The sequence below is a fragment of the Pinus tabuliformis genome, chromosome 7, assembly GCF_031772625.1.
Source record: "Pinus tabuliformis cultivar Carrire ecotype Pingquan chromosome 7, CPIR1, whole genome shotgun sequence".
In the NCBI taxonomy this organism is placed as follows: Eukaryota; Viridiplantae; Streptophyta; class Pinopsida; order Pinales; family Pinaceae; genus Pinus; species Pinus tabuliformis.
In genome coordinates this window covers 540,609,978-540,682,066 of record NC_142293.1, presented here as the reverse complement: position 1 = coordinate 540,682,066, position 72,089 = coordinate 540,609,978, and the positions used below count along the sequence as shown (strand labels likewise).

The window sequence follows — 72,089 nt, the reverse complement described above, 5'->3', positions numbered from 1 at the left end:
AGGAAAACCTTCACTGGCCACAGCTGATGCTTTCATTAGCTGTAGATCTAGTGATATGTATATTTTTTATGGGAATTCAACAAAGAAATTCACTCTATATCCACCAGCAAAAACAATCACAGAAATAGATGACAAAGAATGGATTGATGATGAAAATGACATTCAACCTCTCTTTACTATTTCAAATATTAGTGAAGATAGTCAAATCTCAAATACAATGGAAAATTTTGAATCATCTCTAGCATATGAACATGATCAATTTCAAGAAAAATCCAATATTGAATATTTGTCATCTAGGCAGATGTCTCTTTATTCTAAGGAAGAATTTGGTAGCTCTACAATTGAAATCTTTCCAGGGAGAACATTGAACATAAACAATAACTTGGAGAAATTACAACAAGAAAAGCTAATCAAGACATTACAACAATGGGAATATACTGACATGAAAATAATTAGTCCTAAGATTTGTATACACCACATTTACATTGAGGAAAATTGTAGACGTGTCAAACAACCTCAGAGAAGAATGAATCCAAATCTTAGGGAAATTATGAAAGAAGAGCTACAAAACTGCTGAATGTAAACTTCATTTACCTAATTTCAGACAGCCAATGGGTTTCCCCTTTCGTAATTGTGCCTAAAAAAAATGGTAAATGGAGGGTGTGCATCCATTACCGAGAATTGAATAAAGCTACCCTTAAAAATCATTTTCCTTTACCCTTTATAGATCAAGTGTTAGATACATTAGCAGGTAAGAAGTATTTCTCATTCTTGGATGGTTTTAGTGGTTATAATCAGATTCAAGTGGCACTTGAAGATCAAGATAAAACCACATTTACTTGTTCATGGGGAACTTATGCCTACCGAGTACTTCTTTTTGGGTTATGTAATGGACCTGCAACATTCCAAAGTGCAATACTACGAATTTTTTCTGATCTAATACATAATTGTGTAGAGGTATATATGGATGATTTTACAGTCTATGGGAATACATTTGAAGAAGCTTTGGAAAATTGGAAAGAGTTCTTAAAAGATGTAAGGAAGCAAACCTTTCACTAAGCCATGAAAGATATTTTATGATGTTTACAAAAGGTATTGTTTTAGGGCATCACATTTTAGGAGATGGGATTAAAGTTGATAAATCTAAAGTTGAAGTCATCTCTAAATTATCAATTCCAAATTACCAAAAGGATGTTCGAAGTTTTCTAGGATTCACAGGATACTATAGACGATTTATAAAAAAATTCACTAAAATAGCATCCCCACTCTTCAAATTACTCACCAAGTATTGTGAATTCAATTGGAATCATGACTGCCAGTTAGCATTTGAGACTTTAAAAACAAAAATTTCTGAAGCACCCATCTTAAGAGGTCCAAATTGGAAACCACCTTTTTACATTTCAATAGATGCTTCAGATACAGCTCTGGGAGTTGTATTAGGACAAAAAGACTTGATTCCCTATTCCATCTACTATACAAGTAAGAATTTGACTCCCACTGAATTGAACTATACTGTAACTGAAAATAAATTTTTAGTTGTTGTTCATGCAATCAACAAGTTCAAACATGATATAACAGGCTATGAAACCTTTGTTCATACAAATCACTCTGCAATTAGATATTTAATGAACAAACATATTACTAATGGCAGAGTTACAAGATGACTTTTACTCTTGCAAGAATACAATATTACTGTGCTAGATAGACCTAGAAAACAAAACACGGTTGCTGATTTCCTGTCCAGAATTCAAAATATCAAAGATGACACTCTGGTTGAAGATAAGTTTCCTGATGAATATCTTTTTGCAGTGACTATTCAAACTCCTTGGTTTGCAGATATTGCTAATTACTTAGTGACATGGAAATTATCTTCACATTTGTTTCATAGAGAAAAAGGAAAAATCATTTAGATAAGTTCAAGATACTTATCGATCACTAATGAATTGTATAAAACAGGTCCAGATCTTATGATCAGAAGATGTGTTAGGGAAGACGAAATGCCTGAAATTCTTAAGGCATGTCATGATGAGCCGTGTGGTGGACACTTTGCTGACAAGAGGACAGCCTATAAAATCCTTTCTTTAGGATATTATTGGCCATCCATCTTCAAAGATGCCAAAGAATATGTCAGGAGGTGTGAAAGCTATCAGAGGGTAGGGAAACCTGCTCCTTCAAATGAAATTCCACTACAAATTCAGGTACTCATTGAACCTTTTGAAAAATGGTCTTTAGATTTTGTTAGGCCGATTAATCCTTCATCTAAACAAAAGAAGTATATATTGGTATGCACTGATCATGTCACTAAATGGGTAGAGGCCAAAGCATTACCTTTTGCTAATGAAAAATCTGTAGTTAATTTTCTTTTTTAGGACATCTTCACTCATTTTGGTGTTCCAAGATAAATTGTGACAGATCAGGGATCTCAATTTACATCTAAAATGGTGAAGGGTCTTGTGGAAGATTACAAAACCAAACATAGGAAATCTACTCCTTATCATCCACAAGCAAATGGTCAAGTTGAATCTACAAATAAGGTGATTGAAGGAATTCTCACTAACTCTGTGCATCTACATAGAAGAGATTGGACAGAAAAGCTTCCTGGAGCCTTATGGGCCTATAGAACTACATGGAGGAACACAACGAGACATACGCCCTATGAATTTGTTTATAGGAAACAAGCCATGTTCCCTATAGAGTTTCAAATCAAAACCTTCAATATGGCAGTCCAATTGGGATTGGATTTATCAGAGGCACAGAAACATAGATTGGAGCAACTCAATGAACTTGATGAAATCAGGGAAGATGCAGTCCAAAGAACTAGTATAGTCCAACAATAGAGGGCTAAATGGCATGATAAATATATTAAGGAGAAGAAATTTCAAGCAGTAGATTGGGCACTGTTGTTCGATTCAAGGTTCAAAGATTTTCAAGGGAAGTTTCAAACTCATTGGCTTGGACCATATGAGATTGAACAAGTCTTTAATAACGGAGTAGTAAAGACAAGGACAATAGATGAAAGCAAAATACTTCTTCTTGTGAATGGTCATCGGTTAAAGATATATCAAAAACCAGTTTCAAGAGAGGAGTTCATTAAGATTTTCCAGGATAACTCTGAAATGAAGCTAGTGAAGAAGAATTTTTCTTCTCCACTAACTTAGTCTTTATTTTTCCTGAAAATAATAATAATAATAATAAAATTATATGAGGTTGAAAACCAATCATTGATTGGCATCCTTATACAGAAAATACATGATGAAAATCAGAGATTTCTAACATCCTATGTTTTCCATTTCCTTTTTGTAATAAGTAGTGACAAAAAGCTACATTCATTTACAATTTAGAGTCTACAGATTCATCATCTCATTCCATCTCATTCTGTCTTCATTTTTTTCTACAGTCCTACTTCATCTCACTGTCATATTTCATTTACATTTTATCTTCTTACAGTTTTACCCCATTTCACCCTATTTTTCATTTTATCTTACATCTCATTCCATCTCACTGTAATAACTCATTTCCATTTTATCTTTACATCCATATTTCATAAGCCATATTTCACTTTTCCTTCTTTTCACATTCTACAGTTGATTCCATTCCGCAGCTAATCTGATTCTGCAGCTACAATTTACTTATCAGCTCTGGCACAATTATACAGCTTACAAATAAATCATGAATGCAAAGAAATTGAAGAATCAAGTTTTGGAGATCAACCATGCTCAAAGTACCTACGGATCAACACCAAAAGAATTATCAAGCAAAATGTTAAGTTCTAAAGGTAAAATGCAAATTTATTTCAAACAAGTCATAAACATAAGTCATGTATAATATGAATGATCATATGTCTCCTTAACAAGTCATCATTTGATTTCACTGCCACTTCATGATACCACATCTCCGTCACATCTTCCACATTCGATACCAAACAGTATATAATGATTTCATCATACCACACCTCCACTACTCTGTACTTAAACGGTCTCTAATAACTCCATCTGTTAATGGTCAAAACTATGATGTGACCAACGTATTCACATCTCTCCAAACCCTCACTGTCTACTTATTCCATGCAAACCCATAGTTCTTTTTCACCATACCCACAGTCAGTCCATTTCATAGACCAGGAGAGTAATTTTGAAGGTTAGAAAATTCTACGAAACAGAGACCATGGGACTCATTGTCAGGGCAGAGCCCGTAGGGGCAAAGTTTATGGAAGGGTACCCACAACTCAAGGAGATGTTGCAGAAGACTGGATGGCTCAATTTCATTGAAAAATTTGATGGATATCACAAGGAGATCACAAAATCTTTTGCTAGATCATTCGATGGTACAAAAGTAGAGATTGGAGACATTAAGTTTGCAGTAATAGAATCTCACATAACGGAGGCTACATAAATGCCAAGACTTTGTGAGAGATGGTTCAAAAACAAAGAATTTCACAGTGAATCGTGGACGGTAATCCTCATGAACCCAGGTATGGATGTCACTATGTTTAGAAAATGAATTCTTATTTCAGAACTAAAAATAAATGGAGAAGCATGCTTTTGATATTACAAAAATTTATTACCTATGAGAGAAGGTTCGGATGCATGTATGTTTATCATATACGTTTATTGATGAACTTTCTAGAAAATAGAAACATCAACCTCCCTTTCTTCCTTCTAAATAGTGTAAGGAGGATGGCTTCAAATGTACAGAAGAAAATATAATTCATAGACACAACTATGTACCATCATGGGTTGGTAATAATACTGATTGAGTATCATCTGAAAAGAATAGGAGATACTTGGGAAAACTTCTTGATAAGAAACTATTTCCAAGAGACACCAAAATCACCTGAAGAGAGTAATGTCAGAAAGAGTAAGAGGAAAATGACTAGTATGACCATTCAAAGCAAACCCGAGTCCTCCACACAGAAAAATGATGAAGAGCCAGTCTCTGAGATAGAGATCAGGGAGCAGATCAAGCAAAAAGGAGAGATAAAAAGGAAAGTTGGTGGAATTACTGAGAACAAACATGAATCTTCATTACAATAAGATGATGAACAACTAATCTCTGAAAATTTGACAGAGATTAGTAAACAAATCAAGAGGAAGGAAAAGATAGGAAAGAGAAAAAGGGTACAAAGGAGGAGAAAATAAACCCCCTACAACTTAGAAGGAGCTCTAGACTCTGAGGTATGGTAAAGAAGGTATCATCAAAGGGAACAAAGTTCATAAATCTAGAAGCAGAAACCCCAATACCATCTCCTGAAAATGTTTCATTTACATGCAATCCTCAAAACTCTCCTAGACAGTATTTTGAAGGCAGCCCCAGCAGAGGATCCCTAGGCATAGACCCAATGCAGCGACAAATTTATGATTACATAGAATCATTGGAAAAAAAAAGTGCCTCAATGGATCCAGGATCCTCAACTAATCCAGAACAACCTGTCAATCCACAAGAACCTCTTACTGACTCTCTCAAACAGGAAATATATAAGTTAGAGATATTGAACAGGCATATCAAGAAAGAAAATAAAACCCTGAAGGAACAAAACAAATTGGATAAAGCCATTCATGATAATACAATACTGTACCTAAGGCTATGGTACAAGAAGAATAGGAAGTTGAAGAGGAAGAATAGAAACTTGAACAAAACAATGATCAACCTTAAATACAGACTTCTCATGAAGAAACCCAAGATGGCAGTCACTTCAAAGAGGAGCAAGAGAAGAAAGTTAGATGTACTAGCAGAGGTATCTGAGCAGATGCAATAGGAAAGAATAGTTCACAGTTTTGACAAAATTTCATGGGGACATGTAATGATTTTGCAGTGGGGGTATGTTGAACCTCAAAATTACTCTCTCTTTGACAACGTTTCTCACTTCTTTCTTTTGTTTTCCATAAAAGACAGATCCCCATCACTGATAAATGATAGATTTTGTCTCAAGGAAGACATTAAATGATTGGCATGTTATACTTTTATGTTTTTGCTATTTGAAATAAGTTTTTGCAAATTAGCTACGGAACGCAGCCTATTCTGCAGCTAACCGTGTGTTCCATAGCTATTTCCATGGTTGAACAGATTACAGGTGTCAACGAAGAAACTGACAACATGGGCATCTCTGGAATCGTCTCGACATGGATCCTATCCAAGTCACCCAATCCAGATCGACAAAAAAAGCCAACTCAATACCATAGTCAAAGGAGGAGTCAAACAAAGAAACCCAAGAGCAATAGGACTCTTTGTCCACTTTTCATGGTCAATTAATAACCCGACAGTTTTGTTGCAGCAATAACTCGAAACAACCACCGGTGATAACTGTTCCATGCAACCATCTCGCTGACTTAAAGTCACATGTAGTTGATCAACCACTTACACAGCACTATTGTAAATGTGTAGACCACCTGTAGCTAAATTCTCTCAAAAGACAATTAGGAATGTTTCTTTATATATCAGTTGTACAAGACTGAGAAAAAGTTCGAATTTTTGGACGTATTAAGCTCAAGACTTACAGCTCTGTAATTTTGGAACTTGTTTTCCTGTTAATAATATGAAGCCGTGTTTGACCAAGTGATCATTTGAAAGAATATCTTCAGCTAATTAGCAGCTCAACTGAGTCAGTCGTAGAGGGCCCCTGCATTGAAGGAGGTTTTTCTTTTTATTTTGTTTTCTGTTCAGTTTTAATTTCATCATTTGCTTTTAGCAGTATTTGTAACTTAGGTTGATTTCTTGTAGTTTGATTTCTTTAAATTTTGTTCAGTGACATAATGTTAGAATTCAATGGTGCAGTCTTGTTTCTCCTATCTATTTCATAAATGAAACTTGTTTTGTTTTAATAGGGTAAGGTTGAAAAGTTATTAGGATGCATTGTTGATTAGTTTACTCATTGTTTTGTTGGTTATTTATTTCCTACTTCAAATTGCCAATGCACTGTGTGAATAAATGTTTTTGACCACCATTTCAAGCTGATATCCATCCTAAACTAAATGGTTAAACGTTCACTTTACACAAGGATTGAAACCAATTAGTTATTGTTTGCATGTTTTACTTAGTTCTTTGGACCACACAGTACAGGAAGTTGCTTGTATGCCATCTCAAGAAAGTTATCTTTCAAAATTGAAGGTTTGGGTAACTGGAAGTACTTCAATTAGTTTCATTCTCTGTAATGATTTCAATTTGGCTTACAACTTCACCTTTTAATTTTTGACTTAGGATTAAATGACAAGATAAGATAGATGCTCTGTTTTTCCTTCCTTAAACTTAGATTTTGATTAGTTCACCTTTAGGGAATTTAGACTCAGTTTCTCATAATTCAGACTGTACATCATTAGGAATCAAAGAAACCCCCAAAACAAAACAATATAAAAATACAAAACAACGAAGTAAGAAGGGTTAACTAGCACATACAATGCACTACACTTCATCAGCTTACGAGCCTCGGTTGATAATTTATGCAAAGCAATTTAGGATACTAAATTGACTAAACACTTAGCTCTGATACCATGTTAAAAATTCAAAAAGGCGGAAAGATTTTCTTATATAGGTAATTACTTGTGATCCTTTTATCTTTATGTTTTTCTTTTATCTTTTAGTTCATCAAGCAATTACCAAAACAATAACACAAGGACAACAGATGTAGACAGAGAGCCAGGGAAAAACCCCTATCTACAGGAAAACCCAGTCAACAATTTTTCCTTCAATAATTTCTCGATATAATCCAAGACTCTATACCCAAACAAAGATTCCCTACACACCAAGTCATCCCTCAATCCTTCTTGCAGATGACAACCCTTCACAAATAACTTCGACTTGGCAACATCAGCAGTAGCTTCAACCCATTGGCAACTTCGACCCAACAGCAGTGGGACCAACAACTTCAACCAAACTTGGAGAACTTCGATCTCCCTTGATACACCTCGGAATTGAGTGAGATTTGTCCCAAATTTTCGATACTAAGACCTTCTATCTTCCTTCAGAAACTCGCACTTCTTTCCAACTCCTTCTCCAGCCCTTAAACAATTTTGCACTTTTCCAGCTCCCAACTTCAGAGATCGAACTGTGAGAGAGAAATGAGATGCTCCAAATGAATTCAAACTCCTTGTATTTATACCCTTCCAGGGAGGTCGAATTACTTGACTTGAGCCCGACTTGATCTTTTTGAGACCGACTTGGTGTGGAGGAGACTAAATTCATTTTTTACTCAAAAATAATTCTTTTTACATGATCCAAAAGCCCAATAAGGGTCTCTTTAAATGGACAATGACTTTAATGACTTAGAATAAATCCTAAAAGTCCTCAATGGGTCTTTGACCTAAAACGTGATGACCCAAGCATGGAACTCATGCTTTAATAAGTCATAAGAATAATAATAATAATATTTTCTTTATTATTTTGATAAGTACATCTCAAATACATTTGTGAAGATTGAACCTAGTTATAAATTTCAACAAAAACTAGGATCTTGGCACACTGGGGCACAAATTTTGTTTGAAAACTAGGTTTACAGATGGAAAAGTTCACAATAAAATTCAACATGGTGATGTTGGTTCAGTATTTCATTTATGGTTCTTCAAATCATTTTGGTTCAATGTTTGAGTTGGATAATGTGGGAATTCCAAAGGGCCTGCTTCCAATAGATCTTGTCCCATCGACCTCAGCACCTTGTATGGTATCAAGATCATAGATATTTTATAGTACCTTAGGACATGCATCCATTAATGGTAGGTTTTGTTACTAGAAACAATAGGAATACATTAGTGTTTCCTGACTATGAGATTTTGTAGATGACTCTACTTCAATATATCTATTTGTACCTATCATAATGTACTATGGTACTTGTCACTCATTTTCATTAACAATAAGTTGTCTTGCATTAATTAATGATATTCATTAATGATCAATGATCTAATGACTTCTTTCCATATTTGACTCCAAAACATTTATCACAACCATCTATCATTTTTTTGGCTTATCTCCTTGAAACTTTTAAACTTATTAAAGATAAATAAGCAAAATATGAACCATTATGTCTTTTCATAATCCCCACATTGTAATATTATAAATATGCCTTCCCTATGTGAGAATGGATTTGGTTTTCAGAATATGAACCATTGTGTCCCTTCATAATCCCTTACATTGCACTATTTTAAATATCCCTTTCCTATATGGAAATGGATTTGGTTTTTATTTTTGTGGAGTTAAACAGGGCACTTTTGGGTGTATGCATTTTTGTTGTGGTTGTTTATTTCCAGTAAGTATATGAATTTATTGGTCATGGGTGCGTCTATTTCTGCTAAATGTATGAGTTTATTATTGCGGTTGTGTATATTCCCACCAAGTGTACTTGTGTCTATTTCTGCTAAATGTATGAGTTTATTATTGTGGTTGTGTATATTCCCACTAAGTGTACTCGCGTCTATTTCTGCTAAATGTACAAGTTTATTATTGTGGTTGTGTATATTCCCATTCTTTGCATTCATTTAGATGAAGTTGGTACCAAAGAATTCATTCACAACTTTTTTTTGACTTATTACATAAATTTGTGGTTGAGAGTCACTTTTAGACAAATCAAGAGATGTAGATGACTAAATAGCACCTTTGCAAATTGCAGCAGAAATGCCCATAACCTGATGGTCTCGGTCTCTAAAAAAATGCCCATTGTAAAAAGAAAGATTTGTATTGCTATATGTAAAGTTTGTAGCTTGATTTGTCAAGAAATATAAAGAATGTTTGAAATTTTAGTACCTCATTGGCCACATCGTTTGGTGTGGGATATAGATACAATACACAAGTACCATAGGATAACCATTTCCCTACTCTGCCATTAGATATACATAGAACTGAACAGTTATTCAGTACTGCATTATGAATTTTTCTAGAGCATATTCCAGTTGTTTAATGATCACAATCATTGCCCATCACATAGACACAATGTTTTGGAAATAAAGGGTGTTAGTTGTAAGCTGAAGATGTCCCTCCAAACACTGTCGATGTTGTAAGCTTCAAAGACCTTACTTGAACGTAGCTGTAATCAGCGTTTTCCCAATAAAGCATGTGAAGGTCGTAAGTTATAGATTATATTAGATATATAACATTTACAAGCTTTGGTTTTTGGGGGAATGCGGCAAAATACAAGTCTGTACACATACATACTAGAGCAAGCATATTACTCATCCTAAGACTAGTGGCATCATCATTGACTTACATGCATGTCTACTTCCACAATGACCGGGCAAACCATCGAAAAGTTTATTCAACTCCTTTCACCGTAAACACCATGGCATATTTAAGAATGGCTGATGGCATACGGTTACATTTTTTATCACTAAGGCATTCGGATACCTTTAGATCCAATATAACTTTCGTATTTTTCACTAAGGCATTCGGATACCTTTAGATGCAATATAACTTTCGTATTTCTAATAAGTTTTCATCCCTTGGACTGGGCACTCTAGGCTTTTAAGCTTTAACTGTTTTTAGAATTCAAAGAGTCAGGATAAGAGGGCCATGAATGTTGAAAACTTGGCAGCTCAGGGATGAATTTCTAAAAATAGATGGTCTAAAATCAGAAAGTCTCAATATAGTAAATCACCTTGCATCAATAGGTAATCAAGTATTGTTGATGGAAAATCTCTTTTAATTATCAATCAATCTTAATAGTCCAATTTTGACTTAATCATCAATATTATTGTTGATATTATTATTATTATTCTTATGATACTATTATGTTATTATTAAAAAGAAATTCAAGTCACTCAATCACGACTCTCAATAATATTACCCTCATTATTGGCATGGCATATTTCTCTTACACTCAATAAAAATATGTCATAAATATTCCTCTTATGCACTCTTTAATGCATATGTTACACTCTCTCTTAAAAGCATAAGTTACAAAGGCATGCGTACCCCCTTGATGGCATGAGTCACATTTCCTAAATGGGCACGAGTTACACTCCTTTTGGCACGTGAGTCACTCCTCCTTTATGGTATGCATCCATTGCTCCTCCTATATATATATGTGCCTCTTTCTTTCTCCTCTCACTACTTGTGCATTGTGAAAGAGGAATTCGAACTTGAGAAAGAGTTGGAGAGAGTTGAAGAAGATTGTGAGTCAAGGTTAATTCAGTGCTTCAGTGTTTCAGTGTTGATTCAGTTGAAGGGAAGGTTGATTCAGCGTCAGTGTTTCAGTGTTGATTCAGTTGAAGGGAAGGTTGATTCAGAGTGTGTATCCGCTGCTGCTACAAGTGATCTTCATGCTACAGCTTGTTCCGATTTGTTGAACTTACTCATTCTCTTGATCTCTCATCGTACTCTGTGTCTCTACTGAACAATTGATTTCTAATAAAAGCGGAATCTGGTTGGGTTTTCCCCATGTGGGTTTTGCTCTGGTCATTGGACCTAAATTCTCTGTGTCTCATTGTATTCTTGGTTGTCTTCTATTGTGCATTTGATTTATGTTCTATCTACAATTGCTTATGTAATATTGCAGCGTAAAAAAAAATTGTATTATGTAATTGTTACAGCATAGAATATCAAAATTTCAACAATGAATTGATTTATGCTGAAAAACGTAAGAGATTAAACCCTGAGTAGCAAATATGTGGTGCGTGAAACCTCGTGGAGCCACCTTGCATCTATTGTTAAGAGTAGAAAAGAGGATGGTGTGGGATTTTTTATGGCAAAGTACCGGTTTTTGTCGAACAGAAATCTGGTATTGATTTGTATTCAACAGTCACATGGGAATATCCCAGTGTGCATCAAGGAGATGAATAATCAGAATCAGTCTTTGGAATCCTGTGATTTCCCAATGATATCTAAAGAATTGTTGTACATAGTCTGCTCAATTAGCCGTGGGCCTGTTGATGAGTTGCTGTGATTTAGCCTGAAATCCAACCCACCTGTTCATTTGATGAAATGAATCTGTAATTCTGCTTCTTTTACCTGGTTAATCAGTTAGTTAATGTCGCTTATGATGTGATTTAGTTGAGGGTATTGTCATTTTTAGTGTTGTACATTCCCACCTCTGTTTTCAATTGCATTCTCAGGGATAGTGTAGTAAGTATTACTGTGTTGTGTTAGCCTGTTCTGCAGTGCAAAGTGGTCACATTTTGGACAAGTTTGCTCTGCATTTACCTACCAAAGCTGACTAGTTTTTAACATTCCTTTGGTTACCCATCATCATGAGTTTCCTCTGCTCTAAGCAGTACTAATGACAACAGTATGGTTTCAGTCCTCTTCTTGCAGGGGAATTAATGAATAAATAGCATCCTTGCAGATTGTAGCAGAACTTCCCATAACCTGATAGTCTAAGTCTGTCAGAATGCCCTATGTAAGGAAAAGGATTTGCACAGCATCAATTGTAATTGACATATTGGCTTTAATGAACTTACCACCACAAAACGAACCACCCATAGTTCTTTTCTTAAGAGGAACCTGAGATTGTCCAACAGTGCAGAGACATGGCTAAATGTGTCCATGGCTGATGATCATATAGGTCAAGGTTCATGTTGCAATGTTCTCCAACAAAGACTAACCGCATTAAAGGATGGGTTCCCTAGCAAGTGTTGCTCGTTCAGTCTAAAAATATCACCCAAATCTATCATTATGAATGCAGAGGGGCATGATCAAGATAAAGCAATCACCCTTAAACCATCCATTCTTGGAGGGTTTAATAGTAAACTTGATGAGTACAAATGAGACCAATTCATGCAGTCCTTACCCTTTATAAAACTACTGTGAAAGCAAGATTTAAGCTGGAAAGACATCTGGCAAGGGATATTGGAAAATGGAAGCAACAAGAGTGTCTCACATACAATTCCAAAAAGCTGTGAGACTACAATCCTTTATTGATTCAATGCAATAGGATAATCCATTCCAAGGCTCTACCTACTCAAGGGGAAAATAACTGAACCACCTAGTTAATTGTGCAGTCTGAAGTTGTGAACCAAGTGCAAGCAGGACCGCACACCCTCACGCTTCACATAAAAGATGCCATTCCTGGAATAGTTGCATAATTGATTCCAAGAAGCACATCAACTATAAACAGGCAGCTTCTAATATGCCAGACATGGGAGTTATGTTGCTCTAGCTTACCATTCAGGAGGGGCATGTGGTTTAGTATTTCACACCACCCACAAGCTTTACCCATTGAATGTAAATATGTGTTTAGCTCTCAAATTGTGTTTCAAATCAAAAGAGTCAATTTGGATGGCTAAAATCCACGGCTTGAGATAAGAAGTTATGAATTGGTCACCGTCACACTCAGCAGCACGGCATTCTGGAAGGCATCGAGGCCCAAAAATATTAAAGTTGGCCCTTAAATCTTGAAGCGTCGGTCAATGACATGGATCATGTCAAGGAATTTAGCATTTCAGTAAACGAGGAATTAAATGTGCCAGATGACATTTTGAACACATCTAGAGGGGGATCAAGGGAATCCTGCTTAATGCAAGTTATTAATTTATCCAACCAGAATTTAGATGTATGTGAACAACCAATAGATGTGCATGTTTAATCTGTCCCCATTAAGCCAACTGAGGACCAACCAATCTTTGGAGCTGGGTTTGTAGGGCTTAGACTTTTAGTTTATGCTTTTCTATTTTAATTCCTGCTTCTTGCTTTGATATAAGAGCCGCTTTAGCACTCCCACATTGCATAGACATCATTGTACCTAACAGATCCATTGACCTACTTCAGTGGTTATTCATTGGACACTGGACATTAATACATTTATCTTATCATATCTAACTATGCCAGCTTAGAGTAGGCATCCAAATTGTTTAAGGGAAATGATGAACTTGGGACAATGATTCAATCAAAATGAGGACCAACGTCTTTCAATGCCCTCTTAACTAGCAAGCATTGACCCTTCAACAATAGTCCAATCTTATGTAGTATGCCAACAGGGAGGAGGATGGAGACACTGCAGATATTCAAAATCAAGTTGACTCTGCCTTGTTATAAGATATTATACAGGACAGAAGAATAGAGAACATAACATCAAAGAGAATAGTAAATATAACAGAATAATAAGACAGGTTACTGTGCCAACTTAGTGTAGCCATCCAGATTGGTTTAAGGGAAAGGATGACAACCTTGGGACAACAATTCAATGAAAATAAGTGGGACCAAACTCTGTCAATACCTACATTCCTAGCTAAGGTTCAAAATTTTCCAATACCTACATTATACAGACGCCTACACAGTAAGGTGCTGAACTTACAACAATTACTTTATGAAATTACAGCAGAAAATATTGATGCTGTACATAGCAGAAGATGCTTATCACATCAACCCAACCAAACCTAAAGAATTGCATCCCGATGCCAGTTTCGAGATTAAAAAAGCTTGGGTAATCCCTTATAATATGATACAAATCAAAACATATCTTAATTCGAAATGGGAACATTAGAGCTTGAGCCCTGAAATCATGAAATATATTCACTGTCTAATTTTTTATGAACATTAATAAGAACAGTTGTATTCATACAAGAATATTGTGCTCTCTTATATGCATGGAGGACAGCATTTGCAACTCGATAGGAATTTACTATGATGCACGCTTGCCCTCATAAAGTCCTGAATGTCAATTATGGATAATAATTGCAGCCACTGCGCTATCAATTATATCACATGTTTCAAGCGCTTAAATATGGATGGAACAGGATAAAATTTATGCAGAGGAAAGTAACTGACCATTTGGATTGCCACTGTTATACCAAGAACCATTGAAATCTTGGACAGATATACATTCTTCCATAATAATTCTTATCAGTGATTACCCCAATGGGTGTACATGTTATTAAATTATGCAACTAGGGTCAAATTCCACTTTGGACAGCTCATTTAATGGAGATAATTATTGCATTAAATTCCTCTTTTCGAGAGGACCAAAATCGACCCAAAGATCACTCAAATCGGACAAGAAGGAGTGTGTTTTTAAATTAAAATTTAAAACCCACTCGTGCAAATTATCAAGGTCTGCTTCAACATCATGTAAGCTCATGAAGCCCAATCGACATGTCTTTTCACCCTCATCAATTCATATAAATACAAGAGACCTTCATCCTCACATGGCACTTCAACACATCTTCTCTCTCCTCTTCCTATTGGTTTGTACAGCTCAGAAGTGGAAGGTTTCTCTCACACATGCAAAGGACAGGTTGCCGATTCTGATTGGGCTGCATTCCAGGACGTTGACCAGCATTGACTTGGGTGAAGTAGACCTCCTTCGACAGTGTTTTTGGGTGGAAAAGTTTGATTTCTCTAGGCTGCATTGAAGGACACAAAACGAGGAATTCTGGTCTGACCAAAGAAAATTGCAGACTGTAACAGCGAACTTTCTCTCTCCTTTGGGCAAGATTGACTAAGGTTTTGATGGCTGTTTTTGGGCTGACTTTGAACTGCATTCAAGGCCGCATTTGACTGCCTTAGAACAACCTGCTGAAGGGTTGTTTTGACCGTCGAAAGTTGACTGGTTAGGGCACATACTGCCACTGTTGACTGGGACAGATTTGCACTTGAGTTTACTCTTGTTGACTCCTATTTTGGGTAGTGGATTGGATATTGGATATTGGATGATGTACTCTTTCTCTGCTGAAAATTTGAAAACAATCTTATAGAAGAAGATTTGCAAGGGTTCTCCCCATAGTGGGTTTTGCCCAGCATTGACCAAAATTTGTGTCTCTTGTCTTTCGGTTGTCTTTCATTGTGCATTTGTTTAATTGTTCTATCTACTATTGCTCTATTGTCATTGGATAATTGAAGAAGTGAAATTGTTAAATTGGATGCTATTGGATATTGTTGAAGTGATAGTTGCAGCATAAAACAAATTGATGAAAAATTAACATGGTATCAAAGCTGAGGTGAAGACAAGCCCAAGAGACATAGAGCAAGAGCATCCATTTTCTAGTAGCTGATCGAAAAAGGGAAAAATCTTTTGGTAAAAATGTCTTCCTCTTTCTTCAAGGAGCATGAGAAGTTGGGTGACTCATCTAACTTTGTTGCATGGAAAGTCAGGTTGGAAATCATAGCTGACAACAATGACGTTTTGGACTTCATTCAAGAAAGAGTACCTGAGCCTTTGGAAAATGTTTCCGCTACTGTCAAAAACAAGCATAAGAAAGGTGAGTTAAAAGCAAAGCAAATTAGTTGATGGTTTACGAGATAATCCACTTGTGCATGTTGGAAATTTGAGAAGGTATAAGGACGTGTATGATAAGGTAGCTAGCATGTATGAAGTCGACAATTTGAATGAAATCATCTCTTTGAAAGATCAACTCAAAGACACGAAGCTGAACAAAGTAGAATTTGTGCAATCATACATTATGAGGATATCTCGTCTTAGAGATCAATTGCAAAGAATTGGGAAGACCACACTTGATAGGGAATTGGTGATTGTAACTCTTAGAGGCCTCCCTCCCATTTGGGAAACCTTCATTACTACTATAAGCAATAACAATAGCTTTCCGTCATTTGAAGAGCTTGTTAGAAAACTCATTCAAGAAGAATCAAGAATGATATCTAGAGGAAGAATTCAAGGATCAAATGAAGGAGAGCCCATTGCCTACGTTGCTCAAGGAAAGAACAAGAATGCAAAGAAAGGAAAGGGAAAGCCATCTAAATCTATAAGACCTCCTCAATCTAATCGAGATTCCAAGGATTCAAGAAGGCAAGATAGAGATGTTGAGTGCAAAAATTGTCATTGAAAGGGTCACTATGCTCGAGATTGTCCCGAAAAGAGAGGGCTCATAGAAGAAACTCTTTAAGATCCTACAACAATAATTGTGGCTTCAACAACAACAGGTCATATGAAAGAAGAGATGATAGAAGAAATAGGAATGAGAAAAGAAGAGACTCCCCCGATGATCGTGAAGATAGCTATCGTCCTCCAAAGAGGTCAAGAAACTCTAGGTATGAAGGCAATGCTACTAATCAATTTGAGTATATTCTTATTTCCGCATTATCTAGTTCATCTCCTCCGGATTCTTGGGATAGTTGGCTGGTTGATAGTGGGGCCTCTCACCACTTCTCTAGATATAAGGAGGTTCTCTCTAATTTGGTAGAGAGGGAGACCAATTTGAACATTATTCTTGGTGACAATACCACTCATCCCATAAAGGGATTTGGTTTTGTCAAATTTCATTTGAACTCTGGGGAATTTGTTTTGCTTCATGATGTGATGTATGTGTCGGGATTGAAGAAGAATTTGGTATCGATATCTGCCTTGGAGGATAAAGGAATGAGGGTTGCATTCATTAAAGGAAAAGTACTCACTTGGCCTGTTGAATCCTATATGAGAAATGCCTTCACATTGGGATCTGGGTTTGAAGGACTCTATAGAGTCACTGGAAGACCTCTCCTAGCTATGGTCCATAATACAAATCATCAAAGCAAGTTGTGGCACCGAAGACTGGCCCATCTACACTATGATGCACTTCCAAAATTGAAGTTGGTTTCCGGAATCCCTGATGTTCAAGCTCAATGTGATGGAGTATGCCCTGGGTGTGTCAGTGGAAAGAAGACAAGGGGACCATTCTCCTCTAGCAAAAACAAGACAAGAAATTATTCACCTCATTCATTCAGATATATGTGGTCCAATGCCCATGCATTCACTTGGGGTACATCTTTATTACATCACCTTCATCGACGACTTCTCAAGGAAGACATGGATATACTATTGAAGCACAAGGATAAGGCATTCAACATATTCAAGGAGTTCAAGGATTTGGTTGAAAATCATACAGGGAAGAAAATAAAGATCTTTAAATCCGACAACGATGGGTAATACATCTCAAATGAATTTAGAGACTTTTGTAAGAAGGAAGGAATTAAGAAGGAGACCATTGTGCGCTACACTGTCGAGCAAAATGGAGTCGCTGAGAGAAAGAACAAGTCCATTGTAGAATATGCATGAGCTATGCTCCATGATCAAAAGATGCCAAAGTTTCTTTGGGCTCAAGCAACAAACACAACAGTATATGTTCAAAACAAGTTGTCTCATAAAGCTTTGGACAACAAGACTCTCGAAGAAGTATTCGCAGGTGTCAAGCCTGATATTGGTCATCTCTAGATTTTTGGCTGCCTCATATACTTCCATGTGTCGAAGGACAAAGGAAACAAACTAGAATCTACATGAAGGAAAGGTACGTTTATTGGATATAGTGAAAATTCTAAAGCATTTAGAATATATATTTTTGGTCAAAGGAAAGTTGAAATTAGCAGGGATGTAACATTTGATGAAGATGTTGCCCTTAGAAAAGAAAGTGACCTCCCTCTGCCTCCTACTCTTGAAGACAAGAGTGATGATATGGATATACTAGAAGGTCCTTCTATGCCTGAATCTAAGAAGGACATCATTGATAATCCCATGGAGCCTATGGACCCTTTGGATCCTCCTCCATGCGATCCCCCTGCAAGGAAAAGACCACTTTGGCTCAAGGACACATTACAAGATGTTGAGAAACATGTTTTTTCTCGTGGAACTTTTAGGGAAAGAAAGAAGCCATGCAGGTACCAAGCATATGTTGTAGCTATGAGCAATATGATTCAAGCTGAACCAAGTACCTTTGAAGAAGTCGTGAAGGAACAAGTCTGGAAGGATGCAATGACCGAAGAATATGAGTCTATTATGAAAAATGATGTATGGGATATTATGCCAAGACTGAAGGGAAGATCTATGGTAACCTCCAAATGGCTCTATAAGATCAAGCATGGGGTTGATGGAAGCATCGAAAAATACAAGGCAAGGTTCGTAGCCCGTGGATTCTCTCAAAAAGAGGGAGAAGATTACGATGATATATTTGCTCCTGTGGCCTGATATACAACCATTTGTTCGATAGTAACCCTTGCTACAAGTCAAGGATGGACTCTCCATCAAATGGATGTGAAGACCGCTTTCTTACATGGCTTGATGCAAGAAGAAGTGTATGTAGAACAACCTCTAAGATTTGAATTTTATGACAGGAAGACCCATGTATGTCGATTGAAGAAAGCTCTCTATGGATTGAAGCAAGCCCCCCATGCTTGGTATGCTTGTATCAACAGTTACTTGATAAAGCTGGGATTCACAAGGAGCAATGTTGATCCAAACTTGTACTTCAAAACAATCCAAGGTATGCCTCTCATTTTGGTATTATATGTTGATGACTTATTCATGACAGGTGCAGACCCTCTCATTCTAGAATGTAAGAGGAAGTTGGCTTCTAAATTCGAGATGAAAGACCTTGGTTTGATGCACTATTTCTTGGGACTAGAAGTATGGCAAAAACTAAGTGAGATTTTCCTTTCACAAGGAAAATATGTTGTGAAACTACTAGAGAGATTTGGCATGGTTGAGTGCAAGTCCTTGCCTACACCTATGGAGATGAATTTCAAGAAGTTGTGTGGAGAAGTTGCTGGACCGGACCTAGCAAACCCTTCTGAGTATAGACAATTGGTTGGTGCTCTGATGTTTCTCGTAAATACTCGCCCCGACATATGTTTTGCAGTTAACACCTTGAGCCAGTTTATGACCGAGCCTCACCATGTACATTGGGTCGTTGCCAAGCATGTATTGAGATATCTACATGGGACTATTAACCTTGGACTGAGATATGTTGTTGGTAATGTTAGATTACATGGATACATAGATGCAGATTGGGCAGACAATGTTGTCAACAGGAAGAGTACTTCAGATGTTGTATTAGTTTGGGATTTGCAATGATATCATGGATGAGCAGGTCGCAGAAATCCGTAGCCGTTAGCACTATTGAGGTCGAGTATATTGCAACTAGCCTTGCGAGTTGTGAAGCAATCTCGTTGAGGAAGTTCTTTGGAGAGCTATTTGAGCAGGTTTTGGACATGACAGTTATCTATTACGACAACAAGAGTGGGATTCGTTTGTCAGAGAATCATGTTTTCCACGACAAGTCCAAGCATATCGAGATCGGCTATCATTTTATCCGAGACATGGTGCAAGGAGGAGTTGTGAGACTTCTTCAGATTTTGGCAAATGAGCAGATAGCCGACATCCTCACCAAGCCTTTGCCGAAAGGGAAGTTCTTGGTCTTCATGGAGCAGCTTAGACTGTTTGAGAATCAAGATGACCCTTTCAAATAAGAGTCTGGATTGATCAAGAACACTGAGCAGTGCTCTTCCCCCCCTGGTGGAGCTCCCAGGTTGAGGAATGGAGTTATAGGGATCCTCGGGACGAGAGACCTTTGACCAATAGGATGTTGAGACCTAGAATCCCCCTAGTCAGAGTATGCCCCAGTTAGCATCCTGCCCACTCTGTGGGATAATCTCTCCCAACTAGCCAATGGGTTGAGGGACTTGGGATAGAGTGTGATCCCTACCCCTTGCAGTAGGTGGATCTCGCCCAAGTTGGTGGATGCATGTGTTCTAACATCTAACTCTTCAGGGTTAAGATGGGTAATCAAGGACAATAGGGTAGTAGGGTAGAGTGTGATACTTACGTTGATCTCACCTATTGTCAAAGACTTTGGGATAGAGTGTGATCCTTATGCTTGGGGTGGGTTGGTCTCGCCCATTGTCATTGGTTCTGAGTGGTAGCCTTGGCTCCCGACGACGACGATGATGATGATTCTGGGTGGTAGCTGAGTCTCCCCGATGGTGATAGAGATAGGGTGGTAGCTAGAGCTCCCCTGCAGCATTTCTTCTTCTTTAGATTCGAGAATGTTCAACATGAGATGAGCAGAGACAAGCAGAGATGGTACATGATGATAGGATGACATGATGATCGATGGACAAATATTGATAGGTGGAATTCTCCCTAGTTGAGAGGAAGTGTTAAATTATGCAAATAGGGTCAAATTCCACTTTGGACAGCTCATTTAATGGAGATAATTATTGCATTAAATTCCTCTTTTGAAGAGGACCAAAATCAACCTAAAGACCACTCAAATCAGACAAAGAGAAGCGTGTTTTTGAATTAAAACCCACTCATGTGCAAATTATCAAGGTCAGCTTCAACATCATGTAGCCTCATGAAACCCAATCGACATGTCTTTTCACCCTCATCGATTGATATAAATACAAGAGACCTTCATCCTCAGTTGGCAGTGGTACTTCATCAACTCATAACACATCTTCTCTCTCCTCTTCCTATTGGTTCGTACAGCTCAGAAGTGGAAGGCTTCTCTCACACGTGCAAAGGACAGGTGGTTGACTCTGATTGGGCTGAGTTGCAGGATGTTGACCAGCATTGACTTGGGTGAAGTAGACCTCCTTTGACTGCGTTTTTGGGTGGAAAAGTTTGATTTCTCTAGGCTGCATTGAAGGACACACAAAAACGAGGAATTCTGAGCAGTTTGACAGGGACTGACTTTCTGGTCTGACCGCAGAAAATTGCAGACTGTAACAGAGAATGCTCTCTCCTTTGGCCGAGATTGACTAAGGTTTTGAGGGCTGTTTTTGGGCTAACGTTGACCTTCATTCGAGACCGCATTTGATTTCTTTAGAACGAGCTGCTGAAAAGTTTTTTTGACTGTGGAAAGTTGACTGGTTAGGGCACATACTGCTGCTGTTGACTGAGACAGATTTGCACTTGAGTTGACTCTTGTTGACTCTCCTTTTTTGGATAGTTGATTGGATATTGGATATTGGATGATGTACTCTTTCTCTGCTGAACATTTGAAGACAATCTTATAGAAGAAGATTTGCGAGGGTTTTCCCCATAGTGGGTTTTGCCCTGGTCATTGACCAAAATTTGTCTAGTCTCTTGGCTGTCTTTCATCGTGCATTTGTTTAATTGTTCTATCTACTATTGCTCTACTGCCATTGGATAATTGAAGAAGTGAAATTGTTAAATTGGATGCTATTGGATATTGTTGAAGTGATAGTTGCAGCATAGAACAAATTGACGAAAAAATAACACATGTAAGTGAACTGAATGGAATCACTCCAGAGCGCTCCAAAAGCTTTCCATGAATACTTATCCCCTCTTAATCTGTGCTTGCCAGCATTCAATTGCAATGTAGTAATGTACCCTTCATACTGAAGAATTAAGAGCCACTGGATATTTGTTACCCACATCATTTGTAGATATTCAATCCATGAAGCTGTATGTGGCATTGTAGCAATGTACTGGCACCATAACTGTAGATATGGGTTCTTACTAAAATGTCAGAGCAGGGCATTCAACAAAGTACCCACACTATTGGTAGAAGTTCAATCCATGGAGCTGTAGATGGAGTTGTAGCAATGCACATGAAATGCAGGGATCAAATTCAACACCAACTACAAATGAATATGGGTCCTTCACCAAAATGCCAGACTGGGGCATTCAAGAGAGGTACTTCATCCAAAATGTATTGATTTTTTTAACACCTGATACCCAGTGATAATGATGCATGACTGCACTTGAATGTCTCTGTGAACATGTAATATTGTAACAGTCAACATGCCTCATTCTATCCAATTCCTAGATTTAAGCCTGCAGTTGTAACAGTTTTGGAGGTAAAGGGACCCTGCTATTAATTTTCTTTGGACATGAAGAACAAAAATGAACCTTCTGAATGCCTCCATTAATGCAACATAAAACCTGCAGCCTGAATATTATAGGTCCTCCCAAGCAAATTTAATGTGAATGTTTAAATACTTGTGTAATAACTTACTAACCACATGAGAAACTTGCATAGAATCTTCTTCCTTTGATGTTTCAACCATCACGATAGCACTGAAAATTTTACCATTAGTAGCATTGCCTTTTAAATCAAACATTGTACACATTGTAATATCTCCTACGCAGTCAAAAGCCACAAAACAGGAACTTCGTTTGACAATGCACACCCACAAATAGACTCCATGCTCATTTACTTTATCAAAGGAAACTGTCTTTAGGATAAAATTTAACGTTCTATGGTGAATAATTCAACACGTTACTAGGAAGGTCTATCATGATTGCAAGGGAAACTGCACTCTCAAGACTCGTGCAATAAGCTCTAAACATGATACAAAAAGCAATGGGAAACACACCAACACTGAACTAGAAAAAGACTGAACTCAGATACAAACTAATAATTCATTATAAATTACTTTTATCATTAGATCTTAAAGTTTAAGCACACAATTCAAATGCAGAATATGACATTGATTTTCAGTACATAATCATATTTCAGTACAGTTCGTACAATTTGAATTTCAGTACATATATCTCAAATTTCTGTACTCAAATCAGAATTTGAATTGTAACATTCTTATAACTCAATCTTGCTATTTTTGTTTATCCAAAGCCGGAATGCATGTTGATAGAATGTCAACTGCCTGTTCCAACTCTTCTTGTGAAATAATAAGAGGCGGTGCAAGCCTAAGAATATTACCTTTCCCAGCAGTTAAAATCAGTAGGCCAGCACGTAGAGCAGCATCAACCATAGGAGCAGCAAGAACATCAAGCTCAACACCCACAAGTAGACCTGAGCCCCGAATTTCTTTTACATGAGCATTTTTCCCAAGCTTTTCAGTTAGTAAACTTTTTAAATAATGCCCTTTACTAGTCACACTTTCTAGAAACCCAGGTGCTTGAATTCTATCCAACACTGCAAGAGCAGCATGGCAGACAAGAGGCCCTCCAGCGAAAGTACTTCCATGATCCCCAGGACCTATAGCCCCGGCCACCTTATCTGTTAATAGAACAGCACCAATCGGTAAACCTCCAGCCAGAGGCTTTGCCAAAGTCATTATGTCTGGCTGCACATCATACATTTGATGTGCCCAAAGATATCCTGTTCGGCCCAGCCCACATTGAACCTGAAAAATAATGAATTATAGTGATTTCTTCTTGGGAAAGAGAGTTGTACGTACTACGTATTACAGGGATACTTATATCCTCCAATAATAAAAACTCTGGCAATATCCCAATGGACAGCATTCAACAAATAGTTTGTGTATATTCTATGATTCAAGACACATCATATTCAACTTTCCAAATGACGACTAAAATGTGCATTAAAAATACGATGGGTAAAAGGCATATGAAATTATAAGTGACATTGTGAGGATGGTGGATATTTTGACAAAATGTTATTTACCCACTACAAGACTATATCACTAAGGATGACTCAAATACCGTACAATACTATACATATTTTTAATAATAGACTAAGACCCAGATAACTTAAAGCGAATGAAAAATTTTAAATTCCTGAAAAACTCTGCCAAGACATTATCAAGTTCATATACTTCAGATAGTTATGTAAGAAAATGTTATGGGCCAATATCGAAATCAAACACTGATATATATATATATATATATATATATATCATCTCCATGCTATAGGGCAGTCCAATGCAGAAGCCATGTCGTGTACTCTTTCAGCAGAAGATATCATTCACTGGCATTTTATTCCAGGGCTTAATTTTTAAGTTAAATTCGAAGACTCTGGCTTAAAACATCAAAGTACATAATCTTAGAAGGGTGAAGTAAACTTTTAACATCAAACAGGACCAACACGTGTGATAAGTGAAACTTGAAAGTTGAAAGGGACAGTAAATATGTGCATCTGCAGAATTTGATTGAATTATGCCAGACACACCTTCCAAACCAATAAGCACAAACAGAACAGATATCCTGCCATCCTAGCAACTATCTCTCTGGTTGTAATATATGACACTGATAATCAACAGAAGTTAATATAGCCTGAATAAGAAAAAATGGCTTGGCATTTACCTCATCAAAGACAAGCAAGGCACCTACAGCATCACAGAGAGTCCGCAATTCTTTGAGAAAATCCCTTGTGGCGCTATATATGCCTCCCTCTCCCTGAACAGGTTCAACAAAAATGGCTGCTGTCTTTCCAGGTTGAACTGCCTTTTTTGTTGCCTCCACGTTTCCATACTCAACAAATTTCACTCCAGGCATGACAGGCTCAAATGGAGTTCTGTACTTCTCTTTGCTGGTTAAAGCAAGGGCTCCCATTGTTCTTCCATGAAAACTGTTTGTAAAAGAAATAAATTCTGTGGCATTCTCTTCTTTGGCAGACCTCAAAGTTTGCTGGTATTTCCTTGCAAATTTGATTGCTGCTTCATTGGCTTCAGTACCAGAGTTTGCAAAGAAAACCTTATCAGAAAATGACGATTCAACAAGACGCTTTGCAAGCTTCACCTGAAGCACAAGCAAATTATTCAGTCCAAAGAAAAGTTTCCTCGAGCTGGCAATATAACATATCAATATGCAAGCTAGTACATAGAGATTAAAATTTTTACATTATCAAATTCTTTTTATCTAAAATTTCATATTGTTAAATAAGAATAGCATGTGATGGTACTGCCATTTTCCAATTTTTAATAATGCAGAATATTTGGACAGTTGTCAGAACTTGTAATCCATAGCTAACAATGAAATTAAGTCATGCACATGGTATTACATAAGTTTGGACAGTTCTCTCAATTTGAGATTGCTAACAGGCGTTGCTTCCCAGCTGCAGAAGCTTAAAATCAGATTTCCAACTTCTAATAACTATTGTTCAGAATATATTAGAAAAATAGTGCATATAACTGCCAGGAAAACATAAATTGTAAAGCGAACATGGGATGGAGGAGGAACCTATTTTTGACGCCCTTAGAAGGCTTTTCATGCTCTGAATATTTTGTACTACCAGCAGAAAAAGTAACACAATGTCGTCTCTGTTTTGTCAAGAAGATCTATTATACATTTTACTTGTTCATTTTTTTAATATTGTTTTTGGAATTTTTGTTATTAACCTTGAATAAAAACTAACATGAGTCCGACTCTGAAGCAACACTCTTCCCATCGTCAATCCCTATTTCCAGATCTTGACCCACAGCCACAATTCAAGACTGTTATCTGTTGGAATGGAAAATGAATATTAGCATAACAGGAACTGATTTGCTTAATCTCCACAGCTAAGTCACGTGACATGGGAACACGCAGGCACCAGAGTCCGACATGGGACACATAGACGGCCCCACCCCGATATATGCATATGATTTAAAAATACATTAAAATTACAGAGATGAAATACAGACATAACGATGCAATCTTTTGCATATTTACGAAATAAAAATACATCAATCACACATCGATATATATTTATTGATACAGGGACAAATCTGCACACTTTTCTGGAACTTTTGTGAGAACATTTGAACCCTTTTGGTGTCCCCACTGTCCAATAGATTGGGACATGTGATGACCGAGTGTTGTACATGCACGAGACACATGTCCTGTTTCATAACTCCACAGAAAAAACTCCAAGACGGATGAATCGAGAAACTCAAGGGGATAAAGCCCATGTAAAGTTTACAACCAGAAGACAACAAATCTCAAAGAACACATAACTAGGATGCTCCGTCTGTACAAATTGGCCCTGGTTACATTGAAGGAGTACCCATTCCTCCTGGCACAGACACACAGATCATTAATTTTTGGCCCGGGCCTTGGACAAAATTGTGACCCAACAGTTACGCAAGCGCAAAGCTAGATAAATGCCGAGCTTGTTACAGGATCTCTGAATCCTAATGGACTTAGACATGGACGTCAATCGATTCCTTGAAATCTTGTCAGAGCGCCCAGCTTCACCTGAACCTGCAGTAATCGTGGATGAGAGTCAAGGGGTACAGCTGGAAACTAGGGTCTCGACTGAAATAGCCATGGAGTTGGATTTCTCATTTCGGACAGCCCAGGTAAAACAAATGCTGCAGAAAATGTAATTTCTAGAAACTGAAAACAACAAGCTCCGTTCAGAAATACACACCCTCTCTGCAAGAGTTTCGGAGGTGGAAGGGGATAATGTATCCCTTAAGAAGATATTACATGAAAGCAAATAGCAGGAAATTCTCCATCCACCAAATGATGTGTTGCATGCAGAAATTCTCGACCTTAAAAGCAAGTAGGAAGAAATTCAATCACGACAGGTCACCTTCAAACAAGAAACTGAGACACATCAATTCTTGGGCACAGGTGGTTCGGGGGAAGGATAAAACACATCAATTCTTGGGCACAGATGGTTCGGGGGAAGGATAAAACTCCTACCCCTCTTACAGCAGTTGAGGAGGTGGTGCAAGCAAAACTTGTGGAAGAACGCACTAGATGGGAAAGAGAATTGAACCTCAAGGTGAGAGGCCTCCCCTTACCTCACCCCTCTCTGGATCCTATGGAAGTGGGGGCTAGGTTCCTTTGGGATACCCTTAGCCTCCCCGATATAGCTCTGGACAAAACCTCGCTAGGTTATGACTCCACTCTCTTCCTCAGGTTTTGGACTACATCCGATTGACTCCACGCCCTCAGAGCTAAGCGGAAGTTGTTTTCTCTTCCTAGCAAGATTTTCTTGGACAAGGACCTCACTCAAGCACAGGTTGTGGAACTTAAACAATCCAGAGAACATGTTATGGCAGCACGGGAGGCAAGGAAATGGGCAGTTATCAGGAATCTCCGAGCAGTCATTCGGGACTCCTTCCCACTTGGGTGGGAACCGCGAACTGGAGGTTCCAAATGACGGACCTGCTTGAGGAGACGACAAGGTACAGGCATTTCTATTCGTTGTTGAATGGCAATGGATCTTTCTAATCATTGCTGAGACTCTTGTATGATGCTCTCGAAACAGCAGACATCCTCTTCATGATCGAAACTCATGCGGGCCCTCTTTGACCTCTCCCAGATATTGCAGGACACCATTGGTTCTCAGTTTGCAAGCAAGAGACGAGGAGCTCGGGAGGGGTCAGAGGATCAGGTGGATTTACTTGTTTAGCTAGTGACTCACTCCGAAATAGGGTATCTTTGGTAGTTGAAGATGAGTTTGTCGAGTTTATGTGGGATTCAGATTAGCGTCGAAGCCTCTCCTCTGAGGGACATCTACATTGCAATTTGTTACTCTCCCCCAGCCTCTTCACCATTTGCCATCCATAAGGGTTCAAATGGGGACCCCTTCATAGACTTGTACACCAGCATCACCCAGTACTCTGTTGATGGGGAAGTCATCCTCCTAGGTGACTTCAATGCTCGTACTAGAGATCTCCAAGTCCCTCTCCACGATCGATCAGAGGATGTGTTTTGTACCGAAGGGATAGATCCAAATTCAGTAGGGCTTCACTGGATGTCAGATGATGCTTTGGGGCCCACTACAGTTTATGGTAAGCATCTATTACAGTTGGGGGAATCCCAGGAGTTGTTGATTTTAAATGGTCTCCCATGTTTCCCAAACTCCCGCTTTTTCACATGCCGACCATATGGCAGGGGTGCGAGTGTAGTTGATTATGTCCTCGCTAGCTAGAACTTTCTCCCTTTTATTCGCCATCTCTCAGTCTCCCCCATCCCCCTTGCCGATCATGCACTTCTTTCCTTCTCTCTCTCATTTGACCCTCCATTTCCACCCCATCCTTCCCCTCGAGGCCCACCCCGAACCACCTTTCAATTTGATGAAGGCAACCCTGACATCTTCTCCTCTACCCTATGCAAGATGCTCCCTTAAGAGACCCAGTTCTCCTTGCTTGATTCTGCTTCCACTAAATACACCTATCTTTGTTCAACCATTTGGGAAGCAACACTCAAATCCTTCCCCCACTCCACTCGTTCCACTTCCATCTCCCCAAAAGTTGGGTCTTGCCCCATGAACAAATGGTACAATGACGAATGCAAGGCTCTACATCGAGAACTTCGATATGCTTTCACCTATCTCAACGCTTCTACTCCGACCTCAAAGCTTCATATCATCGTCTCCTATGCCGCAAGAAATGACTCTTTGTCTCTCATAGAAGACGATAACTTTTTTCTCTCCTTGCCCACTCCCCTAAACAACTCTGGCATACCATCCTTCCACGACGCTCCCCTCTTCCATTTGACCTCGACCCTACATCCATGTTCTCTCACACTTCCAACCTTTATTATATTCCCGAGCAGGGCCAAATTCATTTTAACTCCCCACCCTCTTCCTATTACCTGTTCTCAGACAGAGATATTAGAGAGGCCATCTGGATGATGAACAGAAGCAAAGCAGCCGATGAGGAAGGCTACCAAGAAGAGTTCTTTAAGCACAGTTTTCATGCTTTAGTTAGTTATGTAATTTTCCAAATGGAAAATTAACAGCGATAGTACGCAAAAAAGACATGCAACACAGAAAAATTCAGACAACAATTAAACACCCATAAAATTGCACTAGAACTGCGCCAAGCTAAGCCATTTTATTATCAAAACGAGAGTACAATGCATGGAATGTGTGCACCTGGGCTTGCCAAAGCAAGCTAGACAATCCTAGGTGAGAAAAAAGTTGCTCGGATGCAAAGGAAATACTTCTCCTCAATGTACTGCACTGGCCCTGGAATTTATACAACTGTTCGCTGGAAGAAACCCCTGTTTGAGCCTCCAAAAGTGCTCAAAAAATTCTGCCAAATTAATCTTGGGCTCTCCACCACAAAACCAAGAAGGGTTTGGGCAAATTTTACCAACCACCCGGGACCCAAAATTTAAGCTCACTCCTCTCAACTAGCTGCCAAATAATTCTGTTGTTTTGGGGCACCAAAACTCCTCCAAAAATTCTGCAAAATTAGGAGCAAACTCCTTGACACCTTACTGAAAAAATGCAGAAAGGAATTGGGCTAATTCCGACCCCCCAGAATTACCCAATTTTTTGTGCTACGCCCTTCCTGGCAGAAACTATGTCCCCCACACTTCAGTTGCTACATTTGGCACTTGGTCCTCCTCAATCTGCGATAGAACTGCCCTGGAAATTACCTCCAAAGAAGTGAATGGACTTCCTTCCCAAAAACTAGCACAAGCATGAAGTATTCAACCCCACAAATTTTACCTAGTGTCACTACTGCGTAGGCCCTAGAGTGACATATTTGGCTCTCACAAAAGCTACAACTTCCAGCCCTGAAAATCTCCACAAATGTGTTGGACACCTAATCCTAATGGGTTAGTGTGGAAGTCGAATGGACAAAAGCAGTCCAAGAGACCTTGGGATCTGAAACCCAAGAGTCATATGTTGTACTATAAATGTATATCTGATGTTAATAAAAAAATGAACTCACTGATTTATCTTTCCTATTCTTTGCTGTCCATGTGTGTTTAACATGGTATCAGAGCCACTTGTTTTTCTGTGGCCTGTTATGTGCATGTCAGTCCTGGCCCTCTGCCATATTCTTTTCCAGCGCTCCTGACATGCTGCCGCTGCCTTATAACGCCTCTGTCCTCAATGCCTCTGTCCTCTGAAGGATTAATTTGGTGAATGATTACTTGGTCCAGAACGGAAGGCAGAAGAATGCCTCTGTTGAATCGACATACCACCGGTAACATAAATGTTTTTGATGCTCCCTGAAATACGTTTGCTGCTTTGAGTATTTGTACAAATGAATGCAGTTTTTCAAATGTAATGGTATTGAATGCTGCCGTTTTTCAAATAAATGCTGCTCCCTCTGCCATATTCTGTCATTATTCTTTGTAATGAAAAATATATGTCTCATCGATTCTCAAAGCATCGAATCTGTGTGTGCAAACTATTTTGTTGTTGCGTTAAAAGGGGCATGACTATTACTTTCAATGGTGTGTACACCCTGCTCTGCGAAATTTAAGCAATTAAATGGGTCGATTTTCTCTCATGATGTCGTTCATTGAAATTGAGTGTACGCTGGATTTGAATGCTAACAAATCGGAGGAACGAGATTTCAGAGCCTCTTTTCATAATGATTGATTGTCCACACCTGCGCTGTCCTGACATTCTATTTATGATTCCTGTGCTTCTCTGATCATAAACGTTTCATATTCTCGGAATGATGTCCATCAGTTACATTCGAATTCTGTCTGCCATATTCCTTTTATGCGAACCTGCATTCTGTCTACTGTACCTGCGCTCTCATTCTCTGCCATATTCCTTACCTCTATGACAAAGCGTTATTGTTGAAGAAGACCTCCACACAGATTTAGATGGAAAGTTAGGCGGATATCGAAAAGCAGGGTAAGATTGCTTCTTTTGTTGAAATAGTTGGGGATTCCACAGACAAAGCACGACAGTTTTTGCAGTTGGGGATTCCACAGACAAAGCACGACAGTTTTTGCAGGCAATTCGGTTATTTGCAGTTCGCATCTTTTTCCAACCATAACGATTCCTGCTTAGCCGAAGTACTGGTATCGCATCCACCATCCTCGAATCCAAAAAAAAGGCGATTGCAGAGACCAACTCCTTTTTTCTCCGAAGCCAGCTCGAACAGTCCACCACATTTATTCTCGGTCCTCTCTGCGACATCGCAAGAAACACCATGGTTTACCACATGAAAGACAAAAGAGTCTCTGTGGCCAACCCCGACATCTCCATTGAATGAAAAGATTTAATGCGAGTCCTGTTAAAGCGCGTTCTTGATTAGAGAAACCTGTTGAGCCTTTAATCTCCCGAAATCTCCCGAGATCGGAAATAAGGAGCACGCTTATCTCTTCGAAGTAGCTGAAAGGCCTCGGCAGTGATCCCAAGTATGCCGAGGATCTGGAGTTCCTCAGGATCTCTATCCATTTCTCTCCTATGATCTGGACACCGATTTCAGCGATACTTTCTGCTTTATCTGCAAAAGTATTTGAAATTTGCAGCAACAAAGAGTCTGTGAAAGTCTTGGTAAGCACCCCAAATGCAGCAATGGAAACTTTGAATGGGCACCAATCGTGTCTGTTCTCGACAGAATCAAAATCGATAAAAAAAAAAAAAACACTACACACGCAGTCCTCCACTGCTTCGTAAAAATATAAAATAATTTGTTGAAGTTGGATTGTGGGCACATTTTTAAAGGGTTTTATTTGAAAGTCCGGACATGTTGTCTTGAATTTTAGTCCCACACTCAGTAAAATTGGTGGTCTGCGTTGAAAACTGAAGATATGCCAATGGTTTGATCGTACGCAAAATGCTTTACTTTGAAGAAGTGGCTTCAATGCATGTCAGAAAAATGAAAACTTCGGATTACCTGCTTGCTTAGACCGAGCCATATTTTCAAATTCAGGCTCCTATATTTACAGTTGTCTATATTCTTTAAAGTTGCGGTTATTTGGCATTGTGTGAGATATTTGTGCAACATTGTCATTGCAAATTGATGATGCATTACAGTTATTAAATAGTCTAATCTTTTCCACTGTTGATGGGACAGTCAAAATCAGTAAGGATTTTATCTCAGAAATTCAGACATGTCTACAAAATGCACAGGAAAAGATTGATTTTTTGCAGCTTGAATCACAACTACAGCAAGAAGAGTTACATCAAAATAGACATCATTCTGAACCTGTTTTTGTTCAGAACATTGATACAATCACCCATCAGCAGCAAGTTAGTAATGGTACAGTTCATTCAAATAAAGCAGCAGTTGTATATGCAGATGCAGAAACTCAGTCTGCATTTCCCAAGCCCATCATCAGACCTTGGGAACAGCTTGTCCACAACAAGCACAGAACTGGTCTTGGATATGACAAGGACTTGTCCTTTCATATTCCAGACTACTCAAAGCCCATTCAGTTTCAGAGTGCTGGATTCATTGATGATAGTTCACCTGCTTCTCATGACAGTTCAGTTTCAGCTGTTCCAGAATCTGCCCCTCTTCCACAGCAACAGCAACAACAACAACAACAACAGATCATAAAATGCCAACACTGTGACCGAGTTGGCCATCTGAAAGATCACTGTTTTGATCTTCATCCATGTGAGCACTGTCATAAAACTAGCCATTCTTCAAACAGATGCTTCAGAAACAAACACCCTGCAAGAACAAAGATTCATCTTGGATGGATCGCTTCTTGGCAATGGGCATCAACAGCCAAGAAGATATTCCAAACACATGTCAGAACTTGTTCCAGAATATTGAACAGTCTTGCAGTTGAGTTTTCTCCATCTTCTCACCTTGTACCTGATAGGGGGGGAAATGATGGTCATCTACAAGCTTCAAAGTCACATCAAGCGAGCCTGAGCCACAACCTGCCACACCAGTTTCAGAGTTGTAGCCAGAGACAAAGATGCCTGAACATGCCTTCAGTTGGCAATCTGGGACACTTCCTCTAGCAGAAGACTCCAGCTTCTTGCCAGTTTTGGAAGAGTTCCAGGAATCGCAGAGTTGTTGGTCATCCTTAAACCATCACAGATTAAGAACACTTCCTCTAGCAGAAGACTCCAGCTTCTTGCCAGTTTTGGAAGAGTTCCAGGAATTGCATTAAGCATTCCAGAGTTGTTGGTCATCCTTAAACCATCACAGATTAAGAACACTTCCTGTAGCAGAAGACTCCAGCTTCTTGCCAGTTTTGGAAGAGTTCCGGGAACTGCACTAAGCGTTCCAGTGTTGGTGGTCATCCTTAAACCACCGCCCTTTATACCAACATTTCATAGAGCACATTCAGCCTAGTGCTGCCATGTATTTTTTGCACATTTTGTATTACAGCTCTTTTCTTGGACTCATACATAACCCTTCGGATTAAGGGGGGGAATGTTGGACACCTAATCCTAATGGGTTAGTGTGGAAGTCGAATGGACAAAAGCAGTCCAAGAGACCTTGGGATCTGAAACCCAAGAGTCATATGTTGTACTATAAATGTATATCTGATGTTAATAAAAAAATGAACTCACTGATTTATCTTTCCTATTCTTTGCTGTCCATGTGTGTTTAACAAAATGCTAGTCCAACCTGAGGAAAATTTCTACTAAATCCTTAGGACAAAATACCCCTTTTCTCTGCCCCAACTCAGTGGTACGATTTTGATCCCTGCGTCCTCCCTGGAAATCGAACTGGCTGAGAAATGGGCTGAAAGGTACCACAATCTCCAACAAATTTTCCTCCCACTAAGTTCATAAATTCCTCCTTAGGGTGGCACTCAAAGTCCACCAAAAGAGAGGCTGGAATACCTGCTTGGGAATTCCTTGTGCTAAACAACACTGGTTTACTTGGCTAAACAGCTCAAGGAAACTTGTGTTCAAAAGTTAGATTGTCAAAAGATACTAAATGGAGGTCTCCTTGCCTTATTTATAGAAGTTGGTCCTCTATCTCTTGGTGGACCCCATTTTCCATAACTTGCACCCCCTTTCTTTCTCTCTCTTCCTCGACAAGTGTGAATTATCTCGAAGGTCAAATTGGCTCCTTTTTGTGGTCCCCACATTCCACCAAGGCTGAAATTTCTCCTATTTTCCGAAGAAATGCATTCCATGATGTCAGTGACTGATAATGTCTCCCACATCAAAATTGCCTCCAATGCCTGAATTTCAAAATTATGCTATGCTTAGCAATACCCCAAAGATTTCAGCCAACCTCCTCAAATGAAAATTAAAATTTGGGGATATTACAGTCCTCCCCGCAAAAAAATTGCTTGTCCTCAAGCAATGCTCGAACATGCGTTTTCCTTATTTGCTAACCCAAACTGTCACTGCAAGCAATACCGAGGTCCCAGTTGTGCCACTGAGCCACTACTAATCCATGCACTGCCTTGTCATAAAGGAGTCCCCCGATACTAGGGACCCAAGTTCTCCCGCTCAATGTGAACTTTGAAGCACCCCTCGCTCCACGCACTGACCCAGAGTATATGAGTGCGAGAGTCCTCCCACCTACTATCGATCAAGAGAGATCCTCAATGCCACCAAGCCCCTGTCAAATCCTCGGTAAGTTGTCCCATCAGAAAGTCCATCCTAGGTACCTCAAGAGGGAACTCCTGAAGTTACAACCCAAGTCCCATAAAATAGATCCGTCGTCTCGGCGTGTCAATCACAGCCACCTTCCGTTTGTCATATAGCCACCCAAGTGAGGCGTTATCCTATCTCGACTAGTCCTTGGGAAGTGAAGTGCTTTCTATCGAATGATGTCTCAATCGCAGATCTAGGTGACCTCCCCCAGTGAGAACCCACTCTCCACAATCTGTAACCCAACTGCTCAGCCCTGTAGCTGTCAAGTCCCAAACTAATCTCAAAGTGAGTCCACCAAGTGGATGTTGCAACGGTATGATCCCAATTGTGACCCTCTCGCGCTCCTGCAAAGTCATCCACTTCGATAAACCTCTGCCACAAATCCAATAAGGGGCAATTCCACTGCGCGCAAGTCTATCCTGCCAGGGCACCGCCAGGGTCACCATCTGCTAATCCGCCTTGCTCCTACCAGACCACACAATGAAATCTGTTATCCCCACTCCTAATGATACGTCCAGACACTGCTCGAGTCTGGACAACCTCCTATAGACGAAGTCTACCATCCATTGTCTCTCATGCTCATGTAACGTCTCAAATTGCCACACTGAAAGTGCATCATGTGGCTCCCTAGCAAACACATCTCTAAGTGTGAGCCCAGGGGTGGAACATATGCTACCTCGGCAATAAACCATACCATCCCTAAGCTTATATCCATCAACTCGTACACCTACTAAGTGTCTCAACTGGAGAGTCTCCTTGCCCGTGACAAGCGGTTTCTCATCCAACTGCCTAGGGTGAGCCTCACATGCCCTGCTGTCTAAATGGAAAGCATCAAGGGGCAACAACCAAACACTTTGTGATTGTAAGCAACACTGGAGGATGATGGGTGGGTAGGTCTCCAAGGGTATGATCAAGAGTCTGTCGGGGTGCTGAAGAGTAATCATATGGATGTCACTCTCTTCGCCTCGGACCTACTGATAACCCAATCGAAGACTTGTCTCCGCTAAATATGGTGTCCCCAGATGCTCAATAACGTCCTCATCGATCTAGGTGAGTTGCACACAATGGTACACTTAATGTCCCTGTCCATAAGTCTCCTTGGAGGCAATGCTCCAAGAGGTCATCGTGTCGCATCATATGTTGTTGCATACCACCAAGTATCCCCATGCTCCTCGGCATGCCACTGTATGCTACGACCTATCCTTGTACATCACTGGGTTATCCTGTCTGCTGATGTATCATCTTGTACCGTCAAGTGTCAAAGATGCACCAACGCATCTGTCACTACACTAACAAACCCAATGTGGTGTGAGTCGCTACTCCTTGGTGTAAATCCATGTGTCGTGGCACACCGCCATGCGCCTCTGTGCTCACCTGCAACCCACAGCTCAACATTGTATGCTCCTACCCGCCACTAGATGCCATGATCTAAAGTTGAGACAGTATGTGTCAGCCCGCACCCTACCAGAATCGCCACCTCCTCTGTCGCATCACCATTCACTTTGATGCATGGGCCTTGCCTCCAAATCCTCGCCAAGACACGAGAGGTGAGTCCCCATATGTATTGTGTTGCTCCTCCGCAACCACTACGCTCCACATAACTGGGGAGAACCCTCGGCTCCATACAAGGCACTGTCTGGTGGCCTACCAATGCCACCTCCTCCGACAAACTCCTCCAAGACAACCCAAGGAGTTTGTCCATAGACTGGTTGGCCACTGGTGTTGACCGAAACTCCCCTAGCGAATGCGTGCGCTCAACCGCTAAGTCAACTATACCACCAAGGTCATAGTCAACCAGCACATATGGGAAATGATAGGTAGTCACTCTTGGATCCCAATGTAAATTTGGGCTTCCGGTATCCCTAGTGCTTGGAAGCTCCAGTTGAGCTTCACCCGGATCCACTACCACATCCATAGCCCACTCCACCGGGTACCAACATAGAATCTCTCGTCGTCCAACCCCAAGAGAGGGATCGAATGTACGAACCCCCAAACACAGAACAAACCATCCATGCTGCAAATGATGCACCCTGTGCCGCTCATGTCGCCTCATCTCATCATCCTGGTCAACACATAAAATATGTCGAGATGACTCTGCCTCTCCCTCTCCAATGTGCAGAGGCAACCTACTAGTGCTACAAGCCCCATCTATGTCTGTTTGAGTAGGGTTGCTCTGTCGCTCCAATGTGCACTCCAGCTAAACCGTTAGGGAACCCAACTGTTCCCCAATGCGAGTTAGTTTGGTTGTTGACTCGGCACAAACCGCTCTCGTGCCCTCTAGCGCCTCGTTCTACTGCAGAATGGCATTTCGCACTGTTGTGGCCTTCTTTCTCAACGCTAGAAGGTTGGCACAGAACTGATGAAACTGTCGAGGGTGGCTATCATTTATAAACTCAGTCACAACTTTGGTACCTCGTCAACTGTCGGCACCTCATCAATAGATGGCCCTCTAAGTGTATGCTCTACTCCCTCAACCAAGGTGTGAGCCAGAGCTATCGAAGAGGTCTCCAACAATGGTGACACTTGCGCCATCCTGTGTGCCCTCCTGCTCAACCTTTTCCTCAATCTCCTGACATCTAAATCTCGGTCTCCACCAGCAGAAACGCCCCCTGGTCTCACCCTCTAACTGTCCTTGTCCTATCCACTCCCTTTGAGGGGGTCTGGTGTCCTTTCCGTCGAATTTCTCCATGAGCCTCTGTGTGAACCAATGTCTTAAAAAGCAACCGAGCCGACTCTGACCCATTGGAGCAAGATCGAGCCAATGCATAGCCGGGTCGGCTCGGTGGCCAAAACGGATCGGTTGGCCGAGTTCTTACCGAGTCGATCAAGCCCGAGTTAACTCGGTCGGCCCAGTGACTGACGCAAAAGCATGGCCTACGGATTTCTTTTTTGAGGGGGGGGAATTGGACCCCGCAACCAATTCTAATTTGGCTTAGGATTATTTTGAGGTCCATTTACCTCTTCCAACCCTATAAAAGCTACCCAACCCCTCTCATTTCCTCAAAGCTATCTCATTGCATTTGTATGAGAATTTGTGAGGAGTTTGTGAAGAGTTGTGGAATTTGTTTTTGGAGCAGCAATGAGGAATCTTGGGCAAGCATTGGAGCAGCAGTGAGGAGTTTCTTGGGCAGCCATTGGAGCAACATTGAGGAGTTGGTTTGTTGGAGTGGCATTGAGGAGGCTATTTGTGCCTAGAGTTATTTTTTTTCACTTCTAAAATCTGTTTTTGCTTATTTATTTTTTTGTGCAAATCTAGAAATTGAAAAGAGTCTTTTTTGTAAAAGAAATGAACATTGAAGCAATGTTATTTTTTTTGTTTTCATTTTCATATTTTTTCCTTTCATTTCCAAGTCAAAAAATGGCTCCTAGAGTGAAAGATGTTGCTTGGGCATATGCTGAAATGGTTGATAATCAAATGCATTGCAAATTTTTCCATAGAAAAATTGAGTGTCCTGGGGGCATTCATAGGCTGAAACAACACTTGGCTAGTATTGAAGGCCAAATTACTCCATGTGAATCACCACAAATTGGGGAGACTGGGAAGGAGTTGTTAAATAGCTTTGAGAAGTTTCAGGAAGAAAAAGTTAGGCAAAAAGAAATAGAGGCTGAAATTGGGAGGAAGACGAGTATCCAACAAATGATAGCTACCAACCGCCATTTTGATTTTGAGGGCTCTTCATTTATCCCTTGTACTAATGCATCCAACCCCTTCCGCTATGTTCCTCCCTCTTTGGAGTCCATGCAAGAAAAAAAGGGTAAGGGTAAAATGAAAAAGAAGGGTGATATGAATATCAAAAGTTATTTCACTGTCACACCCTCCTCTCCATCAGATGCACATGGTCCTCAAGTTAGTAGAAGTCATATGCAACCCACTTTAGATGACCATTGGAAGAAAGAATTGAGGGAGACTGCTTGTGATTACATAGCTAGATGGTGGTATGATGTTGATATCCCCTTCAATGCTTCCCATTCAACATATTATGAGCCTATGTTTGATGCCATATTTGTCGCTGGAAATGGCTTCAAAGGCTCTACTATGCATGAATTAAGGGGGTCTCGTTTGCGAAAAGATATTTCCTCCATTGAAGAGTATTTGAAAGATTTCAAAAATTCATGGGAAAAAACAGGATGTACCATCATGTCAGATGGATGGACTGATCAAAGGAACCGTACCATCATAAACTTTCTTATATTTTGCCCACAGGGAACCATGTTTCTAAAATCAGTTGATGCATCTGATAGGGTGAGAGATGGACAATTGTTGTTTCAAGTTTCAACTATTGGATGAGGTTGTTGAGGAGGTGGAAGTGGCTAATGTAGTTCAAATCATCACAGATAATGTCTTTGATTATGTTCTTGCTAGTAAAATGTTAGAGGGAAAACACAAAACCATCTTTTGGACCCCATGTGTTACACATTGCATAGACCTCATGCTTGAGGATATTGGCAAATTAGATTGGGTCAAGAACACTGTAGATCATGCCAAAAGCATAACAAAATGTATCTACAATCATTCATGGATTTTGAGCCTGATGAGGAGACACACAGGGGGCAAGGATATTATTAGGCCTGCCATCACTAGATTTGCAACTCATTTTTTGACATTGCAATCTATGCTTTCCCAACATAGAAACTTGCAAAAGATGTTTTCCAGTGATGAATGGAATGAAAGCCAGTGGTCTCACAAACAAGATGGCAAAGATTTGAAAAAGAAAGTTAATGAATAAATATTTTGGAAAAAGGCAGCAGAGATTGTGAAGGTTGTTGAGCCACTGGTTAAGGTGTTGCGATTGGTGGATGGGGAAAGATTGGCTATGGGCTTCATTTATGAGGCTATGGATCAAGCAAAGGAGCAAATAAAGACAACATACAAGGATAGAGTGGCTAAGTATGGGCCCATTTGGGAAGAAGGAACAATCAACTCCATCGCCCTATACATTGAGCTAGGTATTTTTTGAACCCAAGGTATCATTATAAAGCTCTAGAGGTAGGAGCTTTGGGTGGAGAGGTTAGAGATGGATTGATTGACTGCATTGATCGCATGATCCCAATGGAGAGTGATCAGCCGGAGATACACCGACAGGTCACTTGTTTTAGCGAAGCCACAGGTACCTTTGGCAAGAACCTAGCAAAGTTTGCAAGGGAAGCAGATGAGCGAGGTAAACAAAAAATTCAATTTTCAAATTGTTATTTTGTTAAATTGTTTATAATTTGAAAGTTGGATATAATTTGTTGAGCTAACTCATTACACTACTATGGTTTTTGCAGCGCAATGGTGGGAGGCTTTTGGTAGCCATTGTCCTCAATTGCAGAAGTTTGCAATTCGTATTTTGAGGCAAACTTGCAGTGTTACTGGGTGTGAGCGCAATTGGTCTGTCTTTGAGAGGATTCACATGAAGAAGAGAAACCGTTTGGATCAAAAACGGTTAAATTATCTAGTCTATGTTCAATACAACCTCCGGCTTGGACGCAACCAATTGTTCAACAAAAGACCTGATTCAGATCCCATAGTGTTGGAAGATATTGATCCAACATCAGATTGGGTAGTGGAGAGTCATCCAGCAGAGTTTGATTCTGATGAGGATCTTGATTTGGATTTACAGACAGAGGCATCCCTTGAACAAAATGTTCAGTTGAATGCAGATCCACTTGTACTAGCCTCAAGCCCAGCCCCAAGTCCTCCAATTGCAGGCGCTTCCTCTACTCAACCATGACGGAAGCGCATATCTCGTCTACCTCAGCGTGCAGCTGTTGCACAACCTGCTAGTGCTACCACTTCTAAGTTGCAGTTGGAGATGATGATGAGGAGGAGCCATGGGTTTCCCCGTCTGCCTCTGATTCTAAGTCTGAGCCAGATGATGTTGGCTCCTCTATCAGTAGCCAGTAGTACTAGTGACTAGTGATGTTTCACAGTTTACTTTTGTTGTAGAGGCCATTTCTAGCCTCCTTGGTTATGTGTTTTTGTTTTAATCTCTATATCATCATTCATGTATGAATTGGACAATGCACTGGGTGCCATTTTGATCCCTGTTTTAAGAAACGGCCGTTTCGAAACCGAAACGGCTGGCTTGATCCGAGTCAAAAGGTGGGAGAGTGACCCGGCCTAGGAAACGGTCCGGTTGGCCGAGTCACCCATGACTCGGCCAACCCGGCCGTTTCCGATATGACTCGGCCGAGTCACAATGGGACGGCCCTCCACACATAAACAGCATTAAAAAATTGATTTTTTTGGGATTTTTAAATTGTTTAATGTTTGTTTTGGATCTCAAACTGTTATACCAATATGCTAAATGATTTTTGGGGTCCATTTCCCCCTCCCAAACCCTATTTAACACACCCAAGTGCTCTCATTCACTCACAGCAGTCTTATGCATTTGAGTGAGAGTCTTCTTTGAGAGTTAGTGAGCAGTTCTTGAGCTTGTTTTGGAGCAGCAGTGAGGAGTCTTGGAGGAGCATTGTAGCTGGAGTGAGGAGCTTCTTGGGCAGCCATTTGGAGCAGCATTGAGGAGATGATTCTTGGAGCAAGCTTGAGGAGGCAGTTTGTGCCTGGAGGTATTTTTTTCCACCTCTATAAATCTGTTTTTGCTTAGTAAATTTTAGGTGCATATCTAGAAAGCTTAGAGTGTTTTTTGTCAAATAAATGAACATTGAATCAATGTTTTTTTTTTTTTTTGTCATTTTCAGATTGTTTGCTTTCATTTCCTAGTCAAAAAATGGCACCTAGAGCAAGAGATCTTGCTTGGGCATATGTTGAAATGGTTGATAGTCAAATGCAATGCAAATTTTGCCATAGGAAAATTAAGTAAGGTCCTGGGGGCATTAATAGGCTGAAACAACACTTAGCAGGGATTAGAGGCCAAATTACCCCATGTACCTCACCAGAAATTGGGGAGATTAGAAAGAATTTGTTGGCCAGCTTTGAGAAATTTAAAGAAGATAAGGCTAGGCAAAAAGACATACAGGCTGAAATTGGGAGGAAGAGGGAGATACAAAAAATGATGGCTACCAACCCCCACTATGATTTTGAGGGTTCTTCCTCTATCCCTCAAACTGAGGCATCCAACCCTTTCCGATATGTTCCTCCCTCTTTTGCTTCTGTTCAAGATAAGGGAAAGGGTAGAATGAATTTGAAAAAGGGTGATGTGACTATCAAAAGTTATTTCACTCCCTCCTCTCCATCAGATGCACATGGTCCTGAAGTTAGTAAAACTCAAATGCAGCCCACTTTAGATGACCATTGGAAGAAAGAATTGAGGGAGACTGCTTGTGATTACATAGCTAGATGGTGGTATGATGCTGATATCCCCTTTAACGCTGCTCGTTCACCATATTATGAGCCTATGTTTGATGCCATACATGCTGCTGGAAAAGGCTTCAAAGGCCCTACTATGCATGAGCTAAGGGGGTTTCGTTTGCAGAAAGAAATTCAATCTATTAATGAGTATTTGCAAGAGTTCAGGGACTCATGGGCAAGAACAGGGTGTACCATCATGTCAGATGGATGGACTGATCAAAGAAACCGTACCATCATAAACTTTCTTGTCTTCTGCCCACAGGGAACCATGTTTTTAAAATCAGTTGATGCATCTAATAAGATAAAAGATGGCCACTTGTTGTTTCAGCTATTGGATCAGGTTGTTGAGGAGGTGGGGGTGGCTAATGTTGTTCAAATCATCACAGATAATGCCTCTAACTATGTTCTTGTTGGTAAATTGTTAGAAGAAAAACACAAGACCATATTTTGGACCCCACGTGCTGCACATTGCATAGACCTCATGCTTGAGGATATTGGAAAATTAGATTGGGTCAAAAACACTATAGATCATGCCAAAAGCATAACAAAATTTATCTACAATCATACATTGGTTTTGAGCCTCATGAGGAAACACACTGGGGGCAAGGATATTATTAGGCCTGCCATCACTAGATTTGCTACACATTTTTTGACATTGCAATCTATGCTTTCCCAACATAGAAACTTGCAAAAGATGTTTTCCAGTGATGAATGGAATCAAAGCAATTGGTCTAACAAACCAGAAGGCAAAGAATTGAAAAGGAAAGTCCATGAAGAAACTTTTTGGAGAAAGGCAGCAGAGATTGTGAAGCTTGCTGAGCCACTAGTTAAGGTGTTGCGGTTGGTGGATGGGGAAAGGTTGGCTATGGGCTTCATTTATGAGGCTATGGATCAAGCAAAGGAGCAAATAAAGACGGTATACAAGGATAGAGTGGCAAAGTATGGGCCCATTTGGGCAATCATTGATGAAAGATGGAACAATCAACTCCATCGCCCTATACATGCAGCTGGGTATTTTTTGAACCCACGGTATCATTATAAAGCTAAGGAGTCAGGAGCTTTGACGGGGGAGGTCAGAAATGGACTGGTTGATTGCATTGAACGCATGATCCCATTGGAGTCTGATCAGCTGGAGATACACCGACAGGCCAATATCTTCAGCAATGCAGCAGGTATCTTTGGGAAGAACCTAGCAAAGATTGCAAGAGAAGCAGATGAGCCAGGTAAACAAAAATTTCAATTTTCAAATTCTTAATAGTTTTACTTTTTTTTAAAGTTTGTTAAATCGTTTATAATTTGAAAGTTAGATATAATTTGTAATTTTGTTGAGCTAACTCATTACACTCCTATGTTTTTTGCAGCACAATGGTGGGAGGCCTTTGGTGGCCATTGTCCTGAATTGCAAAGGTTTGCAATTCGTATTTTGAGTCAAACTTGCAGTGCATCTGGGTGTGAGCGCAATTGGGCTGTCTTTGAGAGGATTCACACAAAGAAGAGAAACCGTTTGGATCAAAAACGGTTAAATGATCTAGTTTTTGTCCAATACAACCTCCGACTCAGACGAAACCATTTGCTGAACAAAAGACCGGATTCAGATCCCATTGTGTTGGAAGACATTGATCCAACATCAAATTGGGTAGTGGAGAGTTGTCCAGCAGAGTTTGATCCTGATGAGGATCTTGATTTAGATTTAGATCTGGAGACATCAGTTGAACTTGAACATGCTGTTCAACTTCAGCCTATTCAGTTGAATGCAGATCCCAATCCACCAGCCTCAGTCTCACAGCCAGCAGGGACTCCAGTTGTAGGTGCTTCCTCTGCTCAGCCACGACAGAAGCGCAGCCGCATATCTACTCTATCTCAGCTTGCATCTGCTGCAGTTGCACAGCCTGCTAGTGGTACCACTTCTACAGTTGCAGTTGGGGATGATGATGATGAGGAGGAGCCATGGGGCCCCCTGTCTGACTCTAATGATGATGATCCAGAGATTGATCGACGTGATCTTGGCTCCTCTGACAGTAGCTACTATCCAGTGGCCCAGTAGTACTGGAGTCTGGTCACCGTCACAGTTTACTTTTGTTGTAGAGGCCATTTCTAGCCTCCTTGGTTATTTGTTTTTTGTTTTGAGTCTTCGATCATGTATGACAGTTGACTATGTATTGCCATTGGGTACCATTTTGATATAATGGATTGGTTCATGAGCCTACTTTGATCATATGTTGTCTTCCATCTATATTATAATGCTGTCTGTTTGGAAACATGAATGAAAATCTTTAAAATTATGTTTTTTTATAAAAAAAAAAATATTTAATGTATTTTTTACAACGACCGAGTCATTGAAATCGAGCCGGCCGAGTCATTACCGTTTTGGAGTCGGAGTCGGAGTCGATCCTCGGCCGAGTCGGAGTCAAAGTCGGAGTCTTAAAACATTGATTTTGATATAATGGATATATTCATGAGCCTACTTTGATCATATGTTGTCTTCTCTTTATATTCTAAAGCTTTGTGTTTGGAAACATGAATGAAAATCTTTAAAATTATATTTTTTTATAAAAAAAATTATTTAATGTATTTTTTACAACGACCGAGTCATTGAAATCAAACCAGTCGAGTTGATACCGAGTCGGGGTCGGGGTCAGAGCCGACCCTCAGACGTTTCCGAACCAGAGTCAGAGTTTGAAAACATTGGTGTGAACTTTGTGTAGGATGTGATACGTGCATAACCAAAGGGATCAGCCTTGGTACCACCACGCCATAGCATCTCCATCCAAGTGCAAAGTGGCATGTCTAATAGCATTCGCCTCCCTCATGGGATTTAGCCAGAAATATGTGTCCAGATCTCGTACCCATTTTCTGACAAAACTCCTAGTTGATCCATCAAAGTGGGTGAGGCTCATTTTTCCCTCAATGCTACTCACTCTACCTTGAGCCATGGGTTTGTCTATGGTTCACCCATCACAATATATACACGCCCAACTCTTCCATGATCTTGTTGGCTACCCCCACAACTGGCCAAGATCATGCTCTCATATCACTGTAATGTTGCAAATACAAAATTAATAGTGATATTACGCAAAATACACATGCAACACAAAAAAATCAAACAACAATTAAATACCCATAAAATTGCACCAGAACTATGCCAAGTTGAGCCATTTTATTATCAAAAGGAGAGTACAATGCATGGAATGTGTGCACCCGAGCTAGCCAAAGCAAGCTAGACAATCCCAGGGGAGAAAAATGTTGCCCAGATGCAAAGGAAAGACTTCTCCTCAATGATCTGCGTTGGCCCTAGAATTTCTGCAATCGCTGGCTAGAAGAAACCCCCGTTTGAGCCTCCAAAAGTGCTCAAAAAAATTTGCCAAATTAATCTTGGGCTCTCCACCACAAACCCAGAAAAAACCCAAGATGGGTTTGGGCAAATTTTACCGACCACCCGGGGCCCAAAATTTAAGCTCACTCCTCTGAACTGCCTGCCAAATAATTTTGTTGTTTTGGGGCACAAAAACTCCTCCAAAAATTCTACAAAATTAGGAGCAAACTCCTTGACCGACAAAACCCAGAAAGGAATTGGGCTAATTTCGACCTCCCGAAATTACTCAATTTTTGGTGCTACGCCCTTCCTGCCAGAAACTGTGTCCCCCCACACTTTCGCTACTAGATTTAGCACTTGGTCCTCCTCAATCTGCTGTAGAATTTCCCTGGAAATTACCTCCGAAGAAATGAGTGGATTTCCTTCCCCAAAACCAGCACAAGCATGAAGTATTCAGCCCCACGAATTTTACCCAGTGTCACTACTACACAGGGCCTAGAGTGGCATATTTTGCTCTCACAAAAGCTGCAACTTCTAGCCCTGAAAACCTCCACAAATGCTAGTCCAACCTGAGCGAAATTTCTGCTAAATCCTTAGGACAAAATACACCTTTTCTCTGCCCCAACTCAGTAGTACGATTTTGATCACTGCGTCCTACCTGGAAATCGAACTAGCTGAGAAATTGTCTGAAAGGTACCAGAATCCCCAATAAATTTTCCTCCAACTGAGTTCAGAAATTCCTCCTTAGGGTGGCAATTGAATTCCACCGAAAGAGAGGCTCGAATTCCAGCTTAGGATTTCCTTGTGCTAAACAGCACTAGTTTGCTTGGCTAAACAACTCAAGGAAACTTGTGTTCAAAAGTTAGATTGCCAAAAGATACTAAATGGAGGCCTCCTTGCCTTATTTATAGAAGTTGGTCCTCTCTCTTGGTGGACCCCATTTTCCACTAACTCGCACCCCCTTTCTTTCTCCCTCTTCCTCCACAAGTGCAAATTATATCAAAGGGTCGAATTGCCTCTTTTTTGTGGTCCCCACATTCCACCAAGGCTGAAATTTCTTCTATTTTCCTAAGTCCTCATGCCTCCCATATCAAAATTGTCTTCAATGCCTGAATTTCAAAATTGTGCTATGCTTAGCACTACCCCAAAGAACTTGGCTAACCTCCTCAAATGAAAATTAAAAATTGGGGATATTACAAGCTACTTGGTCGATCTCTTCAACCATGTAGTCCGTGAAGGTTTTCCACTGTCATGGTCAAACCACATCATCCATCCGATCCACAAATCAGAGTCCAACTCAAATCCCAATAACTACAAAACGATCATGCTGGGCCACACGTTCTCGAAGTTGTATGCTATTGTTCTACATAGGAAGCTCTCAAGTGACCTTGAACAAAGACAACTCAGAACTAGGGGACAGGCAGGTTTTCGATCGGCTCATCAGACCATTTACCACATCTTCACCCTCCAAGCCGTGATTGAGGAGGCACGACACCACTCTTTGAAAGTCTATTGTTGTTTCGTAGATTGTCGAAAAGCTTTTAACTCCGTTCCAAGGGAAGCCTTACCCCAGAGACCCTATTGACAGCCATTATGCGCCTATATGAGTCTATCCTTGGTCATCTTCGCACGGCTCATGGGATGTTTGATTTCATCTAAAGCACTATTAGGGTTAAACAGGGTTGTCCACTGTCCCCTACCCTATTTGGGATCTATATTGATGAGTTGGAGGCATTTCTACACGAGCATATCAAGGACACTAATGGTTGCCTTCTTCACCAGGTTCTGATATCTATTCTACTCTTTGTTGACAATATGGTCCTCCTCTACTCATCCCCAGAAGGATTATAGAGGCAGTTAGATGCCTTAGCTCTATTTTGTGATCTTCGATAGTTGACGGTCAACCTGGGTAAAACCAAGGTTATGATATTCAATGGGGTGAAGAAAACTTCGGACCTTCACTTCTTATTCAAAGATAAGGGAGTTGAGATCACCAGCACCTATACTTACTTGGGGGTGCAATTCTCAGGTCCCCGCTTTAGTTTGCGACCAACACTTCAGCCTCAAATCAACAAAGGATATGGATCCTTGGCCCTCTCAAGAGACAACACTTTCGACATCACTTCCAGGACATCTCATCCAAGATAAGCCTCATGGACACCTTTTCCGTCCCATTGTTTTAAATGGCTCAGATATTTGAGGATCGTCTTTACTTGAGTCAAATTGGGCTTCAGCTGAGAGAGTCCAGATTCTTCTTCTCCGCCACATCATTAGATGCAAACAGACAGTACCTCAGCACATCATCCTTGCAGAGTTTGGAGTTTAGCCCTTTCAGCTTGAGACGGTCATCAGATTGGTTTCATTCTTGCCCCGTGCTTGGGGCCTTACAGACTCAATAAAGAGTAGGGACCGATATCTTTACTTGGCCTATTGCTCTTCTGAGACTATTGCCCATTCTACTCCCTCGAGCAGGGCCAGATATGTTGGTTTACAGGAGTTTCAGATATCTTCGAGTCAGTGGGCATTAAGTTGGATCGTCGCCCTCCTTTCTCATATTCCTTAGATGCTCTTGGTCACCTTTTAACTACTAGACAGGAGTTGAATAAGATCATCAGAGAGGACATCTATAGGGAGTTCATCCAGGTCACCTGGGTCAATCCTTCGAGAGGGTTGTGCCCAAATATGGCCTTCTACATTGAGCACTTCTTGGAGTTGAGAGACGGGCTCATTGTTCGACCCTAGTATATGTTTCGCCATTGGATGCATGCTCTCCGCATTCCTCTAGGCTAGTTAAGAGTAGGTACTCATAGACTTCGGGTAGAGACAAACCACCAAATTGATAGACCAAACAGAATCTGCCAGGTATGTCATTTACAGGAAGTGGAGACCGAGGTGCACTTCATTTTTGGATGCCCTGTCTACTACGAGATCAAAGGAAGGTTCCATTGTTTGTTCAGAGATTCTCATACCCTCGCCGACTTTTTCACGTATCCTGATCAGAGATGTTTGGCCCTATATATGCAAGAGGCTCTCAGGTTCCAAGCACATATTCTTTAGCCTCCCATCAGACCACTAAAACCAAGGGGCAGTACAATCACTTTACTTATTCACACCCCACATAGAGGATCACGACATTTATCAGGGTACTACCTTCAGACATGGGCACCAAGAGACGGACCTCACCCTGCCACACAAGATCTCAGCAGTAGATTTGTCTCAAATCCCTTCCTGGGAGACGAACTAGGTCCTCCAAACCTCAGCAGCGCGCGAACCCCCCAGACAACGATTTAGTGGACAATCTATGCTTTCCAATGGCTTTCCATCGGGCCAACGAACTTTGTTGAGTTTTCTTCAATGTTCTTCATTCAGCCTCAGATGTTAGGAGAGATGGGTTTAATCCTCAGATCCATTAACTCCTAGGTCTTCTCTGCCTGGGCATTTCATGCATTGTATCTTTTACGTTCATGCATTGTACCTTTTATACTTCATGCATTGTATCTTTTATAGGACACCGTTTGGTTCTCCCGCATTGTATGGACATCATTGTACTCAACAGTCCCTTTGACCTACTTTGTGGTCAATAGTTGGACATAAATATAATTATCTTATCTAACATTCAAATTTGCCAATTGTGTTAGCAAAGTTAATAACAAATATTCTAGACATCACGATTGGCTACTAAAGACATTGGACGCTTGCAAAATGTAATACAGTATAATAAGCCAGAGTTTAGCACAGACCTTAACAGCAGAAAAACAAAAGCATGGATATTTCAAAACTGTCCAGACTCTGTAAGTCACTTTCCATGGATAACTAATGGGCTTTTACTATCCACGTGCTCTTAGAGTGGGCAATGACTGGAATTCTTATACACAGTGCTTGATGCAGAACTACAAAGCCAAGGAGAGCCAGAACATGAGGACCTAAATCCGTGGAGTTGCATATGAATCCTAAGTTGCACCAGTGCAATGAAGGAACGGACTCTTAAAACCCCAATTTTATCATTAATTTTTCAATTGATTTTTTATTAAATTTGATTTTATATTTTGAGGCAACGGGTTCTATAGATCAATTAGGTTTCAAAGGATCTTTCCAATGATAGTCATAAACATATATATCTACAAAACCACAAAACTAACCATCTGGAAAAAAAAAGTTATCATTACAAAGACTAAGACAAACCCGCGCGACAGGTGAACTCAACCTAAAACACTTTCCTCTATCCAGAGTCCGCCTACAAAAAACCATTTGACTACGACTCTCTGCAAGATAGATTCTCCCACGAAAACCAACATGAACGAAGAAATTTCAAAATTTGTTAAACCACAGAAACTAGAAACATAATTTTATCAACTCTCTGACTAAATTCGTTTTCCAATTCCAGCTTCTAAGAGAAAGAGGTACTGTGAACCAGGTAGTTCTCAAAGCACGTTAAATAGTAAACAAACATATACATGCATACATGCCTACTTTCCATCATTACCTGTGGCACTGTATGAAAGACATTGCTGACATGAGTAAGAGTAGCTGCCTGTTCCGTCACTGCTTTCAGCCAAGCTGGATCGCCGTGACCGAGCGCGTTCACTGCAATCCCTGCAGTCAAATCTAAATACTCCTTTCCCTCTACATCATATAATTTACAACCCTCTCCCTTCACAAAAACAGCAGGCGACCTAGCATAATTCCCCACGAAATACTTCCTTTCAGCTTCGATAACACCACTGCTGCTCCTATCAAACCCTAAGTCTACACCTACCCCATTCACTACAGAAGTCCTCTCTGCAGCATCCGTGGCAATGCAAGCAGATATTCTCAACCGACCTTCACGTTTTCCATGGCGTAAACCCCTGCTAGGGTTTCTAAACTCCGAAACGCTGGTATTCCAATAGCGCCCTTGGAGCAACGACGTTTTCTGGGACTCCCTAGATTCAAACAGGGGACGGCCTAACAAATGCTCCTGAGGATGTGTCATGCAATGAAAGTATAAAGAAGCCATTTTTGCCTGAATTTACTTCCGCTTCTCTTTTCCGAGGTTTTACAAATAGAGTTGAAGAGCTATTTATAACCCCTACTGTATGTTTGAGACATCAAACGATAGCCTGGGCACAAACGAAGACAGCGAAATAGGAATGGAATAAAGAAAAAAGCGGCGGAGAAAAATCTTCAGTGGCGTACCAGAATTATTGGTGTCAAAGTGAATTATTGATCACCGCGTGGTTGAATTATTGAGGTTCGAAAATTATTTGCGCTGCTTTTGTATCAAGAAAGGCATCAAGCTTGACAGCAGCTTGAAGGCTCTAACGAGATTCGAACCTTGGACGTCCGATGGTGGGTATTAATTTATTTTTATTTTAATTATATAAATTTCCACCGAAGTTAAACTTTATGAACACGAGCATAATTTGATTTTAATTATGTTAAAATTGACGAAAACTAAAGTAATCGACAAAAGTAATAACAGAAAGCTCAATAAATTACATAAAAGTAAGAGATTTTTTAGTTTAAAATAAGTAAAGTTGACCACAACGAATATCGCGAGCGACATCAAAAGATTTATGAAGAAAAATGCAAATACACAACGACGATCGCGACTGCTATCAAAAAATTGATTTGGAATGAAAAATGCAAATTCGTTGTATTTTGTTTTTTTTAATATTAAAGATTATGAAAAAAAACTCTGTGATAACTGTAATTATATTTTTAAAATTGTTTTTATTTAGTTAAGATTTCGTTTTTTATGTAAGGAAATATATTAACCATTTAAGATTGGTTAGAGATGTAAGGAAATATATTGTTAATTTTAAGTATTTTGATTGTTTTTTATAATTGCATGTGGGTGGTTTTTTTGAATAACAATGATGAGTTAACGTACATTTCCAAATAATAGTTAGTGATAGCTGTCTCTTTGTTAATTTGAGAACTGAGATATGATAAGTTTTTTAAAAAATTAAATATTTTAGTTTTATATAATTTCGATGATAATTAAAAAAATATTAACAATTGTTTAGAATCATTAAATAAAATTGTTTTTGATTATTTAAAGATTAAAAAAAAAAAAAACTAATTTTTGAACAACTTACTCTGAACAATGATGCATCCCTGCTATTTATTCTCTCAAATCAATTGGTTTCTCACCTTGTCCTAAGGATGAACCACATCGGTTGGTTCGAAACGTCGACCCAATCCTTACAATGTGATTAATCCAAAAGACTGTTCTCTACATTATGGATCACAAAAGTTTTAGATCTAACATTAAAAAAACAAGTCAACCATTAGAAGTGGAAATATACTTCATTACAAAGCACGAACCAATTATTATAAGTTACTAGACTATGTTTTGTGATTTTGTTTATACATGATGGTGCTACTACGTTTTGAAATCTTGAGATTGTATCCCCATTAAGTACATTAATATCTATGAGTATTGTAGGTATAAAAAAAATATATCTTATGTTTTATAAAGTTATATCAAGAAGTTGGTCAAGGTATTTTAGTACTTAAGGTATGAGAATGTTAATAGTATTTGTCTCCCTAGGGGCTATAGCATCTGCCTCGTAGTCAGAGTGCTTTGATTTTGTATTAATTTGTTGTGTTTTTGCAATTTTAACCAAAGTCTCAGGAAAATGCTTAATATTTTTATTTTCTCGTAAATTCGAAATAATTTTCTAATTTTTTGGAAATATTTTTTTTTTCTAATTTTCAATTCACTGAGCGAGCTCTGATGGGACATAATTCCCCTAGTGGAGGGCTTTTTATTTTCGATATTTTTCAATCTCTAACAATTCATTAAAAAAAAAAAAAAAAACGAATTTTGTGAGCGGCCATTCTATCGGTGAGTTATTTGGCACTAACATTGTTATGCTACTGCTTTGCCTAATGATGTCAGAGTTGACACGGTTGTTGGTCATTTATGCAGGCTGGGGGGGCACGGGGCTAAACAAATCTTCATGAAGTAATAGTTTATTGGGAGTGTGGAGGAAGTTCATTGTGCAGAGTGCGGAAGACCTCCGCACTCAGCACAAAACAGCTATATCGTGAGAGCCATTGATAGTGACGAACAAGAGAATCACTTCGTAACAAAAATAACATTGAATGAAAAGAACAGAAGAAAGTGAAACCTCATTTCTGATATCGAATGCAATATGCGAAAAATGAATTTGACGACACTATCTCAGTAGTCACAAAGACATCTGATTCAAAACTTGTTGCAATGATATCTTCGTGAATCTTCCTATCTGTTTGGAGATCTAATAGGATGTCATGTGCTCTGATTACATAAAGAAATACCAATTTGTTCAAGTTTATGCTTACGCATTTCATTTGATAATACAACCTCAACAATTTAATCTAAGAGCCATTTTTAACATAAACTCTTATGGTCATGTTCCATATCAACACATTCTTTGTTTTTTTGGTGTATGTCCATTTCGGTGAATTTGTTTTGGTCATCATATGCGCTGGCACATGTCAAAACTTGTAGATGCATGTGATAGAAGAAATTTTGATTGTGGAATGGAGGCAGGGACATGCATGAAACAAACGGTTGGAAAAATAACAAAATTTCCAACATACAAATAAGAGAGGAAAAAGGAGGCCTACCATAATGCCTCCATTGTGGACATTAATCTGTTTTCTCAAATGACATGTTCATTTTCACGAACAACGGAAATCGCCTTTGTGCTATTCGTGAACCAAAGAACTGACTTCGTCTTTTAACTCTAACGGTAAGGGACTTCCATATTCACAAGCTACCTTCATTGCTTTCCTCAAAGAACTAGTGGACTTCCCACTCGAGATCGCTCCTCGGTCCAGAAGAATGTTGCTACCCCAAAATCTATGCATCTATGATCGTGTTCTTTCTCTGATGAAATTCATCTGTACCATAAGCCGCCTAGTGTGTGTCTACCAAATAAGTGTAGGCATACTCGGATGGAAAGGAATTGCAACCAACCAATCAATAGCCCAATTATTCTATAGAAAGCTCGCTCGACCTTTATGTAAGTCAATCATTTGTATGCACTTTCTTTTGCCCAGTCCAATGCCTTCAGAAGGAGAGAGCAAGTGATTCCCTCAACCCCCTTGACAATCAAAATTATCCCTAGCCAATGATTGTTTAAGTTTTTACAATCCTAAATTACATATTTGGGTTCTCCTTACAGCTTGAAAGATGTGGGTTATACGAGCAAGCATGGTTGAGTACAGAGCATTGTGTGGAAGTGCAAAGCTCCGCACACTGCACGTCTTTAACTTAACATTTTATCTAAGGAATCTATTATAGTGGATGAAAAAACTTGGGTGCCATTAGATAAATTTTGAGGTAAAAAATAGGTCTCAAAACAAAAATGTACAACCAAAATCAACATTATAAAAACTAATAGGATTCAAGATGCTGATGTCAACCATAGGGGATCATTCACCATTTTTGGAGTAAAAAAGTAAAAAAGATTAAAAAATAAAAAAGCTACTTTTTTAAACTTATGTTTTCAACTTATCTCCTTACCATTTTACTTAAATATCGAGTGGAAGCACTCATTGGATGTGGAATTTAATCCTCATCCAAGGAGTACCCATGTTGCATACTTTTGATAAACCTTGCTACATGAGAAATGAGTAATACATGAAAAACATGATTGTATTTTCAACTTATCTCCCTACGGTTTTACTCAAATATCGAGTGGGAGCACTCATTGGATGCAGAATTTAATCTTCATCCAAGGAGTACCCATCTTGCATACTTTCGATGGACCCTGCCACATGAAAAACATGATTATCTCCCTACGTTAATACTCAAATATTGAGTAGGAGCACTCGTTGGATGTGAAATTTAATCCTCATCCAAGGAGTACCCATGTTGCATGCTTTCGATGGACCCTACCACACTAAAAAATGAGAAATATTTTCGATGGATCTTGCAATCATGTTTTTCATGTATTCCTCATTTTTTATGTAGCAGAGTCCATCGAAAGTATGCAACATGGTTACTCCTTGGATGAAGATTAAATTATGCATCCAACAAGTGCTCCCGCTCGATATTTGAGTAAAACCGTAGGGAGATAAGTTGAAAATACGAGTTGAAAAGTAGTTTTTTTCTTTTTTCCCTCTAAAATTTGATGATGCAGTCTAATCTTATTTTCTTATTTCCATTATTATTTTATAATATTCCTTAGGAGGCACATTTTAGACCTCAAAAATTTTCTAATGATATTGATGATCTTCACACCCAACTGCACTCTACAACTTTGTAGTATGGTTGCAGTTATTGGTTTATGTTTACGATGTTGGATTCATTGAACATTGTTGAGTGTGAAGCATTGTGTGGAAGTGGAGAGCTCCGCACACCACACATCTTTTACTTGGCATTCTATCCAAGGAATCTATTACAGTGGATGAAAAACTTAGGTGCATATTGATGACCTTTACACCCAATCTACACTTTAGAGCGTTGTAGTATGGTTGTAGTTATTGGTTTATGTTTATGATGTTGGTTTCATTGAGCATTGTTGAGTGTGGAGCATTGTGCAGAAGTGTAGAGTTGTGGCAGAGCTCCGCACATTGCACAATTAATTTCCTCAATGTGGAGATATATTAGAAATTAGATGAATTCATTATTGTTAAATAGACTAGTTTCATAGCGAAAAGTAGCCTTAATTTTTCAGCAACAGTTCCCGAAAAAAACAAATCTACACTTATATTTTAAGAGCAATATCCACACAAAAAATATCAATAATGTGTGGGAGTGCGAAAGTACGGAGCTCCACACTCCGCACTCCCACACACCACACAATTAACTTCCTCAACAACCATATTCCTTCTACCAGGTTCCTATAGTAGTTGGCATCGAATTTTATAGGAGTGATTGGATCCAATGGTGTGGTTTGATTGTCATTGGATTAATTCAATGTGGAGATATATTAGAACTTAGTTGAATTCATTATTGTTAAATAGAATAGTTTCATAGCTAAAAGTGCACTTAATTTTTCAGCAACAGTTCCCAAAAAAACGAATCTACACTTATATTTTTAAGAGCAATATACACAAAAAATATGAATAATGTGCAGAGGGAGTTCATTGTAAGGGAGTGCAAAGAATTGTGTGGAAGTGCAGAGCTCTACACTCCCTCACACTACACAATTAACTGCTCAGCGACCCTATTCCTTCTACCAAGTTCCTGTAGTAGTTAACGTCTAATTTTGAGGAGTTACCAGATCTAATGGCATGGTTTGATTGTCGTTGGTGCCAATTTGAGGACACGCAGCTCCTACATGTTTATATCAGGTTCAAAGGTGTCAGTATGGTGCGTGAGTGGAGGATTGTCATTGTTGTGATGAAGAAGCATTGGATATAAAATCCCTTTCCCTTGTGAACATTGGGAATGTAGAAATGATTGCATTTTTCTATATGTGGACCACATCTCCCATTTTGATGGCGACCATATTCTAAAATGTCTTTCTCTGGGTGTGGACTGCGTCTCTCGTTTCCATGGTGACGATATTCCAAAATTTGGATGTCCACATTGTTGGCATAAGCCATTCCTCTCCACGTGAAATTAGCCACTAAGGGTCAAGGGCGACAACATTGTCAATCACTTAGTCTAGTCAACAAGCTAGTCTTCAAAAAAATGACGTCATCAGTTAGAAACTTCCCGATGCCCTCGGCCACCAACTCTTTGTTACAGAACAAAACCATGTGTTGATGTTCACATGCACCTCACCATGTGTTCTGCAAATATATAGTGAGGAGCGGTGGGACCTTCTAGAAGTGATCAATGTAACAACCTAGGTTAAAAATTCATGTATATATATATATATATATATAGACCAAGGTCATGGGATACGTATTCTAAGCTAAATGTTGGGCAAAACATCCTAGTGGGTGTTCATTTCAGTTAGTATGGCGAAAGGAAATTGGCAAAGGCAATGGAAAAGGCTTTGAAAAGGAAAAGTGGCATTAAATGGCATTTTATTTATGGAAATAATGGAAATTAGGAGAAAGGAAGGTGAAAGGTCACAAGTTGCATGTGAGGAGGAAAATGAAGGAAAATAATGGAAAATTGAAGAAAATAGAGGCCTCATTAATAAAAAGGTTTTTGAGGATCAGTTCACAAGGTTTTTGACATTTTTTGGGTGGATATCTCTCTCCATTCTCGCTCTCACACTTAGAGCATTCTTGGAGCACTCTAGCATTGGATCAAGGAAAGAAAAGAAAGGACAAAGAAGGCAAAGGGGAGAAAATATCAAGTAAGGAAGAGTAGGATCAAGCGGCTACATTAGGATACTTGCAGGTATTGATTTGCATGTGTGATTTCCTTGCTAGATTTGGCATGCATGGCACATGCATGTGTGTATTTGATTCTCTTGTTGTTATTGGCATGGGTTTTTCCAAGTGTGAGAGTGATTTTCAACCTTGCCTTGCCATTTTCAGATAACCATGGTGTGATGGGTTCTCTTTTATTTGGTTATGCTGGATATTCGAATAGTTCCGAAACTAAGTGAGGTGGTCTCAAAAGAAGAACACAAGGCCTAGGAATCCTTGGACTGGACAAGGTGGGGTTGCAGTAAAGCCAGATTTTGTGTACCTCGATGGGCCTAGGAATCCTCGACTGATGAATGGAAATATATGGGGTAAATCCTAGAGGTGTTTGCCCTCGATCAGGCCAAGGAATCCTTGATCAGTGAATAACGGGATATACGGTAAAGCTTAGAGGGTGGAGTCCTGATTAGGCCTAAGAATCCTCGACCAGTGAATGATAGGATATATAGTAAAGCCTGGAGACTAGGAGACAGGAAAATTCCTCATGTTGCAGGTGGAAAGATCCAAAGGAATCCATGCTTGTTTAGGGCCTAGTGATTTGGTGGGCATTGTGGTAAAGCCTGGTTGTATTGATGAGGGTTTCGGGCCTAGGAATCCCTTGGTGGGATATATGGTAAAGCCTAGGGAAGTCTTGATTGGTTTTGTTGTGAGTCCCACATTCATGCTTGGAATATGGAACAGGGGGTGATTGGCTGAAAGAAAGATTTGGTTCAACCCAATCTATGGTCGGGTGATACGTGGAAGTCCCTGGCTTGGTTGGATTTTGTATATGTTAATAAGAGCTCTTCTCCTCTTATGATTTATGTGTATATGTACTCATTATTATGAGACTTTAATGGTTTTCTATTATTGTTATTCTGATGGTTATAAGCATGATTTTATGACAGGTCTTAGTCATGGCTCTTATCATGTTTTGATTAATGAATGAATGAATGAATGATGAATGTATGACATAACAGATGTCATTGCAGCTAGTATGACAAGGAACTAAACCTTCTTGGCAATTTCCATATAAGTATTAGACCCCTATGTTCAGATGTGTATTCATTACCTGTAGATTTCATGTTCATAATATGTTTGACGGAATGTCTGTCATGTCTAGGCCTTGTTACATTGATTTCTTGTCTAAGATTTGTATGGAAGGCCTTGTCCTTGTGTCATTCATGGTTCTGGAAAGTTTCATTAAGTTATGGGAAGAGGTATGGATCCTAGCCTGAAAAAGTGGTTTAAATCTCGTGGTCATAAGCACAGAACTGGGTGAAAAAGATTGCAATCGCTCCTTTGTAAGCATGATGTGTTCGATTGGAGGGTTTCAATCAAAATCAGGCAGTGTTGTGCCAACATATAGGAGATTAGGGCACTGAAAAAAGAGGTTTAATTATGGGTCTGGGCACCTGGAAGGGTGGTTTAGTACTTGGGGTTCCTATAACACTTAATAAGGAAGTCATTAAGGGTTTTGTTTTGTCGATTCAACTTCCTTAAGGTGATATAGGAGGTTGAATCATATCATAGTAACTCTTCATCACATGTTTACCCCAGTAGGTCGGTAACTTGGGTAAATGTGGGAGGGGGGCGTTACAGAGTGGTATCAGAGCATGGTTCACCCCTTGGACTAGATGGGCAGAATGTGTTTGTCATACATGCATGTAGGTTGTATATGTGCTTGTTATGTATGCATGGTAGTGGTCATTGTTACAGTTTTGTTGACATGTAGGAGTTGATGATGTTGTTTTTGGGATGTGTTTGTCATGAATGCATGTTAGTTGTATATGCATTTGTTATGCATGTCAATGTCTATATGTTGTTATGCATGCATTGTCATGGTTATAGTTATGCATGTATAGTAGGTCAAACATGCATTGTGAGGTCATTGTATGTAGTTTGTGTCATCATGATGTTGTTGGTTTTTATGATGTTAATGTGTTGGTTGAGATAGAGCAGGAGATGCAGATCATCAAAGCGAGGTTGCAACATTGGACCTTGGGTAAGAGCAGATCGTCATACAAGTTTGTATGGTGGGTATGCAGGTATGTTGGTTAATGGTTGTTATAAGCATTAGGGTCATGTACATGTCTATTAGTCTATGGTTGTTTTGGTTACATGTATGATAGATGTTAGTTAATCAGTGCGGTTATATGCATATGCATTGGATAGTCATGAATGATAGTAACTTGTTGTTGTATGCATTGTGGTCATATGCATGATGAGTATGGTTATTGCATTAAGTTCTTGATGTTATATGTACCGTGCTAATCTAGATTGGCTTGTGCAGATGGTTATGGTTACGATATTTAGGTATGAGCCGACATATTTGTGATATTGTGTTGTACTAATCTAGACTGATTGTGCATATGTGATTGTTATGCATGAATGACAATTGTTTATGAGCTTATGATGTGAACATGTTATCTAGTTATTGTCATAGATATCATGACCTTATTTATGTTTGAGTTGATGTGTTGTGAAGTTATATTGTGCTAATCTAGATTGATTATGCAAACAAGATAGCCTCCCCTAAGATACATTAAGGTATGAGTTTTCTTATGTCATCTATTTGGTGTTTGAATGTTTGATTATGTCATTTATTTGGTGTTTGAGTGTTTGGTGTCTATTATGTCGTCTATCTGTTGTCTGAATGTTTGATTACTTGCATGATATGAGTATGTCTTTATAAGATTGCATGAAGGAATGATCTTGTTTTAAGATGGTTGTACTAACACTTATGTGTTGAGACAACTGATATGCGCTTGAGTGTAAGTAGGTGCTAGTTGTAGTAGTATGAGTAATGACTATTAGTTGATTATGACATGGTTGTTAGTCTTGGAAAAGGTTGATTTCAATTAATAGACATGATTTTTTATCCTTGGAACATGTGGTTGACATGTGTAAACAGTTGTAGAGAAACATGCTTAATATTAGCATGACAAGGTAATAGTTGATTTATTTATATAACTGTATGTCGGGTGATGTGTCAGTACATAATAAGACTCAGTTGCAATAAGGTAAAGGTAAAAGAAAGGAATTGGGTGAGAATTCCTTTGGCTATGTTTGGAAACCGCAATTCCAAACAAATGAATGCTTTGAATATAGGAAGTCTTCTTAACCTAGATTTTGTCTGATATTATGTGGATATATGTTATATTCCTAAACATGTATTTGACAAATATATTAAGTTGGTTTTCAACTATGGATGGATTCATTAAGGGAATGGAGTCCCTTGAGAGATGATATATGTACGATTTCAATTACAGGTCAACGTGTTGGGTACAACAAGGTAAGGTAACCAATGTATTGTTATATTTATTTATACACTGACAGTTATGTGTTTATGGTAGTATGATGCAGGGATTGCATGGCAAAAGAGACTTCCATGAAATCTTGAAGAAGGATCAAGTTGAATTTCCCTTGGAGGCATTAGGAACCCATGGGTTGAGTCATGGTGTTTTTTGGGAGTTTTGTGCCTTCGGTATTTTGTGATTTGTTTGAGCTTGATTTATGGGTTTTGATTGCGTATGGTGCAAGGCCTTGCCACTTTGTTTGTGGTGTCATATTGCTATTGGTGTTTCATGGTTTTCTTCTTTTTTGTTTCTTGTTATTTCCTTTATGTTTTGAGGGTCTTGGAAATTGGTTAGGAAGGAGGAATTTAATGGAGCTCGGGAAGAGCTGAATGAAACCTAACACGTGATGTAAGGCTCGAATGAAGCTCAGTGCATGTATAAGGGCAGTTGAAGGCAAGAGTATGACAACTAGTTGGATTGGTTGGGTCCATTGATGTAAATGAACATTGGTAGGACAATCATGAGAAAAGTAACCAGGAAAGGTGAAGTAAATGGATCTAAGGTGTCATATCACTTGACTATGTTGGGAACGATTGTTCTCAATGTTGTGCATGTTGTGCACGAATAAAGGGAGTTCTTTTAACCTTAACCTTATGGTATTTGGTAATTACGTTATGATCATGATTATGTTGATGTCTATATAGGTATAAATGTATGTATGTATGTTGTGTCTAACAGAGTCGTCATGGATCATGATGATTTTATGCTAATGTTTATATATATGTATGTATCTATGTATCTATGTCATTGTCTAGAAGGGTTGTCAAAGATCATTCTTGTGGAGGAATGATTGCTTATGCAGGTGAATGGCATGAAGAGATTCTTGGTTTTATGGGGAATCAAGTGGGGAGAGTAGTCCTGACAAATCTACGAGGTCAATATCATGTGGTTATGAGTTGAAATTATGTCTATGTTATGGACATGCTATGCTGAGAGATACATCAGCGAAATGAAAGTAGTGTGCTTTTGCGGCATACTGGGACAAGCATGGATAATATAATAGAAGCAAGGTTGCTTGGTAAAGACAATGTGGTTTTGGACATGTAGTGCTATTGTTGTGTATATGTTGTGCATATTGCATATTCAGTGTTGGGTATAGATGTTGTTATGTACATGTTGGATTTGTGGTGTTATTTACATATTGTATTGTGCGCATGATGGATATGCAATGCTGTGTGCATATGGTGTTGTGCGCATGTTGGATATGCGGTGTTATGTACATGTGGTGTTGTGTGCATGTGGTGCTATGTACATATGGTGGTGTATGTATGATTGAACAAATGGTGTTGTGTACATGTTGTACATGTTGTACATGTGGTGTGTGTATGATTGAACATATGGTGTTGTGTACATGTGGTGTTGTGTAAATGTCATGCATGTGGTGTTGTGTACATGTGGTGTCGTGTACATGTCATGCATGTGGTGTTGCGTATATGTGGTATTGTGTACATGTTGTACAGGTGGTGTGGTGTACATGTGGCATTGTGTACACATTGTGCAGATGGTGCCATGTACATGTGATGTTGTGTACATGTTGTGCAGGTGGTGCTATGTACAAGTGGTACTGTGTACATGTTGTTCATGTGGTACTGGTGTATATGTGGTATCTTGTGCATGTCATAGATGTTGTGTTGTGTATATGTGGTATTACGTATGTGCATTGTGTAGTCGTGGTATCGTGACATGTGTATTTGTTGTGTTATACTATGTGTATTGTGTTGTACACTAGATGTAGGAGTATGTGTTGTGTTGTGTTATACATTAGGTGTAGGTGTATGTGTCGTGATGTATATCGGATGTAGCTATATGCATTGTGTGGTTTCGTACAATGTGTGTGGATGTATATTTTGTGATGTACATTGTGTATGTGTATGTGATTGAAGAAAAAAGAGGCGGGTGTTTGCTGGGTGTGGCAACCAATTTGGTGTGTGTACGAAAAGGACAAAGGATAAAGGTATAAGTGAAGGACCGATTAAAGGATCAATATCAATATTTTATTTCAATTTTATTATACATGTGATCTGTGATTCTAATTTATGTTGGTTACATGTGATCTATGATTCTGGTTTATGATGATTGCATGTGATTCATGATTTTGATCTGTGATGGTTGCGTTTCGAGCTAACGGGAAGTGATAAGTTTATACATAATGATTTGATCAAAGAGTTAATTTGTCTTGTTGTGATAGGAAGTAAACAAAATTGCAAGTGTACCTCATTGACAAGCTACCAATGAGGTATGATTTGGATTTATTTCAATTCATTTTTGAGTCTAATGCAAATTATGTGCTTGGTACAGGAAAGCATGGAAAAATGTTGAGTTTGGATGGTTGGAATTGGTTGTCAAGGATTTAGCAACAACAAAAGGAATTAGAACAGGCAACAATATGTTGGTAAAGCATTCAGGAGCAGGGCCATTACGGGACACTGGTACACAATAGTTTCCACTGATTGCCATGAGCATGCTATGATTGATATGATGGTTTTGAGGTAGGGATATGCCTTACTTTTTGGACCTTCCAATGCGAGGAAACCTTTCAAAGGGATGGATTGTCCAAGATTGAGGATGTCAGGGAACTTGGAAGGGGTGACCAAAGTGCCCGAGAGACTGTGTAGCAGAGAAAGGAAGGCTGATAATGGATTTGTTTTCGTCATTAGTATTTCCAGATGGAATCAGATACACATTGGAGTGTGCCTTGGAATAATGAGTCGGTAACTATTCACTGAGAGGACAAGTGGCCCAAGATTGTAGTGTTAGACATTGGATGCATATTTGATTTTGACAGTGGATTCTGGACTTCTTGGGAAGGAGGTTAATCTTGGTATTACTTTGAGGGTGGAGGTGTGAACCTCTAGATTCCCTTTTTGCGGATGCAGGCATCATATCATTTTATTTGCTGGTTAGAGCAAATGTGCATATGTGTATCTCATTGTAAATAATGTATCGAGCTAGATTTATAAATCTCCATAGACAATATGATTATTTGTTGGTTGAAGCAAATTTGCATAAGTATATGTGGTGGTTATTGTAAATTTTGAATGAGTTGTGTTATAAACCTCCGGTAAACGGTATGATTGTTGTGTTTTCAACAGGCTGTTCATTGTAAATACTGCAATGAGCGGGGTTATAAAGGTCTATGGGTTATCGAGGACGATGTTTCCACAAGGGGGAGGGTTATGTAACAACCCCCGATTATATATATATATATAAGACCAAGGTCATGAGACATGTATTCCAAGATGAATGTTGGGCAAAACATCCTAGTGGGTGTTCATTTCGGTTATTATGGCTAAATGAAATTGGCAAAAGTAATGGAAAATGCTTTGAAAAGGAAAAGTGGCATTAATTGGAATTTTATTTAAGGAAATAATGGAAATTAGGAGAAAATGAAGGTTAAAGGTCACAAGTTGCATGTGAGGAGGAAAATGAAGGAAAATAATGGAAACTTGAAGAAAATAGAGGCTTCATTATTAAAAAGGCTTCTGAGGATCAGTTCACAAGATTTTTGACAGTGTTTGGGTGGAACTCTCTCTCCATTCTCTCTCTCACACACTTAGAGCATTATTGGAGCACTCTAGCATTGGATCAAGGAAAACAAAGGAAGGACAAAGAAGGTAAAGGGAAGCAAATATCAAGCAAGGAAGAGCAAGATCAAGCGGCTGTAAAATGATTACTTGCAGGTATCGATTTTCATGTGTGATTTCCTTGCTATATTTGACATGCATGGCACATGCATGTGTGTATCTGTTTCTCTTCCTGTCATTGGCATGGGTTTTGCCAGGTGTGACAATGATTTTCAGCCTTGCCTTGCCATTTCCAGATAGCCATGGTGTGATGGGTTCTCTTTTATTTGGTTAAGTTGGATTGTTGGATGGTTTTGAAACTGAGTGAGGTGGTCTCTGAAGAAGAACACAAGGCCTAGGAATCCCTGGACTGGAGAAGGTGGGATTGCGATAAAGTCAGATTTTGCGTACCTTTGTGGACCTAGGAATCCTCAACCTGTGAATGGTGGGATATACAGTAAATCCTAGAGGTGTGTGCCCTTGATCAGGCCTAGGAATCCTCGACCAATGAATGGCAAGATATACGATAAATCTTGGAGGGTGGAGTCTCAATTATGCCTAGGAATCCTCGACCAGTGAATGGCGGGATATACGGTAAATCCTAGAGACTAGGAGACAAGAAAATTCCTCATGGGGTAGGTGGGGAGATCCAGAAGAATCCATGCTTGTTTAGGGCCTAGTAATTCAATGGGGATTGCAGTAAATCCTGGTTGTATTGATGAGGGTTTCAGGCCTAGGAATCCCTAGGTGGGATATATGGTAAAGCCTAAGGAAGCCTTGATTGGTTTTGTTGTGAGTCCCACATTCATGCTTGCAATATGGCACAAAGGTGATTGGCTGAAAGAAAGATTGCGTTCAACCCAATCTATGGCCGAGTGGTACATGGAAGTCCTTGGCTTGGTTGGATTTTACATATGTTAATAAGAGCTCTTCTCCTCTTGTGATTTATATGTACATGTACTTGTTATTATGAGAATTTAATGGTTGTTCTATTATTGTTATTTTATTGGTTATATGTGTTGGGTTGTGTTATATTCTTTCCACGACTAGCCCACATAGTTAACCGGGGGTTAGAGGGGGGGAGGTCACAGGGGGTTTGAGGTGCACCCGTAACAGTGCCTTGGAAAATTTTGGTTTTGGACCCTATGTTAGGATGGGCAGACCCACCTATGGGTTTGTGCATGATTTTCGCACATGTTTTTGGACACGATGGTTTTCGGTCCATGGTATTGGACGTGATGGTTTTCGGTCCATCGTATTGGACGTGATGGTTTTCAATCCATGGTATTGGATGCTTCGGCATGTATAAATATGTATTATAACATTGAAAGGAACATAATGAAAAATCAAGATGGTAGTCCCGGTTTTGGGATCCAGGGGAAATCTCTGTGTATACGTGTTTGATGTGTTATGCTCTTGCATTGTCTATTTTTTGTGTTTTAGAATTCGTATGCAGGTAATTTCTGTACGAGGTTAAAACCTACATTTGGTATCAGAGCAGTTTTGGCTTCAAGGGGACGCCTTTGTTGCTGTGGGGTTTCGCTCGGGCCTGTGGTAGACCCTGTTCAGTGGGAGATCTGCGAGATCGATTATGGTGGTTAAAGAAGATGGCAAGCAGTGGAAAGATAGAGATCAAGAAATTTAATGGTCAGAGTTTTGAGTTGTGGAAACTAAAGATGGAGGATTTGTTGGTGGATAAAGATCAGTGGATCGCGGTGGATCCGGGTACTAAACCAACGGGAGTGTCCGATGAAGAATGGAAGAAGTTCGATCGGAAGGCAAAGAGCACAATACGATTGTGTGTCTCAGATTTAGTATTGCCGAATGTATCAGGGGAAGCTACGGCGAAGGCTTTGTGGGACAAGTTAGGGACTTTGTACCAATCTAAGTCTCTAGTGAATAAATTGTTCCTGCGGAAAAAGCTATATAACCTGAGGATGAAGTATGGAGACTTGGTGACAGAGCATCTAAATGCATTTAATACTGTGGTAAGTTAGTTAGCATCTGTTGATATTAAAATTTCAGATGAAGATAAGTGCATCAATTTGTTGTGTTCTCTACCAGATTCGTGGGATAGTCTAGTTATTGCAATAGGTAGCAATGCAACTGCCTTGCAGTTTGATGAAATAGTCTCATCTTTGCTGACGGAGGAGATGAGATGGAAAAATATGGAGAGCCAGAATGGTGATGCCTTGTTTGTACAAGGACAGTCCCAAAACAGAAACAAGAATAAGTCATCGAGTGGGAGATCTAAATCTAGAGGGAGATCTAAATCTCCAGGAAAACCTATAAAGGCGGTGTGCTGGAAATGTAGAAAGGAAGGCCACTTCAAAAGGGAATGTAAATCTAAAGCTCTTGACAAAGGAAAGGGATCTAATGAGGCTCCTTCTGCAGAGACGAAAACCACCTTAGACGAAGGTGGGGATGTGTACTTGGCTTCTTCAAGTACACATGTAGATCATGAGGCATGGTTGATTGAATTAGGTGCATCCTTTCACTTCACTCCCCATAGAGAGTGGTTCTGTGAGTATGAGAAATATGATGGTGGTGATGTCTTCTTGGGGGATGACAGGAAGGCTAGAATCATTGTTCGCGGAAAAGTAAAGTTGAAGTTGCAAGGTGGAAGGGTTAGAACACTTCCGGGTGTTCTACATATTCCTGCATTGGCTAGAAATCTGATTGCTGTAAGCAAGCTAGATGATGCAAGTGTAAAAACAGTGTTCGAGAAGGATACCTGCAAGATGGTTTGGGGAGCACTGGTATTGATGCAGGGAGTTCGGATTGGAACTATGTACAAGCTACAAGGTAGCACTATTATTAATGGGTGCAATAGTTCTATGGTTCCTGAAAGTGGAATAGAAAATCTAGTGGTCTCTGGAGAGAAGACCATGCTGTGGCATCAAAGGCTTGGACATATTGGAGAGAAGGGCCTTCAAATACTTCATGGTAAAGGTATGGTAGAAGGTATGAGTAATAACTCTCTTGATTTTGATTTTTGTGAAAATTGTGTATATGGGAAGCATAATCGAGTGAGTTTCCCCTCTGGTGGTAAGAGGGCGAAACAAATATTAGAACTTGTGCATAGTGATGTGTTTGGACCTATGAAGGTTCCATGACTGGGTAAGTCTATGTACTATGTATCATTTATAGATGACTTCTCAAGGAATACATGGATATATTTCCTTAAGAACAAATCTAAAGTCTTTAACAGGTTTAAAGAATTTAAGGCTCTGGTGGAAAACCAGACAGAGAAGAAGATAAAGGTGTTGAGGACAGATAATGGTGGAGAGTTTTGCAGCAAGGAATTTGAAGAATTCTGTAAGAAGTGTGGTACATCACGACAGAAGACTACTCCATATACACCTTAGAAAAATGGAGTTGTAGAAAGAATGAACAAGACGTTTATGAAAGGGAAAGAAGCATGCTCAGTGGTGCTAGGTTAGGACAGGAATTCTGGGCAGAGGCGGTGGATACTGCATGTTACCTGGTCAACAGGTCACCTTCATCAGTGTTGGAGGATAAGACTCTACAAGAGGTATGGACTGGTAAGAAACCCTCTCTTTCACATATAAGGGCATTTGGATGTGATGCATATGTACATGTTCCAAAGGAGAAAAGAACCAAGTTGGATAGTAAATCTGAAAAGTGCATCTTTATTGGTTATAAGGATGGTTTAAAGGGTTATAAGCTTTGGAACCCAGTAACAAGGAAGGTTGTGTACAGCCGAGATGTGGTGTTCAGAGAGGTGAAAGATGTTATTAAACATGAAGTCCAACCAAAGGAACCTGAGAAGATAGAGTTTGAGCTAAAGGAGGAAGAATCAGACTCTACAGCAGAGGAGGAATCAGAAGATGAAGAGCCACAAACTCCGGCTGTGAGAAGATCGGTTCGAGAAAGAAGGCAGCCAGAAAGGTATAGTCCATCTACTTTCTGTTCAAATTTTGCTTTGTCTGTTACTAATGATGATCCCAAAACTGTGAAGGAAGCAGTGGATTCAGAGGATGAAAAACTCTGGAAAGAGGCCATGGTTGATGAAATGGCATCTTTGCACAAAAATGAGGCTTGGGATCTGGTGGAGTTGCCAGCTGGAAGGAAACCCATTGGCAGCAAATGGGTGTTTAAAAAGAAGACAAATGCAGAAGGAAAAGTGGAGAAATATAAAGCTCGGTTGGCAGCAAAAGGTTATTCCCAAGTGCCAGGAATTGATTTTGGCGATATTTTTTCTCTTGTTGCCAAGGTAACTTCTATTAGATTACTTTTATCTGTTGCTGCTGCTTTTGATTTTTAGGTAGAACAAATGGATGTAAAGACAACATTTTTTCACGAGATCTGCAAGAGGAAATTTACATGGAGCAACCTGAAGGCTTTGCGGTGAAGGGTAAAAAAGAAATGGTATGCAAGTTAAAAAGGTCTCTGTATGGGTTAAAACAGTCACCAAGGATGTGGTATCAAAAATTTGATACATTTATACGAGGACTTAGCTTCACCAGAAGCAAAGAAAATCATTGTGTGTACTTTAAATGAATTGGTGACCGTGTTATTTATCTGGTCTTGTATGTGGATGATATGTTGCTGGTTGGAAATGACAAAGAAATTATCTAGGATTTGAAGACCCAATTGTCCTCCAAATTCAACATGAAAGATCTTGGTGCTGCAAACTATATTTTGGGCATGGAAATTAAAAGAGATCGGGCAAAGAGGAAGCTCTGGTTAAACCAAAGGAAGTATGTTGAGACAATACTGCAGAGGTTTAATATGCAGGATAGTAAACTGGTGAAGGTTCCTATTCCTGTAGGTGTGAGGTTATTCGCTGAATAGTGTCCTAAGAAACAAGAAGAGGAAGAGGACATGTCCCGTGTTCCATATGCAAGTGCAATCAGTAGCTTGATGTATGCAATGGTCTGTACTAGACCAAACATTGCACATGCAGTGGGAGTATTGAGCAGGTTTATGTCAAAACCAGGGAAGGAGCACTGGACAACAGTGAAGCGGGTTTTCAGGTATTTGCGTGGCACTAGTGATTATGGTTTGTGCTACCAAGGAAGATCAGGATTGGATAGAATGTTGGACATTCATGGCTTTGTTGATGCAGACTGGGCTGGAGATCTGGATCAGAGAATATCTACAAGTGGGTATGTGTTTAACCTATTTGGAGGTGCAGTCAATTGGATGAGTAAGAAACAATTTGTAGTGGCACTATCAACTACAAAGGCAGAATACATGGCAACCACTCATGCAAGAAAGGACGCTGTTTGGTTGCAGAGATTGTGTTCAAGTATGGGGTTAGTACAGGGAGCTATAAGGATAGACTGTGACAGCCAAAGTGCAATTTTCTTGGCAAAGAACCTCACATATCATTCAAAGACAAAGCACATTGGTGTTCAGTATCACTTTGTGAGGGATATGATAGAAGACAAAAATGTGTTGTTGGTAAAGGTGGACACTTTGAAGAATACTGCAAATGCATTGAAAAAATCTGTGAGCTCTAAGAAGTTTTCTTGGTGTAGAGAGACAATGGGCATTTCAGGGCTGGATAAATGACTAAACTCTCTAGTGGCCCCCTGTGGAAAGAAAACAACAAGTGGGAGAATGTTGGGTTGTGTTATATTCTTTCCACGACTAGCCCACGTAGTTAACCGGGGCTTAGAGGGGGTTTGAGGTGCACCCATAACCCCACTTTATGGGGTCCGGGGCAGCACCCCGGAAAATTTTGGTTTTGGACCCTATGTTAGGATGGGCGGACCCACCTATGGTTTTGTGCATGATTTTCACACATGTTTTTGGACGCGATGGTTTTCGGTCCATGGTATTGGATGCGATGGTTTTCGGTCCATGGTATTGGACGCGATGGTTTTCAGTCCATGGTATTGGATGCTTCGGCATGTATAAATATGTATTATAACATTGAAAGGAACATAATGAAAAATCAAGCTAGTAGTCCCAGTTTTGGGATCCAGGGGAAATCTCTGTGTATATGTGTTTTATGTGTTATGCTCTCGCATTGTTTATTTTCTTTGTTTTAGAATTCGTATGTAGGTAATTTCTGTACGAGGTTAAAACCTACAATCTGCTGGTTATAAGCATGGTTTTATGCTAGGTCTTAGTCATGGATCTTATCATGTTTTGATTAATGAATGAATGAATGATGAATGTATGACATAATAGATGTTATTGCATCTAGTATGAGAAGGCACTAGACCTTCTTGGTGATTTTCATATAAGTATTAGACCCCTATGTTCATATGTGTATTTATGACCTGTAGATTTCATGTTCATGATATGTTTGACAAAATGTATGTCATGGATAAGCCTTGTTAGGCTAAGTTATTGTCTAAGATTTGCATGAAAGGCCTTATCTTTGTGTTATTCATGGTTCTTGAAAGTTTCATTAAGTTCTAGGCAGAGGTCTGGATTCTAGCCTGAAAAAGTGGCTTAATGATCCAGGTGGATCTCCAAACACCAATGGCATGGAAAAGGCTCAAAATTCAAAGTGGTGGAAAGGTGATTAACTTGAAATCAAATCGAAGTGCTTGTCGCCCTGATTCCAATGGTGTGAACTACACTCTAATCCGCATTCGGATGAAGGAGATAGAGGCAGTTAAAGTTGGGTTGACTTTTTGCTAGCTGGGTAGGGTTAACAAAGACACAATTTTAACTTTTCCGGTGGACGAAATCTGGCCAACTCTGACCAGATTCTGGGTGAAATTGTCGCCTAGTTAAAATGACTCCTTCGGTCAAAAATCCAATTTTTCAAAAAGGGCATATTGTTTTATATAACAAAAAAATATTAAAAAAAGGGGTGGTGGGCCACCAACCCCACCACCCCAACCCGTACCATAAGCAATGTTTAGTGGAGGGGCAGGCCACTACCCCCGGCCCCTCCCACAGAACCATGGTATCAATTGCGCAGAGTTTGGGTGGGCTGACCCTTGGGGCACAAACCTAACCCATTCAAAAAACAAACCACCATTGCCAAGTAAAGCATGGGCCGACCCTTGGGGCGCGGACCCAGCCTCAATCGCCACATAAATAAGTCGGAGCTGGAGGTAGGTACGGTGGGTGGGCCACCTAAGGCGGGCCCAGCGCAACCTATATTTTAATTAAAGATTTTTGTTATATAAAAAAGGGAGGAGGCGGGGTTTGACCGCCCGACCTCCTTCGTAATGAACTGATCTCAAACCAACTCCACCAACAACATTCTTGAGAAATCTGTCTGCCTATTTTCTATTTAACACTTAGTTCATAAGTGCGCCCAAGGTAGAGGAAGGAACGCATGTAGTTCGAGGTAGATTTTTGCAGGAAGGCCAGATTTTCACGTTATCATATTTTGACAAATTTTATATGGTTTCAACATTTCTTGATGCCACGAACGCAATGGCGCTGTCCATTTCTCCATTAGAGTTTTGCATTTTTTGGCCATATTTTAGTATGGAGGTATAAAACTCCTTTTTGTAACTGATGCTTGTACTCTTCTTTCTCATGCCACTTAATGAATGAAGGCCTCCCCATTGATCGAGTAAGGCCCGAAGATGTAGTCCAAGTCGGACGAACTCCATTATCAAGTCTTGTTATCTTATTTCATGCTTTATGTGTTTCTCCTCTTCTCTCATGTGCACATTAAATTTCTATGTTTAAGCTACAATTTATGCATGTAATTCTTTAACACATCTATAAGCAAAAGATCTTGGATCAAGTGGTATCAGATCAAGTCTTTTTAGATGTGAATTGCATGTTTGTATGCTAACAACAAACAGGCTCCGAAGAGGCGAAGGAAAACTAATGTCTTTTGATCCTGAAGCGGGGCATGCACATTGAAGGAGAAACATGGCAGATGAAGAGGCTCGTCATGAAGAGGAGCGCAATTTCTGCAAAACCTTCTATACAATGGCAGAAAATGTTGGTCAGTTACTTTCAAGGCTGGAGAAAGCAGAAGAGAGAAATTTAGAAGAACAAGGTTCAGTGCATGGAAATGGTGAAGAAGAACCCCCTCCTTCTCCTTCCACGAGTGAAATTTCTTCTTCCTCTCATCACCATCATCATAGAAATTCAAGGGATGCATCTAAGAAACCTTTCTTTAAATTAGATGTCAAATTTGATCTTCCCATGTTTAACGGTGAAAGTAATGTAGAAAAGCTTAATAACTAGATTAGGCATATTGAAATCTACTACAGGATTCAACAGATCGAAGAGGATGAGGCAAAGATTTAGCTGGCCTCTCTTCGGCTGAGTAGCACTGCTCTCGTCTGGTGGGAGAGCAAATTGCGAAGCAGTAAGAGTGTGGGTAATCTTTTTTCCTCATGGCCTAGTTTCATTTCTGCATTAAAGGAACAATTTTATCCCTTGGGTTACAAATAAAAAGCCTTAATGGATTGGAAATACTTAAGGCAAAGCAGAGGTCAAGATGTTCAAATATTTACAGAGGAATTTAGATAACAAGCACTTAATTTGGGCATTGCACTTGACTCACCTGAAGTAGTAACTAAGTATATTGGATCATTACATAGTTACCTTAGACATTCATTATTATTGTTTGAACCGACTACTATTGACTCGACTAGTGTAAAGGCCATCCATCTTGAGAACAGGGGAAAAAATGAAAGAGATGAGCATTTCAAGAAACCACCTTTCAAACCTCCAAATGGCAAACCCAAAGTGAAAGGAAAAGGAAAGGAGAAGAGGACGATATCAACCAAGAAATATGAAGGA

General features: G+C 39.6%; 1 protein-coding gene and 1 pseudogene across 1 annotated transcript; one reads left to right on the top strand and one right to left on the bottom strand.

The window, feature by feature from the left end:
* Positions 1–19,342: 19,342 nt before the first annotated feature.
* On the top strand, positions 19,343–19,687 carry LOC149248451 (secreted RxLR effector protein 161 pseudogene; annotated as a pseudogene).
* Positions 19,688–23,004: 3,317 nt separating this feature from the next.
* Positions 23,005–50,493, bottom strand: WIN1 (HOPW1-1-interacting 1). The gene is made up of 3 exons (XM_089458441.1): positions 49,656–50,493; positions 24,650–25,084; positions 23,005–23,730 (listed from the first exon to the last, which is right to left on the bottom strand). Exons 1-3 carry the CDS (start codon positions 50,166–50,168, stop codon positions 23,197–23,199), a joined length of 1,482 nt encoding a protein of 493 aa, XP_089314567.1. The 5' UTR covers positions 50,169–50,493; the 3' UTR covers positions 23,005–23,196.
* Positions 50,494–72,089: the final 21,596 nt, after the last annotated feature.

Excerpts from the sequence above, each read along its gene's own strand:
- WIN1 (XM_089458441.1), bottom strand. The coding sequence starts at position 50,168 with ATGGCTTCTTTATACTTTCATTGCATGACACATCCTCAGGAGCATTTG. Across the intron at positions 25,085-49,655 it reads TCTTTCATACAGTGCCACAG|GTGAAGCTTGCAAAGCGTCT; the intron begins GTAATGATGGAA and ends CTTGTGCTTCAG. Across the intron at positions 23,731-24,649 it reads CCTTGCTTGTCTTTGATGAG|GTTCAATGTGGGCTGGGCCG; the intron begins GTAAATGCCAAG and ends ATTATTTTTCAG.